The sequence below is a fragment of the Stegostoma tigrinum genome, chromosome 3 (assembly GCF_030684315.1).
Source record: "Stegostoma tigrinum isolate sSteTig4 chromosome 3, sSteTig4.hap1, whole genome shotgun sequence".
Classification (NCBI taxonomy): domain Eukaryota; kingdom Metazoa; phylum Chordata; class Chondrichthyes; order Orectolobiformes; family Stegostomatidae; genus Stegostoma; species Stegostoma tigrinum.
Window position 1 is genome coordinate 36,952,097 of NC_081356.1, and position 72,089 is coordinate 37,024,185.

Genomic DNA, 72,089 nt, shown 5'->3' on the forward strand with positions numbered 1-72,089 from the left:
CACACAGACATGGAGAGAATGTGCAAATTCCACACAGACAGTTACCCAGGTCTGGAATCGAACACTGGTCCCTGGTGCTATGAGGCAGCAGTGCTAACCACTGAGCCACTGTGCCGGATTAATAATCCACCAAGTCCCCTGCTCCATCTGTAAATTTGTTTTCTTTAATCCCTAATTAGCATTGCTGCTCATTTGGCCATGAGGCAAGGGTCAAGGTAAGCAGAGATAAGTTCAGTGGAATATGAGCAGGCAGAGACAATGGGTCAACTGGGGCAGTCAGGTTTGTGGATTTTGGGAATGAGGTAGAAACAGCAGTGTGGATTTGGGGATCGATGAGGTCAGAGGCTGTGGTGGATGGTCACCTGAGGTGATGAGGTTGTGGATGGTCTGGGAGATGATGTTTTGATAGTCTGGGGTGGGGTCATGATCAAGGGTGCAGTAGGAGGAGGTATCAGAGAGTTTGTGCCTGGCATTGCTGTTCTTTAGATTACTATCCCAGCCGAGATATTCAGATAATCAAAGTTACACATTATAAGCACTATGTAATCATTGTACAAATTTTCTTGCAAATTTGTTCCTTTATGTGTTGTTCACTAGTTGGTTGCCTACAGATTACACTAAACACTGCCATTTGACCAAATGATGCACCAATTTTGTTCCTTAGTTCCATCCAAATATATTCTGTCCTTACTCCACTCCGAAATGTTGTTTCTCTCTCCAACACTACATCATATCTCTCCACAGGTGATAGTGCTACCCCTCCTCTCTTGTTTTCTTCCTCGTCTTTCCTGATCATTTAGTCTCCAGGAATATTTACCATCAGTCATAAATTAGGTCTCCATTACTAACACAACATCAAATTCCCACTTGATTATCTGTACCTGCAACTCACCAATCTCATTAATTACTCTCTCTGACTTTGCATATACTCTTAGTAACTGATTTAGATTTTATTGTTTGCTCCTTATGTGAACCAACTTCTTATGTTAATATTCTTGACTCTGGTGCAATTTGTCACTACCAATGTTTTGTGCATGTTGGGTCACCCCCCTTGTATTAGTTCCTGCTTCCCACCCACCAGCCAAGCTAGTTTAAACCCTCCACAATAACACTAGTAAGTTGACATACAAAACAGATGGTCTCAGCTCTCTTAAGGTGCAATGCATTCAGCCTGGAAATGTTCCATTTCTGAAAGAAGTGGTCCCTTTGTCCTAAGAATCTAAATTCCACCCTTGTGCACCATCTTTCAAACATTCAACTGATTTATCCTTCTATTTCTATCCTCACCTGTACAAAGTATTGAGAAAGTTTCCTAAATTATTACTGTAAGCTCACATCCTTATTATTTATCCAGAATGTTGGCATCATTGTGGATGATAGCCACTGTCCCCATGACTACTCTAATAAACAAAATAGTCATGAAGCATTCCCCCACATGAATAGGGTGCAACGGTGCCAAATGCTGCTCGAGCTCTTAAATCCAGCGCTTACGCTACTGCAAGTGATGACATTTCCTGCGTTAATAATTAATAAGCACATGAATAATATTCTAGACTTCTCATTCCGAACAGAAGATACACTAGAGAGGTCAGAGCTGCTCGGTCATTCTTCTATCTATTAGACAATTGCACTTACTATCTAACTGGTAGCCTCACCAGCTATTCACTTGCCTTACACTGACTCACTTAAATATAGATAAGTTTATTTAAGTGTTTTACTTAATTATTTTCTTAGATAAAATAAAATGCTTAATTCTCCAACGCTCTAAACCAACTCCCTAACTCTAGAGATAAGAACACAAAGTTACAACACTTATGAAACAATATTAATGGTCTTATGATTTCACACTTATTTTGTTTTTCACATTTTCAGGCTTGAAAACACTGCAGCCCATTTTGCTGCTGTTGCCATATGGTCTGGGAATGGCAATGGAATGGCATTGGGGAAGGAGGAAAAGACTGGTGCTGTCCCATCTGGAATTGCTCTTTTCCTGTCGGAGAGATTCAGAAATTCAAACACACAGCCTGATCAGGGATGGCAGAAGAAACAAGCTGCATATTTGCTGATTTTGCCTTCGTATCTCAGTCAGATGCATCATCTTGGTGGATGCTGTAAATGAAGATGAATGACTGAATCACTGATCAGAAAACACAGTAATCAGCACCCAAGGGCAGTCGATATTAACATTTCCCACTGTAATTGATGGCATAATTGCCTGAGAGTGTATTTGTACTGACCAGGCACTGAGGACTAAACAACATTTAGTAGTAATTGTTTTAATGTGTATTTTATTGTTAGGAATTAATTTTAAAAATGCTGTACGTGGATAACTGGTCAACTCTGAGACATTGTGATGATATATTTTGAATGTAACATTTTGTAGCAGATCACAATACAATGGAGTTAAATTGATTTAATGAATAGCAACTTAGAAGGAGAATGAAATATTACAAGGATATGGCCAACATGTCACTATTATGATCTGTGAGATCTATACATAGAAAATAAAAATCAACATTCTTAGATGTGCAGCCCCTGATGTCTCTACAGTATGTGCATAATCGTCCTAAGGACATTATTTTGATCTATAAATTAATTCATCACAATAGAAGAAGAAAACATAATTGTTGGTAATCAATGCTACTGGAAGAACTGAGTGAATGTAATGGTTTGTCAACTGACAGACGTTTGATACATTATTCTTTCTTGTAAAAACTGTGCTCATCCTCATCAATTTAGACATTTATATTGAAATTGTAATGCTTGATTAATTTTCTGTGGAGATATACATTCTCTTTTATACAGTGGATAATTATACACTACACTGCATAAATTTAACAGTATTTTGCAAAGTTCGGTACATCAGATGATTGAGTCAAGCATTATTACCACAAGGTAACTGACAGAATCTAATGAGCCATTTTTCTTTCTAATTCATGATCTCTCTACTAATTACAGTGGAGTTTATGAGACATGCACTCTCACCTGCAACTATGAGAGCCACTGCACATAAGATCTTACTGTTTTCTTAAAATATAACAAAGCGTGGACTGTTGATAAGTAAAAAATATACTTTCTCCACTACTTTCCTCACGCAGATGTTTCACATTCTGAGTAGGTTCTGAAACTTTGAAGAATATGGCCTGACATACACAAAGTACATGTTATGGGAAGACAAGCTGAACATTGGGTGAGGGTAGTTAGCTTTACATGTTTCAAGCATAGAAATGGCAGCCCAAAGGGAGAGTCCTTAAGTGCTTAAGTGCGATCAGCTAAATAGAGCTAACCCTGATATTCTAACTAAGTCATTGAATCTTCTGCACAAACATGTATTAATTTCAGTCTTTTCAGATTCCAATTACATGACAATAGTAACAGATAGTCATAGACATTTACAATGTAGCAAACATCCGTCTTACCTAATTTATTTCCAGGTTTGGTCCAGATTCATGTTGGTTATGCCAATTTAAATATACAGCGGAATAGCTTTTAAAATGTTTCTAGACTTTTTACCTTTACTCCTCTTTCGAAAAGTGTTCCAGATCCCAAACACCTTCTGGGATTAAACCATTTTCTTTCTATGCCCATCTAAACCTCCTAACTCTTCATTTTACACCCATTAACTGAGAAGAAAAGAACCTTTCTATCCATGTAATTACATTTCAAATTTATCTTATGCTGAAAATGTACGAAATATTGGTTACGCTGGATTACTGCATATTGATTGCATTAGAGATGACACAGGAGAATTTTATGGAAACAGGAGTAGGCCATTCAGCCCTTCAAGCCTGTTATGACTTTCAATATGATCCTGGCTAATTTATGGCTTAACCATTGTCTGGGGACCATATCCCTTAACACCTTTTCTTAACAGAAACATATTTCTCAGATTTACAACTAATAACTAAACGAGAATTTACTGTCATTTGTGGCAGACAGTTTCGAACATCCACAACCTTCACGTGCTGAAGTGCTTTCTAACATCTGTCCTGAGCACTCTGGCCCGAATTCCTAGAATATACCCCTAGTTCTACAGTCTCCAGCCAGGGGAACTTGTTTATCTTTATTGACGCTGTCTTGTCCCCTTAATATCTTGAAGTGTTCAATCAGATCATGCCGTAACATTCTAAATTCTTTAGCAAACAAGCTTAAATTGCATCATCTCTACTCATAAATTAACCCTTGAAGTCCAGGTATTAGCCCTGTAAACCTATGTTGTGGCTCCCTCCAAGGCCAATCTAACCTTCTTGAGGTGTGATGCACAAATCTTCTCACAGCACCCAAAAGTGCAGGAGCCCTTACCAATGTTTTGTATAACTGCAGAATAAATTCTGCATCCTTACATTCCAGTCTTCTAGGCATAAGCCTAGCATTCCACTACCCTTCTCAAATATTTTTTGCACCTGACTGTGCAAAAGATCTTTTAAAAACCTATGCACCTGAACCTTTAAGTCTCTGTGGATATCCATTATATTTAATTTCACACCATCTAGAAAGTACCCTCATCTATCCTTTCTCAGTCCAAAATAGTTAACCTCACACTTGCTTTCTCTGAACTCCATCTGCCACAGTTCTGCCCATTCACCTAATTTATCAATATTCTTTAAAGATTTATGCTAATTTTGGTAATTTTTTTAACTTTTTAAAATTTATTCATTCATGTTTTATGTTCCTTGCTTATTAAGCCAGTTTTTCATAACTAACCACACTTGACACATTTCTGTTGATGCATTTTGTTTAGGGTTATTAGGAAGAGAGTTCCAAGATTTTGAAATGGCAGCAGTGAAAAGACAGTGATATAGTTCTAAGTCAGGGTAGTGTTCTGCTTGGAAGGGTCTTGCAGCTGGTCTTCCCAAGTATTGGTGGCCCTTCTTTGTCTCCTTGTTAGAAACCACAAGTTTGGAAGTTTAAAGGAACCTTGCCGAATTGCTATATGAGGATAAATATTGTTGCCATTGTGCTTCAGTGATGAAGGCAGTGGATGTTCAAGACGGTGAATGTGATGCCAATCAAATGGGCAGCTTTGTCCCAGATGGTGCCAGGCTTCTTGAGTGTTGTTGGAATTGCACCCATCCAGACAAGTGGGGAGTATTCCACCAGAATCCTGACTTATGTCTTGTGGATAGTAGACAGGCTTTAGGGAGGAAGGAAGTGAATAACCTGCCATGGATTTCCCAGCCTCACACAGTTACAATGTAAATGGCTTTAAACTGTCAATCATAAATTCATCCCAAACAATCTGCTGGTATTTTCCCAGTGTCAGATGAGGGAGTTATCACGGAGATAGCATGACAATAAAGACTTGTAATATTGCTTTTGGGCTCCCAGAAGTTGGTCCTTATTCAAAGGCACTCAGTGCCTGACAGAACATCCTGATATTGGGAAAGCTGTGAGTTACCAGCCTGCTAACCCTACTCACCATCTCATTTTCCATCCTCACCCTGTGACTCCTTTTTGCCATCACTCACTTCAGACATCAGGACTGGTGATGTTATTAGATCTTGGATGGGGGCTGCATTCATAACAGACACCGGCTCCATGGACTTGGTCCTGAGCAAATCGGTATGCAGCTGAACTTCTAAGCAGAAATCTTTTAAATTTTCTGAAAAGGGATCGTGCTGAGATCTGAGACTGAAATTCTGGTCAAAGCCACAGGGTTCCAACATTGCTGCAGTCAGAGTTGGGATTTACATAGGGAGTAAAGACTGAGGAGTGCAGAATAAGATGGATTTGAAAAAGGAAAGAGGGAGCATTTAGTTCTGACGATCTAGCCAACATAGCATGGACAAAACTTTAGTTGTTCTTGATCAGTTGTTTTTCTCCTTCCCATCAAATGTGTACACTTGCAAGACAACAATCTGAAAAAGCTGAAATAGCTGCTTTCACCTAAGCATAAAGATAATGTGCCAACCTAATCATATTCAAAGCAATACTTTTTGAGTGCATGCCTTAGAAAATTGGCAAGTAATGACTTACACTGTCGTTGTATTCAAAGTTCAACATGCCCCGACTGCAATGGAAGGTTCCAAATTCCCTTCCACCATTCCCTGGTCTGCCCCTATCACAGCACTGATTAACTTTGAATGAAAGAGAAAGGAGAAAATTTGCTAGTGCTGTTCTCTTGTATTTGAACAGACAGACGCAATTACAGCTCTAATGAATTTAGACAGTGCAGTAGCAAAGACAGAGGCTACAAGATAGGTAGGGTGAATGATTCACAGTGTTGTAATTTCAATGTTTTGTTTTTACTATTTATTTTCTCATGGGCAGAAAGCTTTGCTTCCAGTTATTTGCATCAAAATGTTTCTGGGTAGCCTACAACAATAAATAGTAAAATCATTTTCTGAATGTGCTCTTGCTAAGTGTTTCAATCACTAGCTATTCACTGCTGATTTGTGTCATTCACCAATTAAGAAACACAGTGTTTGTAACTCACACAGAAGGGTTTGGAGTGCTGGATAAGTATAAGTGATTAGTCAGTAAACAAGAAATCAAATAGGCTGCATGTGTTATGCAGAGCAATGGCAGAATAAGCTTAATGAATGCATTTGTGGAACTATCAGGATAGTGCAAGATTCCAGTAGATAAAAATGCCAAATGAAATACTGGATAATATTATCACAGGGGAAGAGAACAAGCCACATTAATATTAGATAACAAGGTGTAGAGCTGAATGAACACAGCAGGCCAAGCAGCATCAGAGGAGCAGGAAAGCTGACGTTTCGAGCCTAGACCCTTCTTCAGAAATTTTGTTATCTTACGATCTCCATCATCTGCAGTTCCTACTATCTCTGAAACAAATTAATATTAGGTTCATTTTGAGCTCAGCCAAAGTGAATGGGTTTCTGTTGGAAGTGTTGGGATGGAGGGTCTTCACCCTTTCAGTTAATAGAGAAGATAACATCCAGAGAAGCTAACAGAAACTCATGGATTTCATACTTGTGTTGGCTGTGCTTTGAAAACTTCATCCAGTTTGTGTATTAAAAGCACTTTACCTAAGTGCTTTCACGGTTGAGATGAAAGGCAATGCAGTATTCACTTTACAGTTCAACCTGATTTTGTTAACAAGATATTCCCTATTAAAAACACCATGTCAGCATTGCCTTGTATCTAGGTCTATACATCTGAAAAAAGATGTTACTTGTAATTATCCACATATTTAAGTGGGCCATTGGAATCTCCTTCCTCTCTGATGTAGAGCTGGCTGACTTCTGCGAAGGTGATCCTCACAGGTTGGGGTGGATCTTCTCTTGGGTCTTCTTGAGTTACCTCACGGCCTTCCACCATCAGTCTTGCTGTGAGTTTTCACTGAGGGGATGGCCTACAGGTGTCTGTTTTTATCCCCTCTCGTTCTTCCAGAATGTTCTGTGGCCTTTGACCAATGCGATCATGAACTAGATTCAAATCTCATTGTTGCCATACCACGGATGAGAGTAGGGTGTGTAAAGTAAACTTCTTCAGGCACTGGCTAGAAGTCAAGATGCCAAAGACTCTGATTGATACTTCTCCAATTCCCATCCTTGGGGCTGTTGTAGCTTGTATCCTCAAAATCTTTGTGACCACTTTGATCTTGGTTTCCACTGTTCTCTGTAGCTGCTAGCTGTTAGCTGCTGATTAATTTAGTTTGGTAAATTTTCTGTCAGGCCCAATTTCTCTGGCTGTGGGTCAATTTAGAATGTCCAATTTTGGGCCCATGTTTGCTGCTCATATTTATAAGACTAAAAGATGTAGGAGCTAAGCCAACTGCAGTAAAGAATTTCACAGATTCACCAACCCCTGAGAGAAGAAATCCCTCCTCATCTCTGTCTTAGTTGTGCAACCCCTTATTCTTACATAATACTCTCAGGTCCTAGACTCTCCCACAAGGGAAAACAGCCTTTTCATATCTCCCTGTCAAGTCTCCTAAGAATCTTATATGTTTCAATATGTCCCACCTCATTCTTCCACATTCCAAAGAGTACAGATCCAGTCTACTCAATCTCTCCTCATAACAGCCCCTCCATAACTGCTATCATCCACGTGAAACTTCTCTGGACTGCCTCCAAAGTCAGCAAATCTTCCCTTAGATAAAAAGGCTCAAAACATTTTACAGTATCCCGCCTGTGGTCTGACAAGACCTTGGATAGCTTCAGCAAAACCTCCCTACTCTAAAAATCTCTTAAAGTTGGATACAGTTTTATACAGATGGATCTTTAAAGATTGTGATTAAAATCAGTAATTTATATCAAGTGACTTGTTGGTCATGGTGAGGAATGAGCTGAGCTGGGTGCAAACACAATGTAAAAGCAAGTTGGGTAAATTATTTTCACCTAAAGGATAGCAAAGTAATCAACTAAGTTATTTGGTGAATCAAATGACATAAATGCATTTGAAAGAAGGGCCCTGACCCGAAACAGCAAGCTTTCCTGCTCCTCTGTTGCTGCTTGGCCTGCTGTGTTCATCCAGCTTCGCACCTTGTATATCTCAGATTCTCCAGCATCGGCAGTTCCTACTATCTGTGAACAACAGTTCAATCTGTTTCTAGAAATAGAAATACCTCAGCAAAGGATGGTGGGGCATGAATCTGCAGAAATGGAAATACCGCAGACTTTTTCTCCACTGAAAAATATTGACATTATTTTTCACAAGTATGGTCTATATCTGATAGCTATCGGCGATTAGAGACTGTGGCCATCATTCTGAAATGTAAATACTGTTTCTCTCTCCATAGAAGCTCCTTGGTCCATTGAGCATTTGTAATATTTCATGATTTTATTTCAGTATTCCAGCATTAGCAACCTTCTTCATTTCTGAGTTCTTAGAGTTATGCTCTTAACACATGGGAAATCAAGATGAAATGCAACTTAAATAAGGACATGACGTCCTGAATAAATCCATATTTCATAAGTATGAAGGAAGATGGGAATAAAGAAATTGTAACATCTAATTTAGACATGCTGAACTGGAATTAATGCTTGTCACAGTATCATACTTGAACTAAATTTGTCACAGGACCTCAAACCTGTAGAATCCCTATCCCTCACCTTTTACTCCTGGAATCTTTCGAAATCCAACCTGTAAACTATTTCCTTTTGATTCACTTTACATTTTTAGTTACTCTTCAATATTGAAGCTGGTCCTCACATTCCCCTCCCACAATATACGTTAATATGCCTCAACAATTTTCATTTTTTAAATTAAAATTTAACTAGAATCAATTAACTGGAATCAACATGTGAAAGCTCAATCTTAGTGAATGCAAATGAAGATATATCAGCACCCAAGATGCTAATGAACCTGCAGTGATTCACAGCATTACTTAAAAGTTTATGATGCACTATAAATGCCTCCCTTTAAATTGTCTATTGCACCACATACATTATATTTCAAAATTTCCTTTGGTCGTTCCTTCCTAGATGTAACTAGATAATACCTGGTTTTCCAGTAAATAACACCTCCAACTCCTAATGCCTTGCTATAATTTCTGATGTTAATGATTTATTTCCCATGTACAAATGCAAAGTCAGTTCTTTGCTCAGTATGTGGAGTAATTTGTTGAATTCTTTGACTGTTTTCCAAGCATTATACATTTATTGATACCTCTCGACCCATCTGATTTTTCATGAAACACATTATGACAAAGAAGGTAAATGTCTCTCAGCCTCCTTTCGTTATTGTATTTTTAAAAATTTGTATTAGCAATGGTGGGGCTGCATCTCGATGAATCATACAGTTTTGGGACAGATGCTTAAATATGATTCACTGACAGATCTCTCATGGCTAAAACACGCCGGGGTCCTGCAGTTCTTGTATATCAAAAGTTCATGAAAATTACTGCATTTCTGTTAAATGCTGTTTTGAATTTCAGTCACTTAAATTTTTGTCAATGGCTGTACATTGGCAAATACACCCTTTAATTTTTCTCCTGTCTCTTGTTCCATTCCTTTGAAGTAGACCTTCCTCAAAATTTTAGCTTCTTGTAATTGATGGGAAATGATGGCATTATGGTAATATGGGATGCATCTGAAATTGCCTTGTTTAAATCTAATAATACAACTTAAACAACAGGTTATGTTGTCACTCTTCTAATTCTGTGTTCAAGTACATTAAGCAGATTATCTTAAAAACAGGAAATCTTAGATGGCCTGGGGTAGAAAGAGATTAAAAGTTCACTTACGAATTTAGCAGAAGATTTAATGCTTAGGACGGTGGAAGCCATTTTATTTTCAGTTCTGCATTGGCAGTAGGTCAAGGAACATTTTGGGAAGGACTGGTGAAAATTGCAATAGGTGAAAATAAGCACAGTCGTTATGAAAACTGTTGATAATATAACAGCAGTATTTTACTGCCTAAGGGCAGGTTCTCTGAATAATTCTGCACTCATGGTCCTGAGCTTTCTTTTTAGTTGATGGTGAGATTCTCCCATTTTCATTTTGATGCAGTAAATATGATCAGATAAGGAAAGACATGAGGTGGTTACCGATTGTTTTTCTCATGTGTGCTTAAGGGGTCATAGGTCTGCTTCCAGAAGGGCCCTACATCTGTAATTATCTGTTATTCTCTGAGATTCTAGATCATTCCCCAGCACCACTGACACATTTTCTGGCTCTGCCTTTGGTATGATTTGTAACCTTGATCATTTGACCCCAAATTTATAGGGCAATGCAAAAGGGCAGGGACAGCCATTCCCAAGGTTCAAATAGACTTACTTCCTCAAATCTGTCAAAAGGGGTTAGAAAGACACCAAGCAGCCTGAAGAGAAGAACTTTAAGTCTAATAATCTCCAGATGGGCAGCTAGCCACAGCCTAGAACAGGAATGGCAGAAAGATTAATAGAAGTCGCATCAGCGAAGTAGCTTCTAATTGTTGGGAAAATGGTACTAGCTCTGATGAATATTGAAGCTTTTCTACAACAATGAGGTGTGTCCGAACAAGAAAGGATTGACAAAATTAATAATGGATTAAATGAAGAATCCTTTCATCTAGGAAGGAAGAAAGCAGAGAAACTAAGCACATGAAAAAAAGAACAGCAGAGGAGGCCAATACATAAAAATAAAAATTCTGAAGGCATAGAATATTGAAGGCAAGGAAAAAAATGTTAGGAGGAAAATTATAGGGTTCAGTGCTGAAAATATGAAATATATTAGAGGATGTTAAGTGAGACAAAGATCAAAAATAACTTAAATATAAGGAAAGCAAGGAGAAAAAGCTAAAAGGCTGGTGGAATGGGAATGTAAAAAGTCAAAAAGGTTAACATGATATCTTGGATATTTTAACTGTGAGGTCACATTTGAATAGTGTAGTGCTGGATGTCCCAGGAACAGAGTCAGAATCGTATTATAATGGACACTCAGGCACAGGATCATGGACAGAAATCCAGTATTTTTGGTAATAAATCCCAAGCATGAAGAAGTGCTGGAAGAAGCATTTCTCTCTCGAGGTCTTGGAGGTGAAAAGAGAGAAAATAAGATTAGGCTGCTGTGAGGGGAAAACAGGGGAGGTAGTGGCAAAGTGCAAAAATCACTGGATTGGTAATCCAGTTACTCAGGTTTCTGTTCTGGGAATCAAGTGTTGAAATTTCACCATGGAAGATGGTGGAATTTAAATACAATGAATGAATCTGGAATTGAACACTATTTCAGTAATGGTTCAATTATATTATTCTCATTTCCCATAAAATTCCATCTGGCACATGAATATATTTTAAGGAAGGGAATTTGCCATTCTTACATGGTCTGGTCTAACTATCACCTCAGAACGAAAGTAATGTAGTTGGTTCTTCATTGTGCTATGAAATGGCTCAGTTCAGTTGATAATTGAGATGGGCAACTAATGTTAGGTTTTTCAGTGATACCTGCATCATCTTTAGAAACTAAAATTCCTCTTTATTTTGTTGATACACAATCTTGTTCTCTTCTGACTGTTCTGCTGCAGGTTTCATCACGAAAGGCATTTGGGATGGTGGAAGGTGGGTGAAGCAGGAGCTTGGCACCATGTGGTTTCAAGGAAAAGATCAGTCCTTCCATTGCATTTTTGCGAAAACTTTTAAATTTTGATGGTTGAGTAAGGACACCACTGGTGCTGTTGTTGTCAAAGTCCCGAATACCCTATTGTTCACACCATGTCAATATAATCTCACACTTCCAACAACTATCAGCACAAATATGTTAATAAGCAGACAGATCCAGGACAAAGTCTAATACATGCCATACACACTGAAAGAGTCTCTGCTCAGCAAGATCTGGGTCGGTCTTTCAGGGTTCTGTTGAGAATGTGCAGTGGGCAAATTGGAGACCGGCCAAAGTATTTTTTTTAAAAACGGATACAGAGTTCACTGAAATAATTGAAGTTTACATCAGTGTTTTGAAAAGTTATGGAATGTTTAACTAAAGATGCATTAATGTGTTACATGGATGAATTGACAGTTGCAAATGCAAATTTCAGAAAAATGATGCCTGATAAACCTGTTTGGAGGGGAGAGATAGGGATGGGGAATGCAATGGCTATTTTAGGTATGGACAATCATATTACGTTTGGATCTTCTCCTCCAGATCATTTCACTCAAGTAAACATTTGGAATCTCCACCATTTCTTCATTGGGTTTTCTTTTGATAACTGAAAAGGGCTAAAAAATTATCAGAGATAATGGGAACGGCAGATGCTGGAGAATCCAAGATAATAAAGTGTGAAGCTCGATGAACACAGCAGTCTCAGCAACATCTCAGGAGCACAAAAGCTGACGTTTCGGGCCTAGACCTTTCAGCAGAGAGGAGGATGAGGAGAGGGTTCTGCAATAAATAGGGAGAGAGGGGGAGGCGGACTGAAGATGGAGAGAAAAGAAGATAGGTGGAGATGAGAGTATAGGTAGAGAGGTAGGGAGGGGATAGCTCAGTCCAGGGAAGGCGGACAGGTCAAGGAGGTGGGATGAGGTTAGTAGGTAGGAAATGAAGGTGCGGCTTGAGGTGGGAGGAAGGGATAGGTGAGAGGAAGAACAGGTTAGGGAGGCAGAGACAAGCTGGGCAGGTTTTGGGATGCAGTGGGGGGAGGGGAAGAGCTGGGCTGGTTGTGTGGTGCAGTGGGGGGAAGGGATGAACTGGGCTGGTTTTGGGATGGGGGAAGGGGAGATTTTGAAGCTGGTGAAGTCCACATTGATACCATTAGGCTGCAGGGTTCCCAAGCGGAATTTGAGTTGCTGTTCCTGCAACCTTCGGGTGGCATCATTGTGGCACTGCAGGAGGCCCATGATGGACATGTCATCTAAAGAATGGGAGGGGGAGTGGAAATGGTTTGCGACTGGGAGGTGTAGTTGTTTATTGTGAACCGAGCGGAGGTGTTCTGCAAAGCGGTCCCCAAGCCTCCGATTGGTTTCCCCAATGTAGAGGAAGCCACACCGTGTACAATGGATGTAGTCTACCACATTGGCAGATGTGCAGGTGAACCTCTGCTTAATATGGAAAGTCATCTTGGGGCCTGGGATGGGGGTGAGGGAGGAGGTGTGGGGGCAAGTGTAGCACTTCCTGTGGTTGCAGGGGAAAGTGCCGGGTGTGGTGGGGTTGGAGGGCAGTGTGGAGCGAACAAGGGACTCATGGAGAGAGTGGTCTCTCCAGAAGGCAGACAAGGGTGTGATGGAAAAATGTCTTGGGTGGTGGGGTCGGATTGTAGATGGCGGAAGTGTCGGAGGATGATGCGTTGTATCCGGAGGTTGGTGGGGTGGTGTGTGAGAATGAGGGGGATCCTCTTGGGGTGGTGGTGGTGGGCCGGGGTGTGAGGGGTGTGTTGCGGGAAATGCGGCAGACGCGGTCAAGGGCGTTCTCGACCACTGTGGGGGGAAAGTTGCGGTCCTTGAAGAACTTGGACATCTGTGATGTGCGGGATTGAAATGCCTCTTCCTGGGAGCAGATGCGGCGGAGGCGGAGGAATTGGGAATAGGGGATGGAATTTTTGCACGAGGGTGGATGGGAGGAGGTGTATTCCAGGTAGCTGTGGGAGTTGGTGGGCTTGAAATGGACTTCAGTGTCTAGCTGGTTACCTGAGATGGAGACTGAGAGGTCCAGGAAGGTGAGGGATGTGTTGGAGATGGCCCAGATGAACTTGAGGTTGGGGTGGAAGGTGCTGGTGAAGTGGATGAACTGTTCGAGCTCCTCTTGGGAGCAAGAGGCAGCGCCGATACAGTCATCAATGTAACGGAGGAAGAGGTGGGGTTTGGGGCCTGTGTAGGTGCGGAAGAAGGACTGTTCCACGTAACCTACAAAGAAGCAGGCATAGCTTGGACCCATGCAGGTGCCCATGGCCACCCCCTTTGTCTGTAGGAAGTGGGAGGAATCGAAAGAGAAGTTGTTTAGGGTGAAGACGAGTTCGGCTAGGCGCATGAGGGTGTCGGTGGAGGGGGACTGGTCGGGCCTTCGGGACAGGAAGAAGTGGAGGGCATTGAGGACATCTACATGAGGAATACAGGTGTATAGGGACTGGATGTCCATGGTGAAAATGAGGTGTTGGGGGCCAGGGACTTGGAAGTTCTGGAGGAGGTGGAGGGCGTGGGTGGTGTCACAGACGTTGGTAGGGAGTTCCTCGACCAAAGGGGAGAAAATGGAGTCCAGCTAGGTGGAGATGAGTTTGGTAGGGCAGGAACAGGCTGAGACAATGGGTCGACCAGAGCAGGCAGGTTTGTGGATTTTGGGAAGGAGATAGAAACGGGCCATGCGGGACTGGGGAATAATAAGGTTGGAGGCTCTGGGTGGGAGGCCCCCTGAGGTGATGAGGTCATGGATGGTATTGGAGATGATGGTTTGGAGCTCGGGGGTGGGGTCATGATCAAGGGGGCGGTAGGAGGAGGTGTCAGAGAGTTGGCGTTTATCCTCGGCGATGTAGAGGTCAGTGCGCCCTACTACCACCGTGCCCCCCTTATCTGCGGGTTTGATGGTGAGGTTGGGATTGGAGCGGAGGGAGCGGAGGGCTGCCCGTTCTGCAGGGGAGAGGTTGGAGTGGGTGAGAGGGGTGGGGAAGTTGAGGCAGTTAATATCTCGATGGCAGTTGGAGATGAAGAGGTCAAGGGAGGGTAGGAGGCCTGGGGGTGGTGTCCAGGAGGAGGACTTGTGTTGGAGGTGGGTGAAGGGCTCAGTGGAGGGAGGGTTGAGCTCCCAGTTAAAGAAGTAAGCGTGGAGGCGAAGGTGGTAGAAAAACTGCTCGGTGTCCAAACGTGACTGGCATTCGTTGATGTGTGGGTGGAGGGGGACAAAGGTGAGCCCCTTGCTTAGGACTGACCGTTCGTCCTCAGTTAGTGGGAGGTCTGGGGGCATAGCGAAGATTCAGCACGGCTCAGTGCGGCTGTCTTCTCTGGGGTTGCTGGCTGTGGAGGTTGTGGGCGGAGCGATGAGGTCGTCGGCTGTGGGCGGGGTTCCGTCGGCAGGCCTTGGGGTCCATGATTCATAACCTGTCTATGCTAATCCATTTCTACGCAGGCAATAAGTAAATTGTGTAAATTTTAAAAAGTAAAAGTAATTAAACTTTAATATCTGCTGCACTGATTCATGGCTGGTTGACCGTATAACCATATGTTTCACTGGCAGTTAACCTTGAGTTTTAAAGTCAATGCATCTGGAAATCCTAACCTCCATATAACACTCCAGTCATTCAGCCAGCAATATGAACTAGCACCTCGGATTCTTGAGTACCGGTCATGGACTCCTTTTGATGCACACATTTCTACCAACTTCATACTGGGTAAGTGATGGTTCTGCAAGCATTGATGATGAAGCATTAAGCTTTACCTGAACTGACGATGTCACATTGCCTAAATATGGAGTGTAAGCAGTCTGATACAAGGTCCCAAGAGAGATAGACGTACCATCACTGGCATTAACAAGTCAGTGTAAGTATGCTCAATCACAAAATGTAATGTGTATGTTTTGCTGTCGTACAGTAAATTATACCTCATTGTACGGCATGAGCCATGATGAGTCAATAATTGTTCATCGTCTACTAATGTTAATTAGAGAAGCCCTTAAACTCAGCGTAATAAGGAGGATTCCTTCTTTAGCTTCAAGAAAATGCTGATGATGAAGCATATTAAGATGCCTGCTCCCTATTATACAGCTTCTTTCTATTTTCAGGGAGCTTGGAGAAGTCTGGCTTTGATATGGTGCAAAGCATTCTTGGAAGAATAGAGACCGTCCTTGCCTGAGTAGAATGGATTTGAGAGGGTAGGACTGGGTAAACCAATTCCAGAGAAGGAGAGTATCTAGGAAATAAGTCCCATTTTCAGATATAATAACAGTGGCCCAGATATTCTGATGGCCAGATAATCACTGGAGCAGCACAGACTGGAGTTTCATGTCAGAACCCAGTCAAAAGTCAAACATATCAAACTCCCGGAGAGAAATTGAAGATTCTGATGGTCAAATTCACCTGTACTTGGAGCTGATTAAAACCAAACCTTAAAGTCAGGGAATTTAGAGAATTCTATTGCTGTTAAGCTAATAGCTATCTAAGAAACGTTAAATGAATATCAGACACAGCAACACGCAACTTCCCATGAGACCTGATAATTGCTGCTGGACTTCGCATCCCCAGTGCCACCAATGGCCCACACACACCTTAAAGCTTAATTTACATTAACCACTCCATCAGGCACTTGGTACCCACCCACTTTGCACTCTCTTTACCAGCCACTCTGGCACCATACCCACATGGAAACTAACCACTGGCATCCTGTCCAACCAGCACTCTACCTACAGTTCAAGCTGGCACACTTGCATCCTACCCACCTCTCATCCCAAGCAGTTGGTGCACTAATGATCCAGCACCCCACTGGTACATTAATCACCTGCCAACTATCAATGCAATCTCACACTTAACTCCTGCTCTTAACCCTTCACAGGAGCTGTGCTGCCGGACATTTTAATCACAGAGAACGACACGCTGTAACAAAAAGGGGCATGTTTTAACATCCCCTGACTACCCAGCACTAGAGGAGAAATATTGGTTTTCAGGTACTTTCCAAATGTAAGGGAACTTGATGAACTAGCATCATGGTGGAAGATAGAATTTGAAATCATCAGCGAAGAAAGAATTAAATGTTTAGTGAAGATCATGACATGTTAAGAATCCATCTGGTTCACTTGTGTCCTTTAGAGAAAAAGAAAACTGTCATCCTTGATGATCTGGCCTAATTGTTACTTCAGACCAACAACAAAGTACAGACCCTCTGTAGATGCCTGGTGTTAACTTCACAATTTACACTAGATACAGGTTGCTATCCTAAAAATGCTACCCTCATCCCAACTTTTTGTCTCCAATTTGTTAGAAAATCCTCTATCCATGCTATTGTTGTACCTCCAAACCAAGAGTTCCCATCATGGATGTGAGTTTGCTCGCTGAGCTGGAAGGTTAGTTTTCAGACGTTCCGTCACCATTCTAGGTAACATCATCAGTGAGCCTCCGATGAAGCACTGGTGTTATGTCCTGCTTTCTATTTATCTGTTTAGGTTTCCTTGGGTTGGTGATGTCATTTCCTGAGTTGGTAATGTCATTTTCTGTTCTTTTTCTCAGAGGATGGTAGATTGGCTCCAAATCAATGTCTTTGTTGATGGAGTTCTGGTTGGAATGCCATGCCTCTAGGAACGCACGAGAATTCAACCCAAACCCAAGATGCTGCTTGGCCTGCTGTGTTCATCCAGCTCCACACTTTGTTATCTCGGATTCTCTAGCATCTGCAATTCCCATTATCTCTGGTCTATAGTTACTTGTTTTTTTTTATCTCTCTCCATTTTGTAACACAGGTGCTATATTGGGAGCTTTTTCAATCCTTTGTAACTTAACCAACACACTAATGCTCAGTCTGAAGTCCACCAGGACCACTCATCTCCTGACACTGTTATAGTCTTAGTTTACACACAGGCAAAAGAACTGAATTCCAGAGGTGACATGAGAGAGACTGCCCTTGACAGCGATTCATAATTGTCCTGAATGTGGCATTAAGGACCACTGGCAAAAGCAGCCGCAATGAGAACTTGGGGAAAATGATTCACTGATTGAAGTCAGTCCTGATAAAAAGGAAGATGGTTGCGGTTGCTGCAGGTCAGCCATCTCATCTCCAGTAAATCTGTACACCAGCTCCTCTGTGTCATGTGCTGGGTCTAACCATCGGCACTGCTGCTTCACTAAGTTCTATACCCCCACCATAAGTTCAGAAGTGGGTATGTACACTGATGACTGCACAATGTTCAGCACCGTTCACAACTCCTTAGATACATTAAGTATCCCTTGTCCAAATGCAGCAATGATGTGGAGGTACCAGTTTTGGACTGGGGTGGACAAGATCAGAAATCAGACAACACCAGGTTATGGTCCAAAAGGTTTATTTGAAATCACAAGACCCCACTTCACCTAACAAAGGGTCTACACTCAGAAAGCTTGTGATTTTAGATAAACCTGTTGATCTATAGCTTGGTGTCTTCTTATTTTGGACCAAATACAGCAAGAAATGGACAATGCCTAGCTTTGAATTCATCAGTAGCAAATAACATTCAGATAGCACAAGTATCACACCATGATCTTCTCTAACAAGAGAGAATCTGACCGTCACTCTTTGATATTCAATGGCATTGCTGTTACTAAATACCCCACTATCAACATCCTGGGAATTACCATTAACCAGAAAATGAACTGGCTGAGCCATATAAATATAATCATTACAAGAGCAGTTCTAAGGCTAGGAATCTACAAGGCACCAGTCAGGAGTGTGATGAAATACTCCCCTGTATACACAATTCAGAACAAAGCCACGTGCTTGATTGGCATCAGATTTATTGTTAGGAAGGGGGACAGGTCAAACCCCTTTGATAATTAAACTAAAACACAAGTCCCAATCTGTTATAACAAGATGTAGGGCTGGATGAACACAGCAGGCCAACAGCATCAGAGGAGCAGGAAAGCTGGCGTTTCGGGCCTAGACCCTTCTGATGAGATTAGAGATCTCCCCTCTTATTATTACCCTTGAAACACCCAGAAAGGTTGTTTTTTGCCTCTTGTAATCAGTTAAAAGTGATTAAAAGAAAGAAAATCCCTGAACTCCTCTTTACAAGCAGCAAGAAACAACTTGTTTGTTTAACCCAACAATGAACAAATTAACAGAATTGTTAACAAACCGACAATTCCCCCTTATATACTAACTACTCCCTAACTGGTCTAAATTCAACTGGAATGCTCTTCAAATAAACACAAGTTCCAGTTAATAAACCCAATTAGTAAGAGAACAATGAATTATAACAATTTTTTCAAGTTCGCACAGACTGTCTTCTGAAATATCGTGTTATCGTCACTCTCTTCACAAATGCCTTTCTTCTACTAATTCTGCTGTCGGGATGATGCTGTCAGGTGAACAGTACCACCTTCAAATATCCCTCAAAGTCACTCACCAACCTAATTTGGAAATTTATCCTGTTCCTTCACTATAGTTCAGTCAAAATGCTGGAAATCTTTCCCAACAGCACTGTGAGGGTACATACTGGGCACAACTTAAATAGCTCACCATCACCTTCTTAAGGTAACCAGGGATGGTCAATTAATGTTGGCTTAACCAGCAATGCAAATTTCCCAAGAGTGAATAATGAAATAAAGTTCTTAAGGAGCTGGGATCAGAATTCCTGACTATAAGCACGGAGCTCAGTCTTAATTGAGAAAAGAAGGAGCTTATTAGCAACTTGACTGTAAATGACACTCCTCAGAATATCTGCCTGTAGGTACAACATCTAGTCAGAGTTCTGGAAAGATACCACCCTCTCTCTTTTTTATCCCTGCCAGCATTAACTTACTAAACTGTGCTTGCCCATCTGATGGTAGATGTTTCAGCTTTCACTAAAACAACAGAGGGAAACCACAGGACATCTTTGCTGCTGCAGAGACTGGAATGGAGTCCATGAGGTCCACGCTTGGTGCAATGCTTGCTTAGAATGCTGTCGATCCTGCCACAGATCTCACCACTCCAAAGGGCTTGTGGGTTCTCAATATCCTGTTCTCCTACAGACTGTGAAGATTGCAGCGTGCGATCCTTTGGAGTGACTGTGGAGGGAAAACCTTCTTTCAGCACATAGCAATTCTCCTCCCAATGCTGACACTCACAGACAGTTTGAAAGTTAATTTTAGTTTCTCTGATCATCCGCAGAAGTTCTCCCTGCAGTCTTTTACTTTGGGGAATATTTTTGACCATCCCCTGCTGAAATATGTCCAGCATTTGGAGAATCCATAGAAAAGATTTACAAAAATTATTCTAGAGCTGCCACATGGAGCTAATGACCCATTAAATAATTGGCTTTCTGTATCCAGGTGCTTGTTTTAAAATAATTGTCCAAGTTCAAACTTGTCTTGGAAAAAAAATGCTGCTTGGCTGTTCTATACAACATGTTTTCATTCTTTGATGAATGTGATAAAAAGAAAGGGTCGTATGAGGATAAGGGCCTGAAATTCAAAGTTACAACACTAAAGCCACATGACAAAGAGCTTGTGAAATGTGTTGGGCATTTTGGAAAACAAATAATCCTTTTCAACAATCCTTTTAAACATTCATTGTTACCATAGTAAAAAGATCAATGATTCCTACTAAACACAGTTTGCAAATCATTGTATGAAGAAATCGGCCTTCAAAGCAGAGTAAGCATAATTCGTAAGCACTGAATTTGACTTAACTATTAACATCTTAGATAAATAACATGGGGTTACAACTGATGTCAAATAACATCCTAATCTTGAGAAAATTTGTACAGCATATTTAAATTATTGTTTCAAAGTGAACTAGTTTAACCTAGTAAATAAATCTTTCATATCATAGAACATGATTGAAATACTAAACTTTAACAAAGTTTAGAATATATAATTGTGTTGTTGGTGAAGTTGAATGTTAATTTGTTTTAACCAGCACCTAATGAACGAGCACTCTAGGTAAACAAGCAAAACTCTCAAATACTGAAAAGTTTAATTTATTATTATCTTCAATTTTTATAGTTGTTTTGTTTACATCAATGTAAATATACTAGTTGTTCAATCAAATGGCCACACAAATTATCAACAGTTAATTTAATTTCAAGTTGATTTCTCCTCAAATTCCTCAATGTACCACAATATCTATGTAGTCAGTTGAAAGTACGAATGAGAAGGCTTTCTGTTGCTAAGCTTTTTTTAAGACAAAGTTGCATTATTTATGTGATTTTTGGTGTAAATAAAATATAACAGTGATGTGCACAACCCCTACATTGAATTTCTATTACTTAGTGTATGTTTTTACTTGATTATGTGAACCTCTTGATTATCTGGAATTTTGATGAACTGAGACACCATAGCATGTCAGTTTATAAAAGGTTTGCTGTACTTAGGTCTTCAATGTTAGACAAACCCATTGGAACACACTGAGACGCTTGTTTATTAAGAAGCGAAGGAATATAGTGTATTGAAAATAGCATTGAGCATGTTGTCCACTTTAGGCTACCATGCACGTAGACCAGTGTAGAAGGAGAATAAAGTAATGCATCTCTAAAGATTACATAATGTTCTGATTTTAAAGGCTCCTTACTGAATCTTACCATTTCTTCTTGAGGACTTCACAGAAGAACTACACAATATGTTACTGGGACAGGTATTATCTAAATCCAGAGTATCTGAGCCAGAAGAAAGAACACAACCCCATTATATCTGTTTTTTTTTAATCAATCTGCTAGGAGATGTTATACCGCACCTCTGGAGCAGGTGGGATGCAAACCTGGTTCAGAGGTATGGACACTATTGTTATACCATAAGACCTTCACATGTTATGTCTGAAGGTAATTAGAGAAACGAGCATTTCTTGACTTCATTAACTTAATTGGGTCCAAATATTGTCATCAGTGGGTTTTAGGTCATACATATGAAACAGGTAGATCCAGATAAAATAAACCAGGAGGAGATTTTTGAACTGCTATGAATTAAAATTGGTATTAATTTGAAATGGAAAACCCATCAAGATAAGCCATGGAGTCACATCCTTCTATTGCCAAAGAACAAATTTATGTTCTGTCTTTTCCAACCAGCATTGGAACCATCGTATCAAGCATGAATCAGACAGGATGCTATGCACTTATTTACATATATTTTAAGGAGTCCACATTTGTGACTCAATAGCTAGAGGAATTGCCTCAATGTGGGATTCCATGCAGACAGCAGTGAAGAAAATCAGTGTAAAGGCCAAATCATTCTCTCTTTTGACCTCACAATTTGCTGTGTAGTCAGTTTAAATGTATAGTGTGCATGTTTGTTAATTGGTGAATGATAAATGGTGAATGGGCATGGTGGCAGGTGGGTAAGTAGGTAGGCTGACAGATGAATGAGAGTGGGTGAAGGACAGAAGGAAGGGTTTCAGAGGAAGCTATTGAGAAAGGTCACTTCTGTAGTTACCCAAGAATAAGACCAGCACTTTTATGTCCAACCTTTCCAGGAGATTATTGAGGCAAATAAGTTAGAACTGTCCAAAATCTCTTACTCCGAATTGGAGAAGTTTGAGAAGGGAATTTATTTTTCCTGAAGATCAGGGCAAGTTCCATTCAGAAGTATAACTTGCCAGGAAATTCCCATGGAATCAATATGTTTGCATGTTGATGGGGTCCCAAAATGCGCCTGATGTCAGGTATCCTGTCTCCAATAACCAGGGGACCAGAAGAGCTGATATTTTACTTTCCTGAAGAGTTAAACACTGTGAAATCTACAGACCAAATGATCCAACTCTTTTTTCACTTCCTTTTTTCTTCTTAGCTTAAGTCTTTTGATCAAAATGAAATGAGCTTTAAGTAACCAAAGCCATGTAGCATGTATCTTAGGCCTAATATTGCATTTCAAACGTTGTGACAGGATTGCAGATATCTTATTGTTAAAAAGCATGCCAATTTCTCAAGGGAAGTGTCATGTTTGTAGTGATAAACTGCCCCTGGTTCTTGTAATGCTGCTGTCCTGTGAACATGGAGAAAACATATCGCAAAAAACAACATATAAAAGGAATGTATTATAGGAGACTTCATGCCTCTTTTCAGGGTCCCTTACACACTGTAACTCAGACTTTTCATATATTTCAGAAGAACTCTATTAACAGTCTACTAAAACATATCTGCACACTCATCCACAGGCATAAATAAGAATCTTATACAATTTATCTGCTTCCATTAAAAAAAAGTCTTCAAATATTTTTTCAGATGTAGGATAATCAGAATTCACCAAGAAATCAATTTAAAGAAAACTAGGCAACAAAGTGAGCTCATAGCACGCCTATATTTTTGTTCTTACCAAAATGATGCACATAGCATACACACACACTTCTGATATAATCAGTACCAGACATCACCTTTGTTAGCATTCTAACATGAGTGTGCAAGATGTGTTTGTCTGTAGTGGCGGAGGCAAACTATAACATTGATCAATGCAAAAGGCAGATTTCACACCAGCGCAGCGGTTATGGAGCACAATGCACCAGAAAATGTCCTCTGTTAACCAGGTACAGCTGAATATGTGTTTAGCAGCAGAAAGAGCTCTGAACCAACATTGAGGGCTCCCTAATCAGTGCTATTTAAGGATCATCAACATATTCATGTTCGTTTTTGATTAATTTCAACTGCCTGTTGCTGAGTTTTTAAATGTGTTTAGTGGTTCCTACAGCTGTTTAAATTTGCTGAAGTTGACAGGGAATAGAATAGCAGTTGCTAAACTCCAAAGCTTCTGATTAGGACAAGCATGAAAGATTTCGTAAACCCCTTGAAGGAGAATGAACAGAGGCGACACAGAGGAGGATACACTGCTTGAAGAGGGTAGAGGAGGCATAGGGAAGGGCAGGTTGTTTTGTGAGGCTTTTCAAGTTCAATCATTCTCCTTGAATCTCGGCAAAAAAGAAGCCCAGAACTTCTAGTCAGAGACAGATTGGATGCACTCGTGTTGATTGGGATTAAAACTGCTCGTTGAATTATGCAGGCACACTTCAGTCCTGGCTCCAGATTGAATTCAATGGGAAAAAGTTTTAAAAAAAAGTCAAGTGGCATAAATACATCAAAGCCACATCCTTTTTTCATCATGTATTGAAGACTAAGAGCTAGATTTTCAGAGCTACAGAGGCTCCAGGAACCTCTTTGTAAAAATAAGCAAGACTCAAATCTCCAAATCTGGTCCCCCTTCTGACAACTCCCATTTTGACTGGCAAAGAAAAGGATTTCATACATGCAAGAGGAAAACTCAAATTCTACTGGGTCATTGGAGCTCAGTGCTGTGTTCAAATTGACTGAATTTCCAATGTAGCAAAGGCTTAGTCAACATTGTGGGAATCGTGAATTTATGAGTAAACGTAAAGTCTTACAAAGGAGCTGACAAGATATGAACAACGGTTAAGTTGTCAAGTTATTTAAATGCTCAACACTTTCGGATTTTTTTTAAAAAAGCCGACCTGTGTCAGTGGTGCTATAGAAACAAGCAGTTTTTGCAGATATGATGGCCATTTGTTGACAATACACGAAAAGCTATCATTTTATCATTACTTGTTGTGGCTTCTTTCAGCAACATACAATGCCTCCAACAGGACAATTATAAATTCAAGCTTTGCTCAACAGTTCCAAGAAATCATTAAAGAATGAGTAATCTTTGATGGGGGTAATAAGTAGAAGATTTTTTAAAATAAGTATTTGAAATACATTGAAACATTTAAACAATCTACACTTTACTGGCATTAAGTAGTTGTGCGATGGCTATTTGCTTCCAATTCCTTTGTAATGTTGATGCAAAGAATGTTACAATTCTGGACAAGTTTGCCAAATTTCCTTTGTCATCTGGATAAGGGCCAGTGACTTTTATTGTTAAAGTAGGCAAGGCATGAGCTCTGAGGGACTTACTGGGAGAACAAAGTCACAAGATTCTGCAGTTTTGAACAAGCAACAATGAATTTTACTATACAACATTAGGACTGTACTGCAATCCACAATACACTATTGATTTAAAAACCTGGAATGTAGCAATCATAGGTAATTATACTACGATGAAACACCTCACTCTACACTTTCTCTATCTGCAAGATCCTCCCTCACTACTACTTATCTTTCATGACTTCTGTAGTGTTAGAAGTGAGAACTATCAGAAAGCTTGCAATAAACACATTGCTGGGTAGAATGGAATGTTGCCAACCAGCAACTCTTGGAACTATCTGTTCTATAAAATTTTCCAGTCATACTTTGATGACATGTTCAGTATAAAAAATGCTTGCAAACAAAAAAAAATCACAAGGTGCTCCCAATTTCCCGAGGATAAAGGAAAATTTACTTGCTTTCCATCTCCTGCTCCAAAAATTCTAATCAATGTCTAACCCCTGTTACTCCATAGCAACATCCATGCTCCCCAGCCACCTTCATTCCTGAATGCATCTCCCATTTCAGAAGTGGAAGATGGATTTTATTGGAGTAGGTTCGCTTTAACTGGGACTAGCCTTGTACAGACCTGGCTCCCCTGCTGAAGTCGGCAGCCATTTCACAACAAGTTTAATTCTTGCCACATGCTGGAATCATTTAAATGAGCAGATTGCAAGAGGATTGTATAATGCCTGCATGGGTAGCATTGGATGTAGGTTAATTATGTATGGGGATCTGCATGCTTGTTGTTTATAATCGCATGTAACAATTTTCAGTTGAAATTTCTGGCATTGAATGCAGCTAAAGGAGAAATGGAATCAATCCAACATAGTAAGAAAAACAATGCAAAACCAGCACCATGCTGTTCTTAGAATTAACATTCTGTTTTGCGTACAATTGTGAGGGGAAATGCAGGGGTGGAGAAATTATTCCAAAATAGGAATCACTAATGGCAGTGCAGGAGAGTGAACTTAACATGATCAAACAGAATATGTGAAATAGAGCATTCAAATCAACCTATCTGCATTCAATTCAAGGCCAATACTAACATAAGAACTGAAAAATCATTTGTATTTTTCATGAACGGCCAGTCCTAAGCAAGGGGCTCACCCTTTTCCCCCTACAACCACACATCAACAAATATCAGTCACGTGTGGACATAGAGCAGTTTTTCCGCCGCCTTCGCCTCCACACTTACTTCTTCAACCGGGAACCTAACCCTCCCTCCACTGACCCCTTCACCTGCTTCCAACACAAGTCCTCCTCCTGGACACCACCCCCAGGCCTCCTACTCTCCCTCAACCTCTTCATCTCCAACTGCCGTCAAGACATTAACCGCCTCAACCTCTCCACCCCTCTCACCCACTCCAATCTCTCCCCTGCAGAACGGGCAGCCCTCCACTCCCTCTGTTCCAACCCCAACCTCACCATCAAACCCGCAGACAAGGGTGGCGCAGTGGTAGTATGGCGCACTGACCTCTACATCACCAAGGCCAAACGCCAACTCTCCGACACCTCCTCCTACCGCCCCCTTGATCATGACCCCACCCCCGAGCACCCAACCTTCATCTCCAACACCATCCATGACATCACCTCAGAGGACCTCCCACCCACAGCCTCCAACCTTATTATTCCCCAACGCCGCACGGCCCGTTTCTATCTCCTTCCCAAAATTCACAAGCCTGCCTGCCCTGGTCGACCCATTGTCTCAGCCTGTTCCTGTCCCACTGAACTCATCTCTACCTATCTGGATTCCATTTTCTCCCCTTTGGTCGAGGAACTCCCTACATATGTCTGTGACACCACCCACGCCCTCCACCTCCTCCAGAACTTCCAATTCCCTGGCCCCCAACACCTCATTTTCACCATGGACGTCCAGTCCCTATACACCTGGATTCCGCATGCAGATGGCCTCAAAGCCCTCCACTTCTTCCTGTCCCGCAGACCCGACCAGTCCCCCTCCACCAACACCCCCATCCGCCTAGCGGAACTCGTTTTCACCCTCAACAACTTCTCTTTTGATTCCTCCAACTTCCTACAGACAAAGGGGGTGGCCATGGGCACCCGCATGGGCCCCAGTTATGCCTGCTTCTTTGTAGGTTACATGGAACAGTCCGTCTTCCGCACCTACACAGGCCCCAAACCCCACCTCTTCCTCCGTTACATTGATGACTGTATCGGCGCTGCCTCTTGCTCCCCAGAGGAGCTCAAACAGTTCATCCACTTCACCAACACCTTCCACCCCAACCTCAAGTTCATCTGGGCCATCTCCAACACATCCCTCACCTTTCTGGGCCTCTCAGTCTCCATCTCAGGCAACCAGCTTGTAACTGATGTCCATTTCAAGCCCACCGACTCCCACAGCTACCTAGAATACACCTCCTCCCACCCACCCTCCTGCAAAAATTCCACCCCCTATTCCCAATTCCTCCGCCTCCGCCGCATCTGCTTCCACGATGAGGCATTCCACTCCTGCACATCCCAGATGTCCAAGTTCTTCAAGGACCGCAACTTCCCCCCACAGTGGTCAAGAATGCCCTTGTCCGCGTCTCCCGCATTTCCTGCAACACATCCCTCACACCCTGCCCCCGCCACAACCACCCCAAGAGGATCCCCCTTGATCTCACACACCACCCCACCAACCTCCGGATACAACGCATCATCCTCCGACACTTCCGCCATCTACAATCCGACCCCACCACCCAAGACATTTTTCCATCCCCACCCTCGTCTGCTTTCCGGAGAGACCACTCTCTCCGTGACTCCCTTGTTCGCTCCACAATGCCCTCCAACCCCACCACACCGGCACCTTCTCCTGCAACCGCAGGAAGTGCTACACTTGCCCCCACACCTCCTCCCTCACCCCTATCCCAGGCCCCAAGATGACTTTCCATATTAAGCAGAGATTCACCTGCACATCTGCCAATGTGATATACTGTATCCATTGTACTCAGTGTGGCTTCCTCTACATTGGGGAAACCAATCGGAGGCTTGGGGACAACTTTGCAGAACACCTCCGCTCGGTTCGCAATAAACAACTGCACCTCCTAGTCGCTAACCATTTCAACTCCCCCTCCCATTCTTTAGATGACATGTCGATCATGGGCCTCCTGCAGTGCCACAATGCTGCCACCCAAAGGTTGTAGGAACAGCAACTCATATTCCGCTTGGGAACCCTGCAGCCCAATGGTGTCAATGTGGACTTCACCATCTTCAAAATCTCCCCTTCCCCCACCGCATCCCAAAACCAGCCCAGCTCATCCCCTACCCACCACTGCATCCCAAAACTAGACCAGCCTGTCTCTGCCTCCCTAACCTGTTCTTCCTCTCACCCATCCCTTCCTCCCACCCCAAGCCGCACCTCCATTTCCTACCTACTAACCTCATCCCACCTTCTTGGCCTGTCCGTCTTCCCTGGACTGACTTATCCCCTCCCTACCTCCTCACCTATACTCTCCTCTCCACCTATCTTCTTTTCTCTCCATCTTCGGTCCACCTCCCCCTCTCTCCCTATCTATTCCAGCACCCTCACCCCATCTCCCTCTCTGATGAAGGGTCTAGGCCCAAAACGTCAGCTTTTGTGCTCCTGAGATGCTGCTGGGCCTGCTGTGTTCATCCAGCTTCACACTTTGTTATCTTGTACTTTTCATGGAGATATTCTGTGGTTTGTTCATCTTATAGTCCCGTTTAAAATGATCGCTTGACTAGGGATAATGAATAAGCGAAACATCACCCTGGATTTAAAATAGATATACCAGTGATCAATAGCATCATATTCCATGAGACGGAAATTATGAACCAGAACATAGTTCCGATGGCTGAACCACTAATACGCTTGGTGGCTGTCTGCTCTGAGATTCAATAGAGACAATTAGCTTTTAATTCTAACCATCCTGATCACTGTTAACAAATGAAATCTTGCTCATGGCACAAATTCATGCAGGTAGATGTTGACATGACAAAATCCAATACATTAACAATAATGTGAGGAGAAGTTTATGACGATTTTTTTCAGAAGTTCTTGAACAAGAACTAAAACAACCGTGATAGATGTTATTTCGTTGAATATAAAAGGTTAAAGTTTCATAGAAATAATCCTGGAAAAGTTGATCTATGTATTTTTTAAATATATGTACAAAATTTTACAAAGAATGAAAATAAATTGTCAGTTTTTTTTAGAAATAAAAATTAATGATTTAGAAAAAAATAAATATATGATCTATTGGTAAATAAGGAGTAATTATCATTTTAATGATGATAATGCTGACATTTTATTTGCTCAGGGGGTTTGGACATTGCAGACAGTACTGGCCATGTTTAATTTTCCCAAGCTTCCCTGTTGAACTGTTGCAGTCTTTGGGACATGGGGTCACCCACAGTAATGTTAGGAAGGCAGATCTAAAATTTTGATCTGTAATTGTGGAAAAACAGGTCAGGATTGTGAGGGCTGGAAGGAGGAATGAATAGAGGTGGTATTTCCATGCGTCTCTGATGAAGGGTCTAGGCCCGAAACGTCAGCTTTTGTGCTCCTGAGATGCTGCTTGGCCTGCTGTGTTCATCCAGCCTCACATTTTATTATCTTTCCATGCGTCTGTTGCCTTTGCCCTTATATGTAATAGGCTACAGATTTGGAAAGTGTTGTTGAAGGAGCTTCAGTGATTTACTGCAGCACATCTTGTAGATGGTATAGACTGCTGCCATTGGGTGTGAGTGCTGAAGTGAGTGAATGTTGAAGATGGTGGATGGGATACCAATCAAGTAGTTACTTTGCCTTGGGCAATGCAGCACTCCCTGAGTATTGTTAATGCTGCACCCATCCAGGCAACAGGAGCTTGTTTTATCACACCTCTGACTATACCTTGTAGATGGTGGAAAGGCATTAGGAAAACAAGAGTTGAGTTGCCCACTACGTGATTAGCCCCTGGTTTACTCTTGTAGCAATGTTATTTATGAGGCTAATCCAATATAGTTTCTGGTCAGTAGTAATCCTCAGAATATTGATAGAGGAAGATTTAGCAATGACAATGCGATTGAATGTCAGGCAGCAATAATCAGATTTTCTTTTGCTGAAAATTGTCATTGCCTGGTACTTATGAGACACAAATGTCACCTGTCAGCCCAAGCTTGGATATTATCCAGGTCTTATTGCATTTGGCCATGACCTGTTTCAATATATCAAAGAGTTGTGGATGATCAATGGCTGAACATTGTGTAGTCAACAGTAAATTATCCCCATTACTGAACATATAAATGGAGGGACGTTCATTGATATAGCTGAAGAAGGTTGGGCCTACAATTCTACACTGAAGAACTCCTGCTGAGATACCTAAAACTGAGGCAACTAATCTCCAACAACCACAATCACAACCGTCTTCCATCATTTCAGATAAGACTCCAAAATGCGGAGAGTTTCCCTCCTGATTCCTACTGATTCCAATTTTGCTTGGATCCTTGATGCCACATGCCATTTAATATTGTCATTATGGCATATAAAAAATATTGAATTCAACACTTGAAAGGAAGTCTTAGCAGATTTCTGAACGGACTGTAAACATGTCTCACATGCACATTTATTTTATCCTTTGCTGCATGCTCCCGGATAGATTAGATGTATTTACTGCCATAGATATTTGAATAAACCTGGTCAGACGTGTTATGAAGCAAGTGGGGACATGAAACCACGCCTTCTGGCCTATATTTGGGGACTGTACCACTCGAATTCTCTTAAGCACTTTCCTTCAGAGCAGGCTATTTTATAAGCCCAACTGTGAGTGAGGCGATCCCAGTGGAACTTATGCCTAGTGATTACAATACATACAACGTTTCAACTTCATGCTGCTTGCTCATTTCAATGATTCCACTGTCAGCCTAGTGTGAACTACACTGTTGATTCAGTGGACCTATCAGCAGCTGACCGGTGGTGTATGTGGTTCACAAAATGTAAAACTAGAATGTGTTACTTAAAGTAACAAGCACATTTAAAAGGGTGGTGTGTTTACATTAGATCAGACAGTTGTAGTCAAGTTGTACATAAATCTGATCTCTACAACCTTGAATAATGTCATAACATGGAAGAGAGTGGACTCCATTTGTTTTTGACAATGCACTGATAGAGGAGGTGTAAATGATGACAGTTGCCCATAACTACAGTGGGACAGCTGCCCTCCAAATATTCAAAAGGCTGTGGGAGCAAGTAGCTCTAGACTTAAATGTCAAAGGCCTGGATAAAGTGCTACGAGTCATTCAGTGACTTTGTATGAATAGACAATATCAGTTATTTAGCCTCCATAATCTTTCTGCTTAAACTCAAAACAGAACTTTGCGCTGGAAATTATTTAATGATACATCTCTGAGGATAAAATACATACTGCTTACATGAAACATCTTAATCATGGGAAATAAAAGATTGAACATGTTTTGCCTTTGGCATTGTGACGTGTGAGGAATCTAGGCATAAGTTTATTATCATTTATAATAGTTTCAACCCCTTTGTTAACTAAGCCACGGAAATGGTCACCCTCATAATACTGGAATAGTCAGCAGCACCAACAACAGAAGTATTAGAACTTTAGGTGTGCCTGTGTTTTTTTGCTTGTCTCTGGTCACTTTCAGTTGTGCATCATGTTGTTGTGCAAAACAGTTGAAAGTATGTCAGTGAATGTTGTGCAATCTGTTTGGGCAAAGTGGCTGTCATAGTTAAATAAGTTGCAGGATGTGCAGAATTTGGCACACAGGAGTGTGAGGCTTACAGTTGTGCTAGGTGTGTGAGAATTTAGTGGGACAAATGAATGTGAGTTGGATTGATTTGATTGAGTTGTTGCAAAGTGGATCATGGAGATGTGTAGATTGAGTAAAGTCTGAGGCAATATGTGTACTTTGTCATTTCTTTTTCTCTCACATCCCTCTTGCTTCTTTTGCACAACACTTCAAATGTATGCTTTCGATTAGATTCCCTACTATGTGGAAACAGGCCCTTTGGCCCAACAAGTCCACACCGCGCCTTGGAGCATCTCACCCAGATGCATTGCCCTATAACTCACATACCCCTGAACGCTACGGGCAATTTAGCATGGCCAATCCACGTGGCCTGCACATCCTTGGTCTGTGGGAGGAAACAGGAGGACCCGGAGGAAATCCATGCAGACACGGGGAAAATGTGCAAACGCTGCACAGACAGTTGCCCGAGGCTGGAATCGAACTCAGGTCCCTGGAGCTGTGAGGCTGAGGTGCTAAACACTGAGGCACCGTGCTGCCCTATGTTGTCTTGTTCCTTTTATGAGCTGGAACGTATCTACTCTAACCAACCCCCTCATGATTTGGAAAACTTCTATTAAATCTCTTCTGATTTACAAGCTGCAGATAATGCAAACAGCTCTTACTTTCCCCTTCAAAACTTCACTTTTTTTTCTTATGTTTTCTCCTTTCAAATACCAAAGATGTGCAACTTGCTCAGCTGGCTGTTCAGCAGCAAAAAAAATGATGAGTAAGCACTGTCACCCGATTTCACACTCACAGTCAGATACAATTGTATCTGTAAAACTTAGAGGGCAACGTCCAGTCTTGGTTATTCTGCAGACAGAGTTGGGGGAATCTTCCATACAGTAACTACTGGGGTAACATAGTCTACAGCAACAGGACAAGCAAAGACACATTGAAGTCACTTGATATTTTAACTTTTATGACACGTTTTATCTCTATTATCCTTTCAAGCAATGAGTTCCAGAGCCCTGATGTATACAAGGCGTAGAGCTGGACGAACACAGCAGGCCAAGCAGCAGTTCTACTCTTTGTATATCTCAGATTCTCCAGCATCTGCAGTTCCTACTATCTCTGAAACAGTTCTAAATCCCTACAACACTCTGGGTGAAAATGTCTTTTTTTTTAACATTCCTCTACCCTTCCAGAAATTATTTTAAATCAATGCAGCCTAGTTACTGACCGCTCTATTCACAGAAGTAGACCATTTCTATCCATTCAATCTAGGCTCCTCAAAATCTTATATATATATATCAATTAGATCACACTTTAGCCTTCTCTGTGCAAAGAAAATTGTCCTAGCATAACCAATGAAGTTGTTCTTCATACCTAAAATTCTCATAACCAGCAAAAACCAAATGGATTTCTTCAATTGAGTGTTCATGTTCTTCATATCATGAGTAGAGCTGTATGCACCACTGCAGCTCTGGCAGCTCCAGTATTTCCACAGTTCCAAGTGCATGCTTTTCTATTTTTTTATCTTAGCTAATAAACAGAAGTGCTTGTGTTCAGAGATAATGGGAACTGCAGATGCTGGAGAATCCAAGATAACAAAGTGTGAAGCTGGATGAACACAGCATCTCAGGAGCAAAAAGCTGATAGTTCAGTCCTGGACCCATCATCAGAGAGGGGGATGGGGAGAGGGTTCTGGAATAAATAGGGAGAGAGGGGGAGGTGGACCGAAGATGGAGAGAAAAGAAGATAAGTGGAGAGGAGAGTATAGGCGGGGAGGTAGAGAAGGGATAGGTCAGTCCAGGGAAGATGGACAGGTCAAGGAGGCAGGATGAGGTTAATAGGTAGGAAATTGAGGTGCGACTTGCGGTGGGAGGAAGGGATAGGTGAGAGGAAGAACTGGTTAGAGAGGCGGGGACAGGCTGGGCTGGTTTTGGGATGCAGTGGGGGAAGGGGAGATTTTGAAGCTGGTGAAGTCCACATTGATACCATTGGGCTGCAGGGTTCCCAAGCGGAATATGAGTTGCTGTTCCTACAACCTTCGGGTGGCATCACTGTGGCACTGCAGGAGGCCCATGATCGACATGTCATCTAAAGAATGGGAGGGGGAGTTAAACTGGTTTTCGACTGGGAGGTGCAGTTGTTCATTGCAAACCGAGCGGAGGTGTTCTGCAAAGTGGTCCCCAAGCATCCGCTTGGTTTCCCCAATGTAGAGGGAGCCACGCCGGGTACAGTGGATACAGTAAACCACATTGGCAGATGTGCAGGTGAACATCTGTTTAATATGGAAAGCCATCTTGGGGCCTGGGATGGGGGTGAGGGAGGAGGTGTGGGGGCAAGTGTAGCACTTCCTGCGGTTGCAGGGGAAGGTGCCAGGTGTGGTGGGGTTGGAGGGGAGTGTGGAGTGGACAAGGGAGTCATGGAGAGAGTGGTCTCTCCGGAAGGCAGACAAGGGTAAGGATGGAAAAATGTCTTGGGTGGTGGGGTCAAATTGTAGATGGCGGAAGTGTCGGAGGATGATACGTTGTATCCGGAGGTTGGTGGGGTGGTATGTGAGAGTGAGGGTGATCCTCTTGGGGCGGTTGTGGCGGGGTTGGGGTGTGAGGGATGTGTTGCGGGAAATGCAGGAGAGACGGTCAAGGGCGTTCTCGGCCACTGTGGGGGGAAGAGTTGCAGTCCTTGAAGAACGTGGACTTCTGGGATATGTGGGAGTTGAATGCCTCATCCTGGGAGCAGATGCAGCAGAGGCAGAGGAATTGGGAATAGGGGATGGAATCTTTGCACAAGGGTGCGTGGGAGGAGGTGTATTCTAGGTAGCTGTGGGAGTTGGTGGGCTTGGAATGGACATCAGTGTCTAGCTGGTTACCTGAGATGGAGACTGAGAGGTCCAGGAAGGTGAGGGCTGTGTTGGAAATGGCCCAGGTGAACTTGAGGTTGGAGTGAAAGGTGTTGGTGAAGTGGATGAACTGTTTGAGCTCCTCTGGGGAGCAAGAGGCGGCGCCGATACAATCATCAATGTAACGGTGGAAGAGGTGGGGTTTGGGGCCTGTGTAGGTGCGGAAGAAGGACTGTTCCATGTGACCTACAAAGAGGCAGGCATAACTGGGGCCCATGCGGGTGCCCATGGCCACCCCCTTTGTCTGTAGGAAGTTGGAGGAATCAAAAGAGAAGTTGTTGAGGGTAAGGACGAGTTCTGCTAGGTGGATGAGGGTGTTGGTGAACGGGGATTGGTCGGGCCTGTGGGACAGGTAGAAGCGGAGGACCTTGAGGCCATCTGCATGAGGAGTACAGGTGTATAGGGACTGGACATCCATGGTGAAAATGAGGTGTTGGGGGCCAGGGAATTGGAAGTTCTGGAGGAGGTGGGCGGCACGGGTGGTGTCATGGACGTACGTGGAGAGTTCCTGGACCAAAGGGGAGAAAATGGAATCTAGATAGGTAGAGATGAGTTCGGTGGGGCAGGAGCAGGCTGAGACAATAGGTTGACCAGGGCAGGAGGGTTTACGGATTTTGGGAAGGAGATAGAAACGGGCTGTGCGGGGTTGGGGTACAATAAAGTTGAAGGCTGTGGGTGGGTGGTCCCCTGAGGTGATGAGGTCATGGATGTGTTGGAAATGATGGTTTGGTGCTCAGGGGTGGGGTCATGATCAAGGGGGCGGTAGGAGGAGGTATCGGAGAGTTTGTGTTGGGCTCAGCGATGTAGAGGTCAGTGCGCCTCCCTTGTCCGCGGGTTTGATGGTGAGGTTGGGGTTGGGGTGGAGGGAGCGGAGGGCTGCCTGTTCTGCAGGGGAGAGGTTGGAGTGGGTGAGAGGGGTGGAGAGGTTGAGGTGGTTAATGTCTTGATGGCAGTTGCAGATGAAGAGGTCGAGGGAGGTTAGGAGGCCTGGGGGTGGTGTCCAGGAGGAGGACTTGTGTTGGAGGTGGGTGAAGGGGTCAGTGGAGGGACGGTTGGGCTCCCAGTTAAAGAAGTAAGCATGGAGGCGAAGGCGGTGGAAAAACTGCTGTATTTCCTAACATGACTGGTATTCGTTGATGTGTGAGTGGAGGGGGACAAACGTGAGCCCCTTGCTTAGGACTGACCGTTCGTCCTCAGTCAGTGGGAGGTCTGGGGAGATGGTGAAGATTCGGCAGGCTCAGTGTGGCTGTCTCCTCTGGGGTTGCTGGCTGTGGAGGTAGTGGCTGGAGTGATGAGGTCATCAGCTGTGGGCGGGGTTCCGTCGGTGTCAGCTGTGGGCGGGGTTCAGTCGGCGGTGGGCGGAGTGCCGCTGTCTTGGGTGGTGGACGGAGTTCCGTTGGCGGTGGGTGGATGCTGTCTTGGGTGGTGGACGGAGTTCTGTTGGCGGTGGGTGGAGTGCTGTCTTGGGTGGTGGGTGAAGTGCTTGTGTGTTTTCTTATCCACCTTATCTGCATGACGTACTACCTTCCAGGGTTTGGTGACAGTGCATTTACTAATGGCCAGTCGTGCAATTCAAAATGCACCAGTGCAGGCTGCAGATCATACTCTGGATATCAAAGGCTTCTCTCTGGAAAATGGGCCCAGGCATGTCCTATTTATCACCCAGTGAAGTTACAACGAAGAATGCATGTGCATTGATCTATATGGACAGACAGACTTGCCCACTTTCTGATGACTCTGATGTCGTTGGCCCTAGCAACATAGATCACTACAGAACACACAGAAAATATGAAGTGTATTCAGTTTGCAAATGTTTCCCAAGCCAGCAGTCAACACTTGTTTGTAATAAAACATATTGATCTATAATTTGGTGAATCTTGGTTTCTAACGGCATCTGCCATTAGTTAGGTTTATAATTATGCTGCATTTCAAGCTGTTGCAAATATGAGTCACTAATTGTGCAGCAAAATGCATAAGAAATATGAACCCTGAATGAACAGGGCAATAACTTAGGAATTTCCTTAGCCAGGAAGATTGAACGATATTGAAATCAACAGCTTTGGGACTGCAGGAAGCAAAATTACATTAAAGTGGCTGAATTCAAAGTCAAATCAAATAGAAAAACGCAAATAAAGAGGGCGGAGAAAAATTTATTGATGTATAGAATAATTGCTCTCAGACTAAGTTTTGGGCTGTAAACAGCAAATTGCATTGCTCTTGCCTCTTTAACTTTATAAATTTTCCAGGACACTTGCTAAGGCAGTATATACTGTCAAATAGATTTACTGGTCAAGTTGCTGACTTTATAAACTTTAAAAGCCTTGGTTGCAAGATACATTTATATCTGGTCTACTTGATCATCAAGGAAACTAGACTGGATGTAAGGTCTCTGAATATATTCTTCACAAACTGATTTGCTGCTGAACATTCATAAATTTTCCATCACTGATCATTTTTCTCTTTCATGGTGTTGGCAGACTGCTCAGTTTCAACAAAACAAACCTTGCAACAATAAATAGCCAAGACAAGTAATACTTTGAATATGTTGACTGCATTTGATGGTCCCTTTCCTGGCATGTTCAAAGGCTCGATGATAGGGAAAGTGTGGCCTTCCACCTTTCCACCTATACCTCACTTGTCTCCCATTTTATGATTGGTGGCAGAGGGTTCAGGCAGCCGGCTTGCTGTTGGGTCATTTGAGACCTTTTGTCAACCAATGAATTGTTAATTAAATTTCTCTTCAAGATAGTGCAGGAATTTTCTCTATAGCAGAGGGAGGCCCAGGCCAAACAAGTGGTCATTATCTGCTGATTCGCTTCCTATGGAACCCCATTCTTGTAAGGTCAGAAGCCCTCCAGGCTCAACCATCCTTTTCTCATTGATTTGCTTTGTCTGAAAGTGCAGTCTTTCACAGTATATGGGAGAGTTACATAGGAGTGGTATCCACATTTTTTGTTATGTGAAGGGAAAAGTGCCACAATATCCCACAAATAACGAGGATTTGGAATAGTTTGGCCAGTATTCTTGGCGAGCAGTTATTGGGTAAGAAGATGGGTCAGTGGAGTGGTATGGGGAAAGCATATAAATTCATTGTGGAGGTCTGTGGTGACAAATTCCCTGCCAAGGTTATAAACCTACTGCCTAACCTCCTCCCAGCCTCTAAAGTCCTGACCCATATCTACTTTAATTCATTTGCAAGGAGCTACCCAGTCAGATGCTGTTCATACTCACAATCCTCCCAAAATCCATCTTCCACAACCATCTTTGGGGACTGCCATTGTATGTGCCTGGTGTCACTGGGATTAAAGACCAGACATTGAACTCAATAGAAAGTGTCTAAGATAGGAGGTCCTAGTTCCTCACCAGTAGGAATGCAAGTCTTTGTGTTTGTAGATGTATGCCAATCAAACAGCTGCTTTGTCTTAGAAGGTGTCAAGCTTTTATCATTGGAATTGCACTCATTTGGACAAGTGGGGAGTATTCCATCATGCTTCTGACTAGTTCCTTGGTGGTGTACAGACTTTGGGGAGTTTGTCACTGGAACATTCCTCACCTCTGGCCTGCATTTATAGCCACAGTACTCATGGCTTATCCAATTAGGTTTGTAGTCACTGTAAACCCCAGGATATTGGTAGTGGAGAATTCAGCATTGATGATGCTATTGAAGTCAAGGGGTGGTGGTTAGTTTTGTTCTTGTTGAGAATGAGCATTGCTGGGGTTTTGTGCGGCACAATTGTTATTGGCCACTAGTCATCCTAAACTCGGATATTGCCTAGTTTTGCCACATTTAGGCCTGGACTGCTTCAGTCCACTTTATCACCAACAAATGAATAATCATAAAAAACACACTTTTCAAAGCCCTAATAATTTTTCTTAAAGGTGGCTGTAAACCAAATCCAGGAAATTTCTCATTAAATTCTGAATGGCAGAACTCCAATCTATGCAAAACATGAAGTGAAAATTCCTGTTTAGTGGTTTTCCACTGGCAGATGATATCTCCATCTATTTGTGCATTTCAGAAAAGGTTAAACTTATTAGATTATCTGTTATCTTAGGTCATAAAATCAATATGATGTAAAAACCTCTAAGAAGCAAATAACGTTCTCCATTAGTGTAGTGGCCAGTATTGCTGCCTACCATGTGGGATACTAGAGTTCAACTCCCTGACAGAGAGAACAATATTTTGGAGGCTCATGTGGCATAGTGGTAGGGTCCCTACCTCTGATCCAAGAGGCCTATGTTCAAGTACCACCTGCTTCAGACTGTGTGATAATATCTGTGAACTTGTTGGTTTGAAAATAACTCAGGCAAATAAAAAAGAAATTCAGGGGAAATATGAATAAGTTGTGACAACAATCATGAATTATTACATGTGTGACTCTTCAACGATGTGTTCTAATATTCCCGACTTAATTTTGACATGAGAGAACATTAAATTCTTTATCTGAGCTTACCTGAGTAACATTCAAGTGGTGTATGAATAGCTCTACAGCTTTTCTTATTTCCTCTCTCATTGGCAACCTTAGAAGAATACAGAGGAGTACTTCAGCATGTATGAGATTTTATAGTGATTGAGCAGTTAGTAGGCAGCAGGCCAGGCAGCAGCAGAGGACCGGGAAAGTTGACATTTTGGGTTGAGACCCTTCTGAATTTCTGAATTCCTCCAGCTGTTCCTCCAGCTCCACACTCTGTTATCTCTGACTCCAGTATCAACAGTTTTTGCTATCTCTGAGCAGCTAGTAGGTTTTCTTTTAAGACACAGCATAGAAGTAATTGAGAACTGGAGATAAAACTGATGAGATACATATCAGTACTCCCTATGATTTGTATTCATACGTCTTGTGGAAAAAATGACATGCATCTTTACTTGAAGAAGACCCAACATTACTTTAATGAACTTCTCCCAGCACAGATTTTGAGAGTGAGGCTAAAGTTTTTATTCAGTCGTTTTAGTAGTTATATCTATTGAAACCCGCATGACATCATATTATATAAAGTTATTTATCTTAATTTTGATGGCAATCATCAATATGAAATTTAGACAGGACACTATTTTGAAGTCCTTCTGAGAAAGTTATGATATAAAATTAAAGCTAAAAGACTTGCACAATACATTAAAACATCTCTCAAATATCTTGAAGTACTTCACATACCATTGACATGCAGCGAGAAATTCTGACAATTTGTAGTGTGACTGAAAGCATCTGTAAAACGGCAAGACAGATTAATTTCCTGAGTTGACACTTTCATTGTTGCTGAGGAGGGAATGAAGAAGATTCTCCTCCTCAGATTGACCAATGATAGGAGTGTTGGCAGGCACAAAAGGCAATGGTCAAGAAGAAAAATCTTTCATTTACATTGCACCTCGTAGTAATATCTATGAATTACTTTGTGGTATTGTTGTATTAGCAAATATCTTAGCTGTTTGAGGTCAGTAAGATCCCACAACCAACAGTGACAAAGTAATCTGTTTTTAGAATTGACCTAAGACAAGAATTTTGCTCTTTTACACTTCTTTAATTTAAGCTTTGTGATATTTGATGTTAATTTAAACAGTTGTATGTGACCCCATTTTAGTGTTTAATCAGAAGAATGGCACAACGAAAAGGCCAACATTCTCTCCATTCTGCAATGAAGCATGACTTTTGATTGTGCCTTATTGAGCTCGAACTCAACCTAGACACAACATAACACAACTGCACCAACATGCAAACTGCTATGACAAATAATCTGCCAATGAGTGCATAAACATTTTTAAACAGATTTTGAATAGATGGAGAAAAGATAATGATGTTGCCAAGGCTTGAAACTTGTAACTATAAAGAAAGATCAGGATAGACTCCGTTGTTTACTCTAAAACAGAGGAGACTGAGGAATAAAAACCAATGTGTACAAAATAATGAGGTGCCTGGATGGAGTAGGCAGGAGTACCAATATCCCCTATTAGAGAAGTCAATTACTAAGAAGCACAGATTTAAAGTGATTGGAAGAAGGATTAGAGGAGCATGAAGAAAATCATTTTCATTGAGAGGGCGGTGGGTGTCTGAAATTTGCTCCTCAGTTTGACGGGTAATGCAGAAAGCTTCAACTAATTTAAAAGGAATCTTATCTACACCTAAAGCATAGAAAGATGCAAGGCTGTAGGCCAGATGCTGATAAATGGGATTAGAATGGGTGGCTAATGTATTCAGCGGGCGCAGGCATGGTGAACTGAATGGCCTTCTTTTGTGCTGTATATTTTCGATTGCTCAAAGTACATTTGATGATATTCATTAACCATATGGATCACTTACATTGCACTTCATCAAAATAAAATAGATATAGAAAGCACTTATTAATTGGAAAGGATTACATGGAATGTGAATTAAACATAGCAGAGGAAATACCTCGTGTTTTATTTGTTTCTTTTTTCCTTCCTTCCTGTCCATTTTTTTTGTCTCTTTCTCTGATACCCGAACCACTAATCAATTATTTTGCTCAGTGTTTCTCACAATAATTTATGTCACTGCATGAACCATTATTTTCTTTAACATGAATATGAGCTTTTTTTTAACAGAAAAGGCTTGTGTTCAATGTTAATAATCTTTTCCACAGGTTAACTTAACATTTCAATCAATACTGAAATCAACTTAAACCTAATTGGTAATTTTGGAAGCTTTGAAGTTTATCCATATACATTACAGGATAAGCTGATTGAGGTAAAATTGGTGTTCGTATTGACTGAATAGATTTCTTGATTCTACTGAGACATTTGCCATTTTTGTATTTTAATATACCACTATAGTTTCTAATAACGATCCAAGATCATTCCTAAATTCATTCAAAGAATTTGCTTTCAAGTAGCACCTCTCACACTAGCAGAACAACCCATAATACTTCACAACAAAATGTTTACTTACGCAGTAACAAATTGAAGTAGCCAAATTGTGTCCTACAAAGTCCCACAGGCAACAACGAAATAAAAGGCAATCTAATTTTTCGTGACTGAAGTGTAAATGTTAGTCAAGACACCAGTGAAATCTCTATGCTCTTTTCTAAATAGTGGCAAAGGATCTTTATGTCCATGTAAGTCCCTCATCTCAAAGATGGCACTTCTGACAATGCTATCCTCCTTCAATGGTGCAATTAGCAAGTAGTATGTATTATATATTTAAATTGTAGAGCCTGATTACATTGACAATGACTTAACCAGAGGTAAGTTAGCTAGCAGCTGAGTTAAACTAAAGCTTCATGTTGAGGCTCTTTTTATATTAAACAATAACTTAAGTTGCTGATGTTACTCAGGAGATTTAACTCTCACAAACAATCAATACCTAAATTCCATACATCAAATTCTCCTAATCTTCCCATAGTGTTAAAATTCTTATAATTAAGCTTAGTAAACTTGACCAGCACTTATTGACTTGCCTCCTCTATCCTGTTTCAACTTTGCCATTGTCATGCAGAGTGATGACTGGTTATGATTTAGAAAATAAAATATACCCGGATATATCTACTACTTAGATTCTGAGCTTATGCTGTTTCTTGGAATTAGTTTCTGGGAGAGGTCAACCTTCTAAGTAGCATGAAATTGGACCAGCTGACATGGAACCTTCTATGCCACTGTACTTATAACATCAGTTTGTCTCTACTCCCTTGAAGTCTGACAGCTAAGATGGGTAGCTGACAAAATGAGTTGTGTTGTGCTGTTACCTCACACAATGATCTGAATGCTTGTCAGATCAATCAGTGCATCCTGGATGTCATATAATTTAAATTTCAGCAACTCCTTGATGTGTAACTTGCTCTTGTAGAAGAGAGTGGGGTGGGTAAGGGCACTCAGTAGATAACTTGTAGAAAGCAGCCAAGCCTAAAATCAGTGAGGGTTAAGTGTTAATTTCAAGAATAAAGGATGAGAATATCTAAATACGATGTGGAATATGAGGGTAAAAGGCTAATTTGAGGAGAGTAAATACTGTCGTTATTGGGAGTAACTGTCATGATCCGATGAGGGGCCACTGGGCTTGAAACATTGATTCTGTTTTACTCTGCCCAGATGCTGCCAGTCCTGTTGGGTTCCTTCAGCACTTTCTGTTTTTGTTTCAGATTTCCAACATCTGCAGTTCTTTATTTTATTTTAGTGACTGCCATATGATGATGAAAAAGAACATCAAGGGTATTAAAGCTACTAGCCCTTCACTAAGTATTTGAATCAAAGGAAATAGAGGGAAGGATTTGTAGTCTATTGATAACATGTCACTTCAGAATCTGAAGTTTCTGGGTTCTAGTTCTATTCCAGGGCTTGAGCCTGAGAACTAAAGCTGATAGTTCAGTACAGTGCTGGAGCAATTGCGAAGCACAGCACTGGCATAGGTGGCAACATTTCGAGGCCTAAACTGAGGCCCTGGAGCTACCTACGGAGGTGGATATGAAATACTTCAAGGCACTATTTTGTAGAAAAGCAGGAGAATTCTGCCTGATGTTCTGATATTTATATCTATCCTCAATCAGCCTCTCAAAAAGAAGATTAACTGGTCAATACACACTGATTCTAATAGTAAATTGTGACATGCAAATTAGCTACTGTGTTTAGCACAATACAACACATTACCACATTTCAAAAAGTATTTACATGACTGTAAAAATGCTTTGAGATATCTGGTGGTCATGAAAAGTTCTTTATAAATGCAAGAATTTTTTTTCTTTCTTCTACTTTTATCAGGCTACATTGTGCAAAACGATTAAATATCTTGACACTATTACGTTTCTAATATTAGCCCCTGATTTTACATAAGCAGATCTTGAATGAGCAGTATTAATGGCTATTGAACCAGTATATTATCCCATATTCAGCAACATAAGCTCCATGAATTAAAAGCTCCAAGTCATTTCAGTTAACTTGACGCATATTGAAAAGAGTGCATAGAAATACCATAGAATTTTACATTGTAGAAGAAGGCCATTCGACCCATCTTGTCTGTACACGTTCCTGAAAGAGCTATCCAGCTAACCACATCACGTTCTGTCTGTAATATGGCAGGTAGTTCCCACAATAATTTATAAAATGTTTCTTGGAGAGTTTCATCTCTTTTTTTAGTAACTTAAATCTTTAATGCCCAAAGTAAACATTTAAAGAAATCATATTTGTATTTCTCAAGATTTTTTTAAAAACTCAAGTGAAGTCCTAGCATGTGCTTGAGGTTATTACAGGAATGTATAATTGATTTGACTCTGGAGATTCTTCATCCGTAAATCTGGGATCTGGGGCAATACGTCATAGATTCATTGATATTTGTGCATGCAAGCTATAAAAACCTTTGTGACTTAGCAACTTGGTTACAATGCTGGCACAAGCCTTTTGTTTGTAATAGTCTGGCTTCGCCTCGATAAAAGTCTAAAACCACTTCCAAAGGCAGATAAATGATATATCTATAGACAAATTAATGTCTGAAACCATTACAATCAACACACATATGGCAAATTGTGCTGAATTCTGTGAAAAATCTAAATGCAAATTATCATTATTAACTTCATATAAGTGGGCACTTTGTTTACTGTTGCCTGAGAAGGACAGCAAACTACATACCAAGAGTGTTTTCTTTCATGTATTCTATTCCCAGGTTCTAAAGGAAAATAAGAAATCTGAATACAGATAACTACTCAGTGTTAAATTATGCTCCAGAACAGCCGGCAAAATTCAACTTGGGAAGCATCTTAAATGATAAATGAAACAGTTCATAAATATTTTAATGACAAATTTCAAGACTCTAAATCCTAGACACAAAGAATTTTTTTAAGCCAATCTCAGGATATGGGCATCCCTGCCAATTAAAGTCAGCATGTATTGCAGATGCCAAGGCTTTTAGGGTGCAATTGCAATGAAACCTTTTGGACAGGAGGCCAATGCTCAAGAACCCCCTGTCTCAGGAGGTGTTTCATAAGATTTCTGAACAGGATGATTGAAATAGCCATATTGCACTGAAGATTGAACTGACTGAGTAGTTTGCAAGGCCATTTTGGAGGTCAGTTAAGAGTCAATCACAGTGAGATGGGACTAGAGTTAGATGTAGACCAGATTGGATAAACAGGGAGATAACAAAGTGTGGAGCTGGGTGAACACAGCAGGCCAAGCAGCATATCAGGAGCACAAAAGCTGATGTTTCGGGCCTGGACCCTTCATCACAGAGGATCTGATGAAGGGTCCAGGCCCGAACCGTCAGCTTTTGTGCTCCTGAGATGCTGCTTGGCCTGCTGTGTTCATCCAGCTCCACACTTTGTTATCTTGGATTCTCCAGCATCTGCAGTTCCCATTATCATGGATAAACAGGGAGGTTCCCTTCTCAAAGGGACATTTCGTCCCCCGGGGGGCCTTGACAAAATCTGACAGTTTTATGGCCAAATGAAATTTGGACTTTGACATTGAACTACTAGCTCTGCCCCCTGGATTACCAGTCTAGAATAACATGCACCAATCCTGGAAAAGGCAAGGGAAGATAAGTATTGTGAAGAATCTACTAAATGACACAACTGCATCAAACTAATTACATTTTTTCTTGTATTATCAACGTTGATTTTCGTAATTTAGTATATTTTTATACTGATGGATTCAGTGTTTTTCCACATAAATTAGCAACCTGGAACCACACAAATTGAAACATTAATTAATGAAATGGAGTATCATTCCTTTTAGCTGTTAAATCTTGCAAATGCTTGGAAGTAAGACATAAAAGCACAAAATATGAAAAGCTGTCAGCAGGTCAGACAGCGTCAAACAAAGCTAATGAGCAGGATCTTAACTGCCAAAAGAAGATGGATTTGAATTCAGGTTCAAGCATGTTTGGGGGTTTTAAAGCTCAAAGTGGCATCAGGTCAAAAACTTGAAATGATCCCACCAACTTTTGATTCTACCCAAAAGGGTGTGGAAATGAGCTGTCACGTAAGTAATTAAAATGTTTCAATCTCCAATTTACTGAGTAATTAACTCAACATTATGGCTTTAGCAGCCAACATACAAAATTTCCAAATGATGTTGAATTTACTCTTATATTAAAGTATTCATTTCAGACCAGACAGTTACATGTCATCACAAGATGTTTTGTGCGAATAGAAAACTGCCCATCACACCTGCAGTCAACTTCTGTGCGTCCTGGATTTGGTGTCGCATCTTTCCTTTGCTACTACATTTATGTAATATATCGTAAGTGAACACAAAACCCAGACTACTCATGAAATTCTGCCAAATTGTAAACATATCAAATTATTTTTTTAAAAAAGGACAACACAGTGGCACAGTGGTCCGCACTGCTGCCTCACAGCGCCAGGGACCCAGGTTCGATTCCAACCTTGGGTGACTGTCTGTGTGGAGTTTGCACATTCTCCCTGTGTCTGTGTGGGTTTCCTTCGGGTGCTCCAGTTTCCTCCCACAGTCCAAAGATGTGCAGAGCAGGTGGATTGGCCACGCTTGATTGCCCATAGTGCCCAGGGATATTTAGGTTAGGTGGAATAGACATGGGGAAATCAGGAGGAATGGGTCTGGGTGAGATGCTCTTCGGAGGGGCAGTGTGGACTAGTTTGGTCAAATGGCCTGTTTCTGCACCGTAGGGATTCTATGAATCTATGACTGATATCAACAAGGCATTTGTTTCAAAAAGGACCTGACACTATGTGGTATATCTTGTCCAGACTAACATGTGGTAATCCACAAAGTGCCTTACTCACTAAAGTCAATAAGGGAGAGAACAGTAGAGAAAGCTTCTTCGGTGAAATTAACAGGCTCGAAAGCCTTCAAGCAGCCACACAGAAGAGGTGAAGTAGAGATGAGAGGCTGCTGCTTACAGCACCCCTTTCAAGAATGTGCTGAACTGATGATTTCCAATATTTTAGAAGTCAGTTCACCTGTATTGGGCAGCACTTCAAATTTGATCCGCCATTTTGTTTCCCCACTGGTGGGAACTTTTGACGCCACTCGTGTCTAGTAACTATTTGCCTTGGTCAACGCTCCCACATCAGCCGTTCTCTCACCGGCTATGCCAGCATACCACTCCTCCCTGGCACCACTCATAGCTCACGCCCCCTTGTGACTGATGATTTTGGTAGCTCCCAGTTACGCGATCTCTTCTTCAACCATCCCCTCATGTCTGTCACTCTCGGTCTACTTTCCAGTAAGTATTTTCTTTCCTGCTGTTGACCCGGGCCCAAGTCTTCTTGTGACTGCTTCTCTTGACATTAGCTCCTGAATCCCAAACCATTCCCGTAGTTTGTTTGATATTTGCTCTGGACAAAAGAAAATCTGCAGGTCACAGATTTCAATGGTGTGAAACAGTAGCTAGCCATTAGACGGTTGCTGGTCTTGACAGTAATACTGGCACACCGAGAAGAAGCGAAAGGAAACTTGTGGTTGCAGAATGTTATGCATTTTAGTGAGCGTGTAAATATTCCCAGAAGACCCAAATTGGAATCGGCCTTTCATCCTTCCCCTCCTTCCCTCTTTGAACTGTAGGTCCTCTTGTTCTATACAACCTCTGCTCATTCTCCTGGACATGCTATCCCTGAAGGGACATTTACACTTCAGCATGCAATTGGACTCTAACATGTTGTGCAGGTTCATAATTTGGTGACAGTCCCTTCCCACCTCTCTCTAGGCTGTTAGGTGTTTAATACAATTTTATATCATTTTATTCACATTGTAGGAAGTTTATCATTCGGATTAGCCACTGGTTAAATGCGTAACTAGCAACTTGCTCGTGGTTCGGATCCAGCTGACACTTTGTTGACAATCTCAGTTGAAGTGGTGGCTTGAAATATTTGCTTGAAACACTTTCTGGTGGAAACAGCAAATAAATCATCCTGACACTTTTACTGAGATGACAAAAGTGTTCGGTCATTTTCTGCAAATATTATCTCACATTGTGGGCATGATAGCAAAGGTTGTTCTGGGATGTCCAACCAGGAAGAAGTGTTATGCATGTTTCTAATATGACCTAATATTTCCAATGTAACTAAAATAAATAAAATCCAAAATTGCTGGATATATGTAGCAGAATATGCAAGATCTGTGAAGAAAGAAACAGAGAAAATGTGTTCAATTTTCCCATTTGCAGTTAAAGTGAGATAGCACGTGAGTTTCATGGCGTCTAGTCTACCATGACTCAAGGCAAAATTTCTCACACGGTCTTCTGCTTTTCACCTCACTAATTAGCAAGCAAGATATCAGTGCAGTTCTGAGCGAATTTTGTGGTGAACGTCATTCTCCTGGTTTCCATACCTTCGGTTTCATTTTTAAAGCATAGTTGGCCACCACTTCTGATACCATGAGCCAGGTATACGGAGCCATTACATTTGGTTCTTGGATATTCAACATTAAGGGGCTATCTCAGAAGGTAACAAGTTTGTATCCCACTTCGTGGAAGGAAACATCGAGGTGTCGGTGAAAGGAGTGTTGGAGAGGAAGTCAGACGTCTTCGCAGCAGGCCACCAACGGGAGGCCATGTCATCAGACACAGCCGTCCTGTACTTAAGTAGCAGCCTGAGTCAGTGCATTGTCCTGCATGAAGCTAGATGCCCAGAAATGTTCTGCCCTTCTCAAAGCTAAGGGACACTATATTTTCTCTGATACCTCATGCTTTAAATCTTATGGGTTACAATTACCATTAGTATACGCATACTGGGACATACATTTTCCAGTATGCATTAGTACATACTGGAAAGCATCAAACCAATGGATTTTTTTGCAAAGTGCTGCATTCCCATTACCGGTAGTTAACTCTTTCCTAATTTATGTAAGATTTTATCCATTTTTTGTAACTAATTCCCACTCTTCACTTATGCAGGAACAGGCAGCATTCAGTGAATATCTTTAAAGAAGAGGCTGGCACCAGAGATCCTTAATTACACCTCTATTTCTGAGAGCAAAACCAGAGTAGCTACAGAGGATGCATTGACAAGGTGTTTGTCTGTGCCCTCCACCAGCACAGACTTCATTTCATTTCAGAGGATGCTGTATCTAAATTAAACTGGGGGGGGGGGGCACATTCTGGTGAGCACATTTCTGATATCTCTTTGCAGTAGGATGATGAAAAAAATCCCAGGTTGCGGGTACTCAGAATATAATGGGACTTCCTGCAACAGATGGAGACTATGAGGCTGGGGACTGAGTAGAAGAACTCAAGCAGCATTGCTGGCACTTCCAGCAGCATGTAGCAACAGTGAGGAAGGACAGCTGGAGCAGTTAAATGGGCTACCTCTGGAACCAAGGACAGCTTTTACAGTAGGGAGTTGTTGCTGCAAGGAAGGAGGGATCATGTGAAGAAGGACAGATGGACAAAGAATTTGTCAGCCCAGTGTAAACACAGGCTCCATTCAGCGTGAATGCTATAAATAGTCAACTGATAAACCCTAATTCCACTTCATGTTTGCAATGCCCTAATGCCAATGGTGTAAAGAATCCCTGCTGTGTGATCGCTGGGCCATCCATGTATTCAATCTTATTTTACATTTCTGGCATAAATGGCAGGATTCGACAGCACAGGTATCAGGTTGCGGCAGATGAGCTTGAAAGCATCCTGCCTGAAATGGAGTGGATGGTGAAAGTTTGAAATTGGCAATGTCGATGAGGGATGCTGAAGCTGCACTAAGCCCATGAGAGGCTCAAGTATTGGCAGAGGGACTCAGGCTTTAAGAGTAAACCCAAGAGAGTCTCCACATGCATGTTCCTTTTGTTGGAGGAGTAAGGAAGCCATATGCCTGATCAGATGTCAGACTGGCCAACGTGTAGGAAGCTGGAAAGATTTCGTGGAAGATCAGAAATATCCAATGATGAGGTGATTTAAGACTATATTGAGCATGTGCAGCTGGTTGTGTGCTTTCTGGTGCCTTGATACATGTGAGCAGGCAATGCTTGTGCTGCAATTACTGTCTGGGAAAGTCTACCTGGAAATAATGGGAAGAGATACCTATGTTCAAAGAAGTCTTGAGCAGAGCTTTGAGGTACTGATAAGTGTTTTATTTTTCACACAGTAGTCTGCCACAGCTACAGCACATGTTGTATGACTGTAAGCAAAATGAAGGTGAGAACTGGTTTCTGTTTCTTTTGGCCCAGTGCAATTGCTTGATTGCCCCACTTTCCTAGATTCCTCCTTTAAACTGTGCAGGAAGCTACAGCTAAAGGACCATCAAATGATTTTGGTCACTAATAATAGTGTCAAAACTCAATGAGTTTTCATTGAAGTGTGAGATCACATGATCTAATTCATGGGGTGAGATTGTAGTCCTAAGACTAGGGAAGATGTCTCCATCATGCAGGAGGCTGTCAATGCAGGTGGATATGAAGACCCTAGGCTGAAGAGGTAGGAGGCACAGACTCAGTCCAGATCCAGTCCTTGCTGTTCCGACTCAATATTAAGATATGGCTGACCCTACCCAAAGGATGCTGTAAAGAACTATTGGCACTTCAAATCAGACTGACATCAACAATATCAGCTACCTTTGCCAAGAGGGGCAGAGATCTCATCCAGTGCAAAAGCTTCTCTACTTTCCAGACATTAACTTAATTGGGCCACCCACCAAGAACCAGGCTGAAATTCAGGTTTCTTTTTGGAGAATTTCAGTCTTATGTAGATCAATGGGGAATTTCTTTCCAGTGAGTGTGAAATTTTGCAAGGTGAAAACACTGAAGAAGATAGCCTATCTTCATTTCAAAAATAGACATTGGCATGTGAGAGGACACCCAGAGGAGGTAGAGACAACACAGTGTGGAGCTGGAGGAGCACAGCAGGCCAGGCAGCATCAGAGGAGCAGGAAAGTTGAAAGTTTCAGGTCGGGACCCATCTCCAGAAAATATCTCTGACTCCAGCATTGATGGTTCTGACCATCACTCAGAGGAGGTAGTTTGTTTATACTCTCACCAGGTACAGGACAACCTTCAGTAATGATGATAATGACAATAATGACATTGGGCATTGTAACTAAATAGCAGGATTGTAGCAGGATTGTAACTAAAAATAGTAAAGATTTCATACTGCCAGATCCGACCCCATCACTAAGAGGTCATCCAGGAGGGAAATGTCATTCCATTGCCAAGCCATAGAGCCATACAGCTTGGAAACAGACCTTCCCGTCCAACTTGCCCATGTAGAGCAAGTTTTCCAAATTAAACTAGTTCCACATAGCTGCATTTGGTCGATTTCCCTCTAAATCTTTCCTTTTCAGGTACCCGTCCAAATATCTTTCAAATGTTATGACTGTACCTGCATCTACCACTTCCACTGGTAGTTCATTCCCTGAACAGGTCTCTATAAAGCTTTCTCCTCTCATGTTAAATAAATATGCCCACTAACCTTGATATCTCCCACCTGAGAGAAAAGACATCTGACATTCACCTTATCTATACCACTCATGATTTTATAGATCTCTGTAAGGTCACCCCTCAACCTGCTACATTCCCAGCCTATCCAGCCACTTCCTATAACTCAAACCCTATAAGTCAAAGGAATGATCCGGTGGGAATTCCTTAATTGGTGCCTCCACTGCTTTTTCAACATTTGAGGAAAATGACAGCAAGCCCTATAAATCTGAACTCTTATCATTTGGCTGCATCTTAATTGTGAATCTTGTGCTGCTTCTCCTCCCTCTGGAGGTTGTGATGCAGCCACAGCAGATTATTGTTCTTGCTGAAGATGTTCTAATTGTCGTCTCCTTCTGCACTGTCTTCCCCGAGGCATCAAGGGCACAATGTCTCCAGTGATGGCATTTTATATGTGAGCTCTGTGGTTGGATGATCTTTGGGGTAGGTCAGAAAGATAACTCACTGTAACTGAAGGAATATCCAAATCCTCACATCCATAATAACAAAGTGGCAAGTCCTGCCCTCATAGCATACCATGTGAAGATTTCCCAAAGACTTCGTTGTCACAACTGCAGAAGGAACTCTGAGGTATTTCACCTTATCCAATTGTACATTTCACAACCAAAGTGCTTTGCTACCCTTGAAGTAGCATAAAATGTCTTCTATTTTTATTAAGAAAAAACACCCTGACATTTGAAAATGCCCTGTAGTTTAACCAGAAAACCCCTTGACTGATTTTGGCAACACTCCCTCACAGGCAGCTCTGCATCACCACACTAAGGGTTCTTCCTATTTGACTTTCAGATATCATCATTTATGGGAAGTATGAACAGCGTAATTGGTGTGTAGCTCTGTGCTGGACAGCAATATGTACAGCCTCTATCTGACTGATACACTACTCAGTATTATTCACCATCGCAAGCTGTCTGTCTCTCTTAGAATCCCTACAGTGTGGAAACAGGCCATTGGAACCAACAAGTTCACATTGACCTTCCAAAGAGCATCATTCCCAGCCCCATCCCCCTAGCCTTTCCCCATATTTCCCATGGCTAAATAACTTAGACTACACATCGCCGAACGATATGGGCAATTTAGCATGGCTAATTCACCTAGCCTGCACAGCTTTGGACTGATGGGGGACACCAGAACACCCAACAGAAACCCACACAGACACAGGGAGAATGTGCAAACTCCATTCGGACAGTAACCTGAGGGTGGAATTGAACCTGGGCCCCTAGCGCTGTGAGGCAGCAGAGCTAACGACTGAGCCTCTGTGTTTCCCTCTGTGCTAAAAAGCAAAGCTAGACACTGAGACTAGCAGCCTCTAACTGAGCAATGAAGAACTTGTGCAGTAAAAAAAGTGATTTGCCACACACAGAAGCTGCTTGCTTCCAAGTAACATGAGTGAGAGCTAAGAAAACGAGTTATATGGATGTGAGTTTGCTCGCTGAGCTGGAAGGTTAGTTTTCAGACGTTTCGTCACCATTCTAGGTAACATCATCAGTGAGCCTCCGACGAAGCGCTGGTGTTATGTCCCGCTTTCTATTTATCTGGTGGGGTTTCCTTGGGTTGGTGATGTCATTTCCTGCATTGGTGATGTCATTTCCTGTTCTTTTTCTCAGGAGATGGTAGATTAGCTCCAAATCAATGTGTTTGTTGATGGAGTTCCGGTTGGAATGCCATTCTTCTGGGAATTCTCGTGCGTGTCTCTGTTTAGCTTAATCTAGGATGGATGTGTTGTCCCAATCAAAGTGGTGTCCTTCCTCATCTGTTTGTAAGGATACGAGTGATAGTGGGTCATGTCATTTTGTGGCTAGTTGATGTTCGTGTATTCTGGTGGCTATCTTTCTGCCAGTTTGTCCAATGTAGTGTTTGTCACAGTTCTTGCAAGGTATTTTGTAGATGACGTTTGTTTTGTTTGTTGTCTGTATAGTGTCTTTTAAGTTCATTAGCTGCTGTTTTAGTGTGTTGGTGGGTTTGTGGGCTACGCTGATGCCAGAGGTCCGAGTAGTCTGGCAGTCATTTCGGAAATGTCTTTGATGTAGGGGAGAGTGGTTATGGTTTCTGAGCCCGTTTTGTCTGTTTGTTTGGGTTTATTGCTGAGGAATCGGCGGACTGTGTTCATAGGGTACCCATTCTTTTTGAATACGCTGTATAGGTGATTTTCCTCTGCTCTGCGTAGTTCCTCTGTGCTGCAGTGTATGGTGGCTCGTTGGAATAATGTTCTAATGCAGCTTCGTTTGTGGGTGTTGGGATGGTTGCTCCTGTAGTTCAGTATTTGGTCCGTATTTGTTGTTTTCCTGTAGACGCTGGTTTGAAGTTCCCCATTGGCTGTTCGCTCTACTGTGACATCTAGGAATGGCAGTTTGTTGTTGTTTTCCTCCTCTTTTGTGAATGTTATGCCAGTAAAGGGTATTATTGATGGTCTTGAAGGTTTCCTCTAATTTGTTTTGCTTAGTGATGACAAAGGTGTCATCCACGTAGCGGACCCAAAGTTTGGGTTGGATGATTGGCAGAGCTGTTTATTCGAGTCTCTGCATTACTGCCTCTGCTAAGAACCCTGATATCGGAGATCCCGAGTTATATGCCATAAAGCATGTGGGCTTTTTATCATCATAAAAATACCCTGTGTTGAAGCAGGAGATAAGTGGCTCTCCCTGTGTGCAAACATGACCTGACAAAAACATGCAAGTCAAATGTGTCCATTAGATCCAAAGTAAAGTATTGAAGTTAGTTTGAGACCAGGCATGATGATGAAGAGGTATGGCTTATGATTCTCCATTGCCAAGCTGTGTTGGTGCAGTGTTGAGAAGTATTCTAACAGTGGGACACTCAGAGACCTCGTGCAGAAGAAGCCTTTGCATGATGGTCAGGACAGGCCTTTAGCAAGGTGCAGGTGGAATAGGCAGAGTTGAGGCTTTAATGAAATGCAAATGTGTGGAAATGGTATCTCAAGAACAGGATTCTGAAGTTACCACCACTTCCCCTGGTAGCTTATTCAATATTCGCACTATCCTTTGTGTGACAAAGTTGCCCCTTAGGCCCTTTTTAAATCATTCCCCTCTCACCTTCAAGCTATGCCCTCTAGTTTTGACTCTCCCACCCTGGGGAAAAGACCTTGGGTATTCACCCTCTCCATCCCCCTCATGATTTTATAAACCTCTATAAAGTCATCCCTCAGCCTCCAAGTTTCAGAGACAATAGTCACAGTCTATTCAGCCTCTGCCGGTAGCTCAAAACCTCCCACCCTGGCAACATCCTTGTAATTTTTTTCAGAACCCTTCCAAGTTTAACAACATCTTTCCTGAAGCAGGGAGACCAGAATTGCATGCAAGATTCCAAAAGTGGCCTAAACAATGTCCTGTGGAGTCGTATTATAGCTTCCCAAATCCTATGCGTAATGCACAAACCAGTTAAGGCAAGCATACCAAATGCCTTTTTCACGACCCTGTCTACCTGTAATTCTGTTTTCAAGGAGCTATGAACATGCACTCCAAGGTCTGTTTGTTCAGCAACATTCCCCAGGACCCTACCATTAATTGTAAAAGTCCTGCCATGATTTGCCTTTGCAAAATACAACATGTTTCATTTATCTCAATTAAACTCCATCCGGACTCCTTGGCCAATGGATAAAGGTGCTCTAACTCTCAATCAAACATTTTGTCTGATCACCAAATCACCCGTTGTCTTTATTTTCTACCAGCACCATTAAATCATTCATGTTTTCCAATTGATTCTTTTATGTGCCAAGCCCAGTAAGGGCAATACAAACTATCAAAGGTTATGGAAAGGTAGGGAAAGGGGGCCAATGCTAACTCAAAATAGATTTGGAAGGGGATGATCTGAGTTTTCCATTCTCACTCTGTCTATTCGCCTTAATCACCAAAGCGAGGAAAATACCACCCAATGTTTCAGATCAATGACCTTTCATCATAGCTGCTTTACTTGACCTACATTTTTTTTTCCCAGGCTGTTCTTGCTTTTTGTAGATTACGAACATTTACTGTATTTTTATTTTGTAGAAGGCAATCATCGCATCTCTGCACATCAAAATCAGTAATGATTGCTATTCCTCTGCATTTCAAGCAAACATTCGCGTCAACACTGCTTTTTAATTATGTTGGCGGTCTGGCAGCAAAGTAACTGCTTTATTAATATATTCACTGAAGCAGAATTTCTTTTTTCAAATTGACTTTGAAAGGAAACTGACAGAACTCAATGAAATTGTGCTCACTGAGTAAAAATAAGCATCTATGAGACACCGTGTATCATTTTCCTCCACTGGTTGAGGTTTAATCGGCATTTTAAAGTTCAAAACAAAACTATCTCCAGAGAAACTTATTAAATGACTCTTCTGTATAATCTTCTTCTAATCAAGTTCGAAATTGGGATTTTGGTGGATCTTGCAGCTCGAACAAAATGTATGAGGTAAGGAAAATTAGTTCAGATGAAATGAAGGGACAAAAGGGAAAATTTCATTCTGCAGGAAGGAGCAAGTACTGACGTATCACCTTTCATGGTCTAGGACTCCCACAGCAATGTACTGAAGTAATTTCAAACTACAGTCACTTTTGTAAATAAAGGAAGTACTAAATGTTCATACTATAACATCTCACAAGCATCAATATAATAATCTGTTTTATGTTTTAATTTCCATGAATTCACTGATCAGGATACCAGGAGAACACTTTATCTTACAAATACACACATGTGCTCACGTGTGAATAGACATTTTAGCATATACATGCGTTTTCTTAACAAAAATGAGATATATATGTATTGGCATATAGATAAGCCTGGTTGGCACAGCTGGTCATACAGTTGGGTTTGTAATATGGAAGAGATAAGAACACAAGAACTAGGAGCAGGAGTAGGCCATCTGGCCCCTCAAGCCTGCTCTGCCATTTAATAAGATCATGGCTGATTTTTTTGAGGCTTTGCTCCACTTACCCGTCCACTTACCATAACCCTTAATTACTTTACTGTTCAAAAATTTATCTAGCCTTACCTTAAACACATTCTGTGAGGTAGCTTCAACCGCTTCACTGGGCAGGGAATTCCATAGATTCATAACCCTTTGGGTGAAGAAGTTCCTCCTGACTTCAGTCCTGCATCTGCTTCCCTTTATTTTGAGGCTATGCCCCCTAATCCTAGTTTCACCTGCTAGCGGAAATAACCTCCCTGCCTCCACCTTATCTAATCCCTTCATCATCTTAAAGGTTTCTATAAGATCTCTCCTCATTCTTCTGAATTCCAATGAGTATAATCCCAGTCTACTCAGTCTCTCTTCATAATCCAACCTTCCCAACTCTGGACTCAACTGAGTGAATCTCCTCTGCACCCCCCTCCAGTGCTAGTATATCTCTTCTCGAGTAAGGAGACCAAACCTGCACACGGTACTCCAGGTGTGGCCTCACCAGGACCCTATAAAGCTGCAGCACAGCCTCCCTGCTTTTAAACTCCATCCCTCGAGCAATGGCAGACAAAATTCCATTTGCCTTTTTAATCACCTGCTGCACCTGCAATCCCACGTTCAGCGATTCATGCACAAGGACACCCAAGTGTCTTTGCACAGCAGTGTGCTGCAATTTTTTACCATTTAAAACATGGTCCATTTTGCTGTTATTCTGACCAAAATGGATGACCTTACACTTATTAATATTGTACTCCATCTGCCAGACCTTTTCCCACTCACTTAGACTATCTATATCCCTTTGCAGACTTTCAGTGTCTTCTGCACACTTTGCTCTACCACTCATCTGAGTGTCATTTGCAAATTTTGACACACCATACTTAGTCCTCAGCTCCAAATCATCTATTTAAATTGTAAACCATTACGTTCCCAACACTGACCCCTGCAGCACACCACTAGCCACTGACCATCAATCAGATTAACACCCATTTACCCCTACTCATTGCTTTCTACTAGTCAACCAATCCTCTATCCATGCCAATACATTACCCTGTAATACCATGCGACTTTATCTTATGTAGCAGTCTTTGGTGTGGCACCTTTATCAAATGCCTTCTGGGAATTCAGATACACCACATCCACAGGTTCTCCATTGTCCACCATGCAAGTAATGTCTTCAAAGAATTCTACAAAGATACCAAAAGTTTAATTCCTGCACTGGCTGAGATTACCACAAAGGGCTGTCCTTCCCAACTTCTCCCCTTCTTGAAGAACAACAACCCTCAGGTTAAAAAGAAACAGGTGTATTATCTAAATGGTGAGAGATTTCAGAGATCTGAGATGCACCAAAACAAAATTTCCGTAGATGTACATGAATGCATATACCTATATTGTGAACATAGAAACATAATTCAGGATTACAATTTCCCACGAGGGTGAGAATAGTAGTGGCTGCTATTTGTAACTAGAACTTCTGGATGCTGTGTCACTGTTCTGGAGCCTTCAGGACATATGCCAATTCTGTCAAAGGTCCAAGATCTGTGTCTGGAATCCACTTGCCTCCAACTAATGGCTGCTAAACTCAACTTATGAACCATAAACTCAAACAATGTGGTACACGCTGGAAGTCCTGAAACTCCCTTGCTGACAATGCTGTAGGTGTACCTAGGCCACTTGGACTGCAACAGTTCAAGATAATAGCCCACCACCTCCTTTGCAAGGATAATCAAGGATGGCCAATAAATTCTGCTAAAGTAGCAATACTGACATCCCAATGGTGAAAATATTCACATAAAGCTGATGGGGCTCAAAGCAGTGATCAGCTGAATGTTTTTTAATGTGGAAACATTTCAGCCCAAGAGGTTTTCTCTTTGAATGGGCACTTCTGAGGCTGCTGACCCTCCAATGTTTCTCCTTCCTGCAAGGCAGCAGTAGGTCCCATCATGGTTGACAACTGCCTTTGCTGCTTAGCCATTGTAGGCCAGGCCCACCTCTTGGTAGAGCTTGGCATTACTAATTTGTCACTGGGCCAACAAAGGCATCTGTTTTGGGTATAGTGTTGTGTGAGCATTGCAGGCAAGACACAAGGTTGAAGCTTGGAGATTATGCAGGCAGATTTCCGACCATGGACTGAAGCTCATGTCGTCTTCATTGTTTCCCAGCACATATTTGATGTCAGTCACCAATAAAAAGCATGACACATTGCAATGAATCAGTAACCAATGCAACAAAATTTTACACTAAAAGCAGTGCTCTCTTTAGTCATAAATATAAAATCTGTATTGTTTTTCTGTTCTTCTGTTATGTTTTCTATTCAGTTGAGGAAGTGCAATTTTCTGGAACTACAAACTGTGCCTTGTACCACTGTTGGTATGGGATGGGGTTGACTGCCTATTTATTTGTGGCATGTAAGGGTTAGAAGGTCCCAATTGCATTGTTAATAGTTTTTTATTCAAATCATTTCAGGAGAATTAATATCATCCAGTTCTTTTCAAGTGTGACAGAATAAATCAAATAGATGTGTGATCGGCACCTGGATGTTGTTACCAACTGCAGTGCAAACCAGCACTGACAGCTGCTCAAGGTTTCATTATAGATGTCTTGAAATGAGCAACTAACTGCAGCCAGATGATCAAAATAACCTTTAACTTTTCTCTCATAGGGATACACAAAAGGCACAGCTTGTTTCTTTAAAAAGAAAGCATTCAGAAGACCTTTAAGACTTCTGATCAATGCAGGTCTGCAACAAGATATTCTAACCTGTGAACGTTTGTACAAAACAGAAAAATTAACAAGTGTACCCTGCCTTTAACATAGTGCCTAAAATGTATGAATATCGTTAAACAAAATACTGACCACGAGTCAAAGAAAGAATGATTAGGCTTGCATTTTTCAGTGTGGGGTATATGACATGGCCATTCAGTTGATTACCAAGGACATAAGATTCTTCCTATCAATAACAACCAAAAATTCTGCTGGTTGCAAAGTTTGGTTATGAAGTGCATTTAATTTCAGTGCTGCTTATGTTCAGAAATGTATCTGTGGGTCATTTCTGTTCCTGAGCTGTACCAATTCAATTTTGCTGAGTACATTAACACAGGTACATGGTAAGAATTCCAGACATCTATTCGGCAGGCAATCACGGTGTCGGTCAGAATGTAACACTGATTTGACACCAGCCACGCTATTTTTGACCTAATTGCTCAAATGAATGTGTTCTTTTAACTGCATGCAGCCAAACGTGCATACACAGCAGGAAGGACTCTCTATCAATACTATTTAAAATGATCAATGACCCCTTTCTGAGTGGCTGCTGATTGATTTCTACCAGCCAGTGTTGAGGTTGCAATGGATTAGTGAGCGTAGTCCTTTGGTCCACAGGCAAGATGCTTGGAGTTGCGAATGCATTGGATTCGTACTAAATCCAGGAAATGCACCAGTCTTCAGGTGACATTGAATGTTGACATATGAACCACTGCAATGAAGCTGTTAGATACCATCCATGGAAAAACTACACCCACTGATCAATAATGGGAGAATATAAATATGGCTCTAGGATGAATGCATCATTTGGAAATGAATTGCAATAGAGTTAAGTATGAGATGATATTCCTTAGTTATGGGAAAATGGATATAGCATGCTCTTTGGAAAAAGCAGAGACTAAATGGTTTGGAAAGACAGAGGTATTTGGCAGAGACAGAAGCACGCTTTGCTAAAAATCATGTGGCAAGTTGATAAGGCCATCAGGAAAAAAAAACAACAAAGCGCTCGGGTTCATTAGAAAAACAATAGATTTGAAAATTATTCAAAACAGGATAATTATTTAAAATCATTTTAGAACCTCGGTTAAATTCTTCCTGGGGTACTTGTGCACATTTCTGATCATGTTACAAAAAGGGATATATGTGGGCATTGGAAAGATTGCATTGGAAGTTGTATGATATAGCAAACAAGTGAACAGTCTTGAGGATTGACCTGGTAACGTGAACTCAAATTCCATTGTGGCAATTGAGGGAATCTAAATTTATTAAAATAAATCTGGAATTAAAACGTGATTATCAGTAATTGTGATGAAAGTCTCACCTGATTTGCCAGTGAAATTTAAGAAAAGAGTTCACTATTCCTTCCTTGTTTGGCCTGTGCATGTGAAGCTGGTTGACTCTTTTCTAGGGTGGGAGGAAGCTTTGCAGGCAATAAAAACTAACATCAACTCTTTGGGTCCAATGGCTTGCTTCTGTGCTGTGCATTCTGAAATACTCAGCAAAGTAAACGGTGAAGTTACTTAGGAGTGAGATGAGAAATTACCTTACTTAGAGGCTTGTAAACCTCTAGAATTCTCTCCCCTAGAGGGTTGTAGATAGTCTGGCATTTAACATATTTAAGGCTGACATAGACAGATGTCTGGTTTCTCAGGGATTGTGGGTATATAAAGAGCTGGTGGAAAAGAGGCATGGAAACATAAAGTCAAGCATGACTGTACTGAACAGTGGCAAGACTGAACTAACACTATCCCTTCTCCCTGCATCTTTCTTTTTGTTGTATTTGGTGGTTGGTGTTACAATTTTAAAGTTGGTGAAGTGACTGAGGAATAATATGCTACACATGAAGTCCTGATGTCAAAGATTTGATTGCAACATTTTGCATACAATGGTTTGTTCTATTTGGCTGAAGCCTAATAGGAAAATGAGCAAAGAGGGCAGAGGGGAGAAAGGCTCTCAGCAGGAAATGTATGTGCCCAGACTTTCAGACAGCAAATCTCCTATCTTAATCTCAATGAGGAATAGTATTTCTGACTTGACATTCTTGATGAAAATTAACGTTTGAAGCCTCAAAGTAGGATGTGAACCAATATTTCCAATGATACTGAAGTTTACAGTGACTATGCATTTTCTGCCTCAATCTCCTGCAATTGTGGTCATCCAGACTGCCAATAGCACCTAGGATTTTTTTTTGCATTCTACTGGCTGTGCAACACACAAAACTGAGCCCCTCAATTCTTCAGTTAAAAGAAAATTCTTAGTATTTCTACAGCTGACTTTAAGGTGAATTATAGTGGAGTTTCTGTTTAGTTGGTCCTTTGACTGGGCTTGATCTGAGTTTTAGCCCTTAGACTTTTAACAGGAACCTCTACCTCCTCTGTTCACCCTCAGGTGCGGTGAGCTCTGTTGCTGCTCCAACTGGATCCTCATTGAGTTAGAGCAGTCCATATCCTTCTTATGATCTGAGACCCACTCAATCCACTCGTCAGTGTGGCTGGCTAGCTGCACATTGCTGTCAATCTACTTCAGAATGATTCTAATTGATCCATACTCCTCCCAGTCTGCTTCACAGCGATGCTTGCTGCTGCACACTCCTCCCAGTCGATTTCACAGTGGTGCTGATTTGCTGCACACTCAGAGAACAGTAGAAACTGGAGCAGGAGTAGGCCATCCAGCCCTTTGAGCCTGCTGCACATTTCAGAATATTCATAGTTGACTCTTTGACTCAATACCATTCTCTCTATACCATATGATGCCTCCAAAACATTAAAATTTATCTCTTTCTTTCCTGGATATATTCAATGTCTTGGTCTCCACAGCCTTCTGTGATAACAAATTCAGTAGATTCACTAATCTTTGAATGAAGAAATGTTTCTTCATTTGAGTCCTAATTGTTCGACCTCATTGACTGAGACTGTGTCCCTGATTTCAACCTCCCCAGTCAAGGAAAACATTCTTGTTGCATTTGGTCTTTTCAGACCTGTTATCTAGGTATAGTCTTACCAAGACCTGACACAAATGCAGGAAAATATCTTTGCCCAGTGAAGACAAATTTAACATTTGCTTTCCTAATTGCATACTGCACCTGGCTGTCTACTTTTATTGACATGTATACAAGGGAACCAAGATCCTTTTGTGCATACACACTTGTTCACATATCACCATTTAAAACCTCATCAAACTTTTCACAGTCTGCTTCATAGTGGTGCCAACCTCTGCACACTTCTCAGAGTCCACTTCACAGAGATATGACATGCTTCACACCCTTCCTTGCTGGACATCTTGTCATGGAGGAATAGTAGGACCATGAGGCTTTGCTAAGATTGCAGACTTGCCCATGCTTCAGGCCACCATTAAACACAAACAGATTTGTGGGCACCACATAAGACCATAAGGCCATAAGACATAGGAGTGGAAGTAAGGCCATTCAGCCCAACAGGTCCACTCTGCCATTTAATCATGGCTGATGGGCATTTCAACTCCACTTTCCTGCACTCCCCCCGTAGCCTTGATTCCTTGAGGTTGTAACTCAAGACATCATCTGTCAACTGTACTCATTGCACCACATAGGTCAGTGTCGAATTTTCTAGCTACATTCATTCACTTTCTCATTCATTACCATCTAAAAATGAGCCACCATGATAGATCACAAAGTGGTTGTTGAGCAACAAGTTCTAGCCATTATCTCCAAGCTCATTATTGCAATGCACATCTAATATCTTCATGGCTGGTGTGCATGCATTAATAGAATTTCATAGAATCCCAAAGTGTGGAAACAGGCCTTTTGGCCCAACAAGTCCACACCAATCCTCAGAGCATCCCACCCAGACCCATCCCCCCTATAACCCACCTAACCGACACACCCTAAACTCTACGGGCAATTTAGCATGGCCAATCCACCTAGCCTGCACATTTTTTGGACTGTGGGAGGAAACTGGAGCACCCAGAGGAAACCCATGCAGACACAGGGAGGATTTGCAAACTTCACACAGACAGTCACCCAAGGGTGGAATTGAGCCAGGATCCCTGGCGCTGTCAGCCAGCAATGCTCGCCACTGAGCCACCACGAATGTTGTTGTGCAACCCATTGGAGTGCTTAAACAACACCTCTTCTGTTTGCAGAGGAATTGAAGCTCGAGATCAACCCATGGCCATATCGAATGATTGAGCAAGCTCAATGAGCTGCATGCCTCTTCCTGCTCCCACTTATTGTGTTTTTGTTTTCATGGAGACCTTCAGTAATCAACAGAGTATGTGACATGATCTTTTATAATCCATTGTATCCTACACAATCTCTCCATCATGAAGGCACAGCTTTTGATGCCAGGCAAATGGGAATTATCTGAGGAGGAGGAAAGATATATCTCCTTTCTGACAGCTCTGTCCATGCTCAACTCAAAACATATCATGTTAATAAATACTATTTTCCAGCTATCTCACACCTTACCTTCGATTCGTTACAGATCATCACAATATCCTTACGCCCAAAATGCTGAAATAAAAGTTACCTTGAAGAAACTTTGGCTATAAATCTTCCGATCAGATTCTGTATTTATGTTTAGAACCTTGTTCAGACTTGGATTCTCCAGCATCTGCAGTTCCCATTATCTCAGACTTTAATTTGCCCAGTAATCTTTGATGCAGATTTTCTGGTGAACATCTGAGCCAGGAGCCTTCTCAGCAAAAACAATGTAAGTAAGTCAAGGAATCATCGTCACAAGCATTGGAGTAAATCGGTGCTGATACCGCACCCCCTTGTTTCAGCAGGAGGTATTTTGCAGATTATAAATCCCCAAGCCACAATGACAGTTACAGAGAAAGGTAAATAGCAGTTCAGGGGGTTTTTGGGTGGACATTTAGCTGAATCAGGGAAAGGATGCCAGGTGTATGAAGTGGTAGAGCGCCGGGTAAATGAGGGATACTGATATAGGAAGGAGAGAATGTGTGTTGGGGGAGCAGGGGTGAAAAGTTGGTGAAGTGGTAGGTTAGCAGGTGGGTTAGGTGTCAGAGATTTAGGTGGATTTGGGTGCCAGGTGAGTGCACGGGAGACAGGTGCCAATGAGGTGAAGGAGGGGCAAGTGGTTAGGAATGAGAAGAAGCAGTGTAGATGAGGTGGTACTGTTCCCAGGTGGATAAGGTGGTGTAGGATCCAGATGGGTCAGTAGGGAGAATGGAAGGTAACTACATAAAAGCCGAGTATAGATTAGGCAGGCTTGGTTAAGAAGGTGAATTGGAAGGGCTTTCAGGAAATATATGCTTGGCGAAAACAGTGGGGTCAGGTCTAGTTGGGGAATAGTCAGGATTTTGACGTGGAGAAAGGGAATCTGGGAGATGATGTTGCCTTCAGAAGATGGTCAGGTCAGGGATGTTGTCAGGTTTGAGAGGGTTGGTATGCATTGATGTGTTGTGCCTTAATTTAATGTTGTGGTTCACAGTAACTTCTGCAACCAGTCCCTGAACCTAATGCATATAAAATGCAAATTGGAGCAGCTTACTTTGAAAAGGTGGAGAATAGTTTTAGTTCATGCTCAATTTTCACAACTATGCCTTCCTTGCTCAGATCTCTAACCATTCAGCAGTTTGTACAGTGCTGGTTGAACGCAGTCGTGTTTAAATTTACACTACAGGCAGTGCAAAATTTACATGCTACTTTTATCAGAAGCAACAGTTTTACCTGCACATCTCAATCTCCTGTCTGCTTTCGGTCCTTTCTGAATTTTGTAATCAATGTATATAGTGAGGTTATGCCCAAGTGAGGCAGTTTAATTGTTGTCTTCCTGGTAGATCAAAATCTCAACTATTTCCTTGGTTGCTGCTTATCTACAAGGTTTGAGGAGCACACTTGTAATCAGTAATCTGGAGAACTGTGTGTGGGCTTGAACCAACAGTGGCATTATCTGCCCTAGAGTATTGTCCCTTGTAAAGCATGAAAAACAATTGTACACACCAGACTTATTACATGTCTGCCTGCTGTATAATGAGGTTTCAGGACCTGTTCTGGTTAGTGTTACATTTTATGCTACAATATGGAACATCTCTAGAGCATGGATCTTGTTACAAAGCACAAACTGCCTGGCTTCTGTTTCTTAAGGCCAGGAATGCTAAATTTATTTGATCATTTCATCAAGAGTAATTTATGAGCACTTTTTTTCCTAAAAGAAGTCATAATAGTTCAACTAAAAAAAAGTTACGAAATGCTAAAACATTTTTAACCATAGTTTTAGAGCAGCCTGGAGAAAGTTACATTTCAAATTTGTACTGGGTGAGGAGTTTTTTTCAGTGTTCTATTGTATTTAGTGAAAACCTACCAAAATCATAATCTCAATTTTGCTGCACAGTATTCCACAAGAAGCATATTCCATTTTTTTATGAACTAATAAGCAGCTTAATAAGAATAATAGATGTGGTTTTCATTCAATTGAATTGGCTGGGGCCACCAAAGATGTTGATGAGTCAACAATTCACCTCAATGCTGCTGAGCTCGAAAGGTGTCTATGTGTATTTGTATGTGTGCTTGCATATGTGTCTGCATCTATGTGTACATATGTATAAATGTGTGTGCTTAAATCTGTGCTACTCACAGGAAAGATGCATTAGAAGACATCAAGCAACATATTCCCATTCTTTTCTATCATGTGTGAGCGTGTGTCTGTGTTTTTAAATATTTACTCATCTATGGGAGATTGGCAGTAAAAGCCAACCAGTTACACAGTCCCATTCTTATCTCTCAGCCAAATAACTTTCTCGTCTTGTGGAAGCTTCAGCAGGAAAATAGGGGGAATAATTAAGTGGAAGGAAGGAGGACAGAAATTGTATTGCATCTGAGCACACAAGCAGTATCAGAGAAGCGTATATTTAGCGATAAGAAATTACCTTCCTGGCTATCAAATCTAACTTGTCACCTCAAGGGACATATACTTTGATACAAAGATCTCTATTTGTTTTTGCGCAATGTTTTTTAAAATAAAGCTAATGCAGTCTTCTAGTTTGTGGTATATACAATGTGATGTGTTCAAAAAAGCATTTGTTTTCTTTGCCTCAGGATCAGAATCACATCATATTGTCTGAGATCTGTCAATGATTTTGGATAGATTTTGTGATTCTAGATTCTCTCTTACCTTAATGCCAAAGGCTTTCAGTCCTCAGGGATGTGCTTTAACTTATCTTTTATAACAAAATCTTAAAATGACCTTGTTGAGAGAGAATGTTGAAAAGGATTTTAAAAATTCTGGTTAACCTTTTATTGACCAATTAGTTAGAGTCTCTTAGTGATATAAATAAGGAGACAGGTCCTGTTTTTGGAAAACTAGGCAGTAATGACAAATTGAACTTGCTTCTTAGGCCCTGCTGAAGCACGATCAGAGGCAAATGGTTATTCAAACTGGCAGTACCACTCATGTGCTGGTTCCCTGAATCCATTTTGTTCTAGGTGCTCAAGGATGTGCTATGAATTAGGATTCCTCTAACCACAGAGATGTGTAATCAACAAAACTTGTTAAGGGTCACATAGATCCAAGCACAGGCCAACTGGTTTTGAGAGTCAATACAGCAACTCAGAGACAAGTTCCCAAAGCAGGCCAGGGATAGAGAGGAGTGGGGAAAATGCTTCAGGTAAATTTAGGTATGCCACCCCTACCCTTATTGACGCTACAACACAGTGTGTTCCTTCACTTGGCTATTAAGTCATACAGCACAGGAAAGGCCCCTCTGTCTGTCGAGTCTGCAACAGCCTATCTGCCCATGACTGCTCTGGAACAAATGCAGGTCTTCATGGTAGTGTCCTAGGCCCAACCACTTTCCTATGCTTCATCAATCAACTTCCCTCCACCAAGAGGTCAGAAAATTGGATTACGGTTGTGCAATGTTCAGCACCATTCGCGACTCCTCAGATACTGAAGCTGTCCATGTCCGAATGCAACAAGATCTGCACAATATCTAAGCTTGGGCTGAAATGTGGCAAGTAGTATATGTACCACATAAATGCCAGACAGTGACCATTGACCAGAAATTCAACTGGACAAGCATTAAAATACAGTGGCTATAAGAGCAAGTTAGAGGCTAGGAATACTGTGGCAAGTAATTCACCCCCTGAATCCTTAAAGCCTCCACCATCTACAAGACACACAAGTCAGAAATGTAATGGAAATCTCCCCACTTGCAGAGATGAGTGCAGCTCCAACAACATTTAAGAAGCTTGACACCAACCAGGACAAAGCAGCGCACTTGGTAGGCTCCACACTCACAAGGATTCACTCCCTAGAACACTGACAATCACTGGTAACAGTGTGTACAATCTGTAAGATGCACGGCAGAAATTTGCCAAGATCCTTGGACAGCACCTTCCAAGACTGTGACCGCTTCCATCTAGAAGGACAAGGGCAGCAGATGGATGGAAACACCACCATCTAAAAATTCTCTTCCAACCCAGTCACTATCTTGACTCGGAAATTATTCACCATTACTTCGCGGTTACGAGGCTAAAATCCATAAATACGTTGTGGGACTACCTACAGCACGTGTACTCCAGCAGTTCAAGAAAACAGCTCACCATGACCTTCTCAAGGGCAGCTAAGGATGGGCAAAAAATGAGGGTCCAGGTCAGCAATGCTTCATCTCAAATCCCACAAGTGCATATTTTTTATAAAAAAAAATTTATTCTCATACAGAGGGGCTTTCTGACGCCCTTTGAGCTGAACAATGAGGTTTAGAAGCCCCCAGGAAAATTTTGCCTCCAAGCACAAATTGAATCATGTAACATCTTCTACCTGCAAAATCATTCCAAGACAAACTAAATAGGTGCAAAGCTCAGGTGAAAATATTGATATGCAAAGACTGTGGATTTAAGGAGAAGAGAGTAGTGAAAATAGAGTTAGCTTTTGCAATGGAGTTCTGGTACATGTGATTTAGACAGCTGAAGACACTGCCATGAAAGATTTGCAAAGGCTGAGGGACAAGTACAAGTGGCAAGGAATAGAAGGGAAGTGTCGAGCGGGAGCAGGGGCCTTTTGTAGGTGCAATTGTGGAACTAAATTGGGGGTTGCAGAAATTGTCAGTGTAAAGTATGAATGTGTTAAACTGGAACAGTTGGTAAGGTCGGCGGAGAATAGGAGCCAAGGTATTTCAGGCCAAGTCAGAGGTCATTAGAATAGCCCGAAATGGAGGTGACAAAGTCATCAGTCAGGTTGTCATGAGCAGATGGGCTGAGGTGGGCACTGTTCTGGAAGTAAGGCATTTCTTGTGGATAGGATATGGGGTCAGATGCTCAGTTCAGTATCAGTCAGGGTTTTGAGTTTATGAACAAGCTGGTTCAATGTAATACAATAGCCAAGGAGAGAGAGGTGTTGGTCTTGAGGAAGTAAGTGGAGCCGTTGAAGAGGGAATAAATGGAGTTTGTGGTGAGAGAGTACGTAGAGTTGGGGCTGAGGGAGAGAGTGGAGCTGTTGGTGATGAATACGTGGAGCATGTCGTTTGACTTTTTCAATAACCTCCAGAAAGATTGAAATGGTACCTGATTGAGGCATGCAATGTTATGATGGGCATAGTTAGGGAGATACATTTCGCCTTAGGAGAGTGATCACTAACTAGGGGAACAGGTCTAAAGTAAGAGTAATTTGATAGAAATCTGAGGCACTGAGCATCTGGAACCTACTGCATAAAAGGCAGAAAACCTCAAGATATTTATGACATATTTAGATGAGCACTTCAAACACCGTATTATCCAGACCAAGTGCTGGAAAATGGGATTAAAATAAGTATAATCTTAACAATTGACAATGATAATTTAGGCCAAAGGTTTCTTTGAATGCTATAAATAACTCTATGACACTCAGAGATTTGCAGGTGTTATTTTAAAGGCATATAAGGAATTTTGGGCATGACCTGTGACACAACAATTAAATTGTCACCATTAAGCCAGCAAATTCAGTGCTCCAGCCCAGTATTAAACAACCCTGAAGAACAAAGTGAGAAATTATAGACATTTTGTTGAGACTCAGCCAAGTGCCTATGCCTAACAGAGTACGATAGTCACCTGACGTAACAGTTACCTAATGTGCTCTAACCTAAGTTACTCTGTCAGGTTAATAACTTGGTCATGAAATTGATGACATTTTCATGAAACTAATCTAACAAAAATGGGTGTGATGTAAAGTAATGGAAAAAATATATGCCTCAGCCTAAGCATGGAAGAAGATCTGATAGCTATTTACATTTTTCACATCTGCTTTCAGTAGTGAGCTATATTACCTGTTTTTGAAACACTAAATACATATTTGATCAAGGTAGAATTGAATACTTGTAAAAGTTCTCTTTAGATAAGCATTCCCGCAAACAATAATAATTCAATTGAAAACAGAATACAAACTGCTTTGATGATCGGTGATCATGACACAAAACTGATTTGGAATAGTTCAAAGACTCAAAAGGAATTATCTACCACTGCACCTGTAACCTATAGTTATGTGAATATAGAGTTTATTAATGTGACTAGATGGGTGACATGCAACTTAAATTCAAACAGAGGTGGTGAAAGTAAAATAACCCATCCATGAAGAAAGGAGATATTGATAATCAAACCCAGATAGGTCCAGGGCTGATGCCTCCAGCAGAAACAATGCAATGAAACAGCATGGAGTTAGAAAGGGCATTGCGCCTTCGCAAACCAGAAAGTAAGTTTTATTACTGGCAGGGTCATGGAAATCTTTTGCAAAGACCATCTGCTACCAACTAACAAAAGGAAAGGAAGTCCATTGAAAATTGTCAATTATGTTCCTATAACAATCATTAACTCAGCTCATGTACTGACCTGATTTCATCAAATGTCACAGGATTTCTTTTTTTACTTAACACTGCCCTAGTGTGATGACAATCATGATCTATTTATGAAAATAATTTGTATGTTTCATGGATGAGTACATGGATCAAGACTGGCAGTGAAGTTAAATTTGAGTCTCCTAACTCCAGTGCTGTCAAATTCAAGGGGCCTTGTGCCTCAATAAGTAGTGCCCTTGTCTCTCAACCAGAACCTTTGGTTTTAAGCCCAGTCCAGGTCTTGTTAACCATGGAAGAAACATTTATGATTTGGTTTGAATGTCAATAACCTGCCTACAAATCCTTTCAATATGTCCCCAATGCTCCCCAAAGAGTTTTTTTCTTTAAAACATATGTATGAAGATACAAAACACAAACGTTGCGGAAACATCAGAGTTCGAGCTTGTCACAATTCCCATCAGAGCCAAAGACTAGTCATACATTGATCTATTTCATTGCTACGTAATACTAGCTACCATTGTATATAGTACTTAGGACCAAAAAGGGTGTGTTTATATTTCAAGATAGTCCCAGTCCATCTGGGTTAAAAAGACTGATCCTGGAAGAAGTTAACTAGCTCCTAACATTTTGTTCTTTGTGAGCAGCACATAGTTAAAGTAGTAAAATGTACCTACTTACAAGTTGAACCTGATGCCTCACAGGCAATAATCAGATAACTTACATGTATTGTAACTAGCTACTAAGGAATATGGAATAAACACATTTATTATTCATTAAGATTATAATTACCTCTGCTTAAGACAGAGTGGCATACTTTGCCACATGGCATCAATAGCCAAGACTGTTACCAGCAAGAAGCATTAGCGACCGTGAATCTACTCAAGATATCCAATATCATATCTAACATTACATTAGATCCCTACTTCCAACTGACACATTTTTTATGTTACCTTGCACTGTCCAGCCAATATTAAAATTACGGGAAAAAGTTAAATATTTTTGTTCAGCAGTATGCACTTGCAATTATCAACACGTGATGGCAAGCAATATATAGTCTTTGACACAATTTGAGCAATGCCAGGAAGACATTACATTAACAATAATAAAATTATGCACTTCCCAACTGTAAAACCTTATTTTTCACTGTCACATTTTAATTATTCTTTCTTGGCAACATTTCCATTCTGGATTCCTAGTTGCATTTCTGTAATGGATAATGCCTGTGTTAAACCTGTCACAGTATAATTTGGGTATGTCTTGCTGGTGCTACTTCCTGCTGAAATTGGCTTCTGCAGTTATGAAATCCTTAGCCTGTTTAGAAACTCTTAAATGTCAGCTAACTCTACTTCACTGTTTCCCAGGTTACAATCCATTTTGTTGCTCAGTTAGAAACAAATAACATAAAATTCAAGTTAATTCATAAATTTATGGACAGAATAAATTATTTCAAGATTGAGAATGTTTTGTTTCTTTCGACTTACCCAGATCAGACGGCCCAAAAAGAGTCATTCTGCCCAATCCATTGGTTTTTATATGAACTGACTGTTCATCAATTTACCCCAAGTCCCATTTTCAAGAAGACGCAGCTTGGATTTGACAAGTGTGAAAAAAAAATCCAAAATAGAGTTAATAAAACTCTTCCATTTACAGACTTCATGACAAGTCTATTCCAGTATAAGTTCTTCTGTTTGTATTTATAATCAAAGCTGCCAAACATAAACTTGTCACAGTGAAACTGTAGCTTTCTGCAAGTACAAATTTGACTACAGACATTATGGTCCATCAGTGTGCATCCATCATATTCCATGCAATGTGTTTAGGTACAGATGAAAAACCAGCCCTTCCTTAAAAACAAAACAACTTAGAAAGAAAATTAGACATTTAATTTAGAAAATTTGAGCCGAGCCTCTTATCTGCAGCACTTTCTAGATTCACGTTATGAATATACAATAGTCGTAAGGATGTGAATTTGTTCAGGGGCAGACTTAAAGGGAGAAGCATAGAGAGCAGTTGAACATCAATTATTTTCCAAAACCCAGACCACATAATCTTGGATTATTCACAGCATTGAAGGAAACCCATACAGCTTGTCGAGTTATAACTGAGGCCTGCAAAACCATTTCAACTGGTCCTTAAATCTGCATTCTTCCCCTAAATTCTGAATGTTTCTCCCACCTTCAGCATAATGATGGAAAACACTTTTTTTTAAAATTCAGTGAGTGGTTTGGATCTGGAGTGTATAACCTGAGTCTTTGGTAAAGGCAAACTTAATCAAAGCTTTCTAACTGAATGGCTTATGTGCCAGAAAAAACTAATAATGAGCTAAGTTGCAATGGAAATACGAAGAGTGGTGTTAACCAAGTTACAAATTGCAGAGAACTAGCACAGGTATCATGGTCTGAATAGCTGCCTTCTGTGTTGTAATCATTTTCCGTAATTCTATATAGCTGATTTCTTTGTGAAAGCTGTATTTGAATCTGCCTTCACTGCACTGTCAGGAATTGCATTCCAGATTCTGACCACTCCCTCTGTTAAAAATTTTTTCCTCATATTGCCTTTGGTTTCTTTGGCAATTTTTCAATTACTTTATATTGCTATCCTCACATCAAGGGGAACAGTTTTTTTCTCTACCTAACCAGTTCATATCACTCATCATCCTATTGAATCAGCTCTTCACTTTCTATTTTCTAAGGACATCTACCTCAGCTTTTCAAATCTATCTACATAACTGAAGTTCCTCAGCGACAGAATCATTCTCATGAACGTTTTCTGCACCCTCTCTAAGTACTTCAAATCCTTTTGAAAGTGAAACACCCAAGATTAAACGCAATACACTAACTCAGATTAAAC